The sequence below is a fragment of the Trachemys scripta genome, chromosome 1 (assembly GCF_013100865.1).
Source record: "Trachemys scripta elegans isolate TJP31775 chromosome 1, CAS_Tse_1.0, whole genome shotgun sequence".
NCBI lineage: Eukaryota > Metazoa > Chordata > Testudines > Emydidae > Trachemys > Trachemys scripta.
Window position 1 is genome coordinate 117,357,010 of NC_048298.1, and position 72,089 is coordinate 117,429,098.

At 44.1% G+C, this 72,089-nt stretch overlaps 2 protein-coding genes across 2 annotated transcripts; one reads left to right on the forward strand and one right to left on the reverse strand.

Moving 5' to 3' along the window:
• The first annotated feature begins 34,018 nt into the window (after positions 1–34,018).
• On the forward strand, positions 34,019–51,212 carry LDHB (lactate dehydrogenase B). Its single transcript, XM_034782720.1, has 8 exons — positions 34,019–34,177; positions 37,541–37,672; positions 43,860–43,977; positions 44,588–44,761; positions 46,956–47,129; positions 48,547–48,664; positions 49,939–50,062; positions 50,848–51,212. The coding sequence occupies exons 2-8, from the start codon at positions 37,547–37,549 to the stop codon at positions 51,013–51,015; spliced, it is 1,002 nt and encodes a 333-aa protein (XP_034638611.1). The 5' UTR covers positions 34,019–34,177; positions 37,541–37,546; the 3' UTR covers positions 51,016–51,212.
• A 13,057-nt stretch (positions 51,213–64,269) lies between these two features.
• On the reverse strand, positions 64,270–70,051 carry LOC117870762. The gene is made up of 3 exons (XM_034758101.1): positions 69,772–70,051; positions 68,432–68,550; positions 64,270–65,139 (listed from the first exon to the last, which is right to left on the reverse strand). Exons 2-3 carry the CDS (start codon positions 68,541–68,543, stop codon positions 64,802–64,804), a joined length of 450 nt encoding a protein of 149 aa, XP_034613992.1. The 5' UTR covers positions 68,544–68,550; positions 69,772–70,051; the 3' UTR covers positions 64,270–64,801.
• Between the last annotated feature and the right edge of the window lie 2,038 nt (positions 70,052–72,089).

The window sequence follows — 72,089 nt, forward strand, 5'->3', positions numbered from 1 at the left end:
TACCTTCACTAGCAGGACTAAGTACTGATTTTGTCCCAGATCCCCAAGTGGCCCCCCTCCAGGATTGAACTCACAACCTTGGGTTTAGCAGGCCAATGCTCAAACCACTGAGCTACCCCTCCCCCCTTTTGGGATTCAATAGTTCTTCCTGATGTGCAGCAGATAACGGCTTCTGTAGGAATCCAGCATTTTGCATTAGGTGAAGTTTTTTTTTCCTGTTTGAGTTTGAGTTTCAGAATAAACATTTTACAGTTATAGAGCAAACACTTAAGTATTACCTTATAGCATGGGATACAGACTTTACAAGCAGGAATAATACGTTCAGCATCCTACAAGAATTCTGCAAGTATCAAGTCTAAACACAGTCTTATAATCTATTTTAACTATACTAGCCTACAGGTAAGGCAGGCTGGTTTCCAGCTATGCGTTTGCCAGTGTTCGATGAGGCCCGGGGACTTGGCGTGAGCTGGCATCTGGTCTGCCAGCATCAGAGGGTGCTTAGATATGCAGTTACATGTTTTGGGTGTCTCATATATAGGATTAGTACAACGGATTTTTGTTTAGCTCTGCTCTGCCTAGGTGGCACAAAAGAGAGTAGAGGCTGGCCCTATCCCCCTAACTGGGAATTCTCCTAACATGGGGAAAATCCCCGGCAGACATACAGTTGGTGGATCCAGCTCCTAAGTCACTCTCCCCGCCACTGTCACACAAGGCACATCTTGGAGGTAGAGGAGTGGGGAGGAGATGTGACAATGCTCAACTCTGACAGTTTCCTGGCAGTGGATGCAGTAGCGTAGCTAGTGGGGTGCAGGGGAAGCAGCCGCTTCCCCTCAGCACATTTTCTAAAAGCGGCACCTTAGTTAGGGGTTACCATGCTCCGCTCTGAAGCTTGGCTTGCCGGGCCGGCGCTGGGCTCCTGCAGGCAAGGGGGGGCAGCACGCCCGGAGGAGCCATGGGGAGGGGGCGGCACAGCCGGAGGAGCGAGGGGGGGGGGCACGCCCTGGCGGCCCGCAGCGCGGCCGGCGGCAGCCCAAGGGGGGGGCAGTGAGCGCGGCCAGAGGAGCGAGGCAGGGGGGCACAGCATGGCGGCCCGCAGCGCGGCCCGCAGCTGCAGCCGGAGGAGCAGGGGGGGCACAGCATGGCAGCCCGCAACGCGGCCGGCAGCCATGCGGGGGCGGAGGGCCGCAGCCGCTTCCTCCTCTGCCAGAGCCGGGCAGCAAGCGCGACCAGCTCCTCCTTGCTGGGCGAGGTAATGGTGACTCAGTGGCGAAGCCTCCCTGCGGGGAGGGCAGAGAAGCGGATCAGTCCCCGGCCTGGGGCAAAGCAGCTGCCGCCCCTGCTCCCCACATCCCCCTCTAGCAGAGCACCCAGGCCAGCCTCAGCCTCTTGGCATCGCCTGGCCGGAGCCTGTTGCGGGGCTCCTGCCAGCCAGCCCCGGGCTCTCCCGCTGGACGGGGCCACCCAGCCTGGCAGCACCAGCATGGTGCGCACTGAGCGAGGCCCACCCCGGGCAGGCAGAGGGGAGTCACTAGTGCCCATCCCCACCCCCAGCAGCCTCAGCCCTCGGGGACCCTCCCCCTCGCAGTGGGCAGTGCCAGGCGCTGGCGGTAACTCACGAGCGGGGCAGCGGAGCAGCTCCCAGGACACAGGCGAACAGGTGGGGTAACTTTCTCCCAAGTGCTCAGCTCAGCTGGGCCGGGAACAAGGGCCCCGCGCCGCCGCCTCCAGGCCCGCTCAGCAGGCAGCCAGCATCGCCATGTGCCCCCGAGCTGGTCTGCACCAGGAGGGTTTACTCGTTCCAGTGCAGCCCCCAAGAAGGGACGGGGAGAGGCTTGTCAAGCCGGTCACTCCATCGGGCGCAGCCAGAGGAGCGGGGGGGGGAGGGCAGCACGGAGGCCGGCAGCCGCAGTCGGAGGAGCGAGGGGAAGGCCTGGGGGGGCGGGGGCGGAGCGGACGGAGGAGGAGCCAAAGGGGGCGTGGCCAGAGGAGGAGCCAATGGGGGCGCCTTTTTTATGTTTGCTCCCCCTCCTCTTAGAACCTGGCTACGCCACTGAGTGGATGGTACATTGGGTACCACTGCCAGCTACCATACATTAGAGCAGTCTACAAGCTGCTCTACCTTCATCCATGGCTGGGGCAGAGAATCAGGGAGCTATAAACAGCTCCCTGATGGCTCCACCCTTCTACTATCCCCCGCAGAATCTGGATGCAGCAGAGAATTTTGGCTGAGTATGTGCAAATTAGCCACCCATGTGTTAAAGACTACTTGATCATGATTATGGCCACTATCTTGGGACTCCCTCTGTCTGTCTCCACTTTCCTGCAGACTCACCGGGCCCCTGCTTCCAAGTAGCCTATACTGGCCCATGCCACATTATGGGGAGAGACAAAAGCTGGGAAACACTGTTTTTATACCTCTTCTCAGTCCCTCCCCGCACCAATAACTCTGTGCCTGGTTCAAGCTCACTAACCTCCTGCTTTACATCATCACAGAAGCTATTTTTTACTTCTGAAAGTCAATCCAGCTCAGAGGTGGATTAGTGACGGCAAATCTATTTATCCAGACCTTGTCCAGGCACGTAAGATCAGCATGCGCAGACGATTCAACCTTGTTGGCTGGAATTCATGCTTTTAACACCGTACTTAATACGTATTCATTCTGCCTGCACTCATGCTTATTATCTCATTTGCTGGCCTGATGCCATCTCACAGGGCAGGTTGTTCTAGGAACCGGGCCCTTAATTAAGTCAAAATAGGTTTAAGTCTACTGCCTCCATAATACTACAAGCACCGTCTTTTCCGTTGCTTCCTCCATGCAGCAGTGAGGTGTTGGCATTACATGCTCCGATTTATCAGACCCCTTAACCTCAATCACATTTATGACACTGTGCTGCTCTTGCAATGAAAGGAAAAACTTAGCTGGCTGAACAAGGAAGTGAGAGCGATTGAGTTGCATAGAAAACAATGTGGGGGTGGGGGACTGCAGACCCTTCGTTGAAATTCAAAGTGGAAATTTTTCCTGTCTCTGGATGAGCACAAATTTTGCAGTTTGATTTTTTTTGATAGTTTCATAATGAAACTTGTGACAGTTTGTCCCAGGGTAGGACTGTGGGTTGAACCATCCCTTGCAAATTCTTGCTAACTCATACCCCAGGTGTGACATTTTCTGGTTTTGAGATTTGTCACTCCCATATTGGGTTTGAATGAATGGGAGGAGGGGGAATTAAAGAGAGACACAAAGGATGTGGAAACTATGCAAACTGAAACCAGTGCAAACTGAAATAACAGGTCTCATGCATATCCAGTAATTACTTTCTGCCTAACTAAATTCCCCATTTATCTGACCAGCCATGTGTTCAGCAAGCTGGTCTCCGTGTTCCTTTTTGCTTAACTTTATATGTAATAACTCCCAGCATGATGGCAATTACTGAGGAATATAGGTTGGTTGGGTATTTTACAAAGGACTGTGGACTTACCATTCTTAGAACCTTTTGTTTCTGCAATTGCACATTGGAGTGAGTTAGCTGACCCAGTAGGGGATGAAAAGGTCGAGGGGGGGATGGGTTTGATGGGGGAGAAAAGATGTTTGGCCTGGTCAGGGACAGTGGGTGATGCCAATTCAAGCAGAACAGTGTTAGTTGTGTAGGTCAGCCAAAAGCGTATTTCAGGGAGATTCTGAAGCTTACAGGGCCCCCACAATCATGGGCAGCGGGTGAACGCACCACTGGGGAGGCTAGACCCCGTCGCCTCCCTCTTTGCCCAAGCGCCTCCAGCCCCAGTGCCCCCAGCCTTGTGTGCATCTGCCTGCCCCAGCCTCTTGGCCACAGAAGCGTGGGAAGCAGACAACAGGAGGCCTATGGACGGAGCATGGGAGGGGGCACACCAGGCTGTTTAGGGAGGCACAGCCTTCCTCTGCCTATGCTACCCGCCATCCATGACCACAGTTATGATGGATCTGAGCCCTAATGAGTTGTAATCTGCTCCTGGTGGCCAATCTCCTCTTTCTTGGGAGAGGGACATAGAATGTCCCTTAAACTGCAACAAGGGAGGTCTAGGCTGGACATTAGGAAAAAGTTCCTAACTGTCAGGGTGGTTAAACACTGGAATAAATTGCCTAGGGAGGTTGTGGAATCTCCATCTCTGGAGATATTTAAGAGTAGGTTAGATAAATGTCTATCAGGGATGGTCTAGACAGTATTTGGTCCTGCCATGCGGGCAGGGAACTGGACTCGATGACCTCTCGAGGTCCCTTCCAGTCCTAGAATCTATGAATCTATGTGTGTGCGCGTGCACATGACTGTTTATGTGTTACTGTGGCTCACAAGTTTTTGTCATTGTTCCTTATAAGAGCCTGATGTCAGTTTTCAAAGAGCTAGTTTTTGGCTCCAGCTGCAACTACTGTCACGATTAGCTATGTCTACTGCATGGATCAACTTTACCTTTTGGGTCCCTGGCCTCAATATTCTTTATTATTGCCCCCGACAACACTTCCTCACAACTCCAATGTTACACACAGAGCTGGGAGCTTTTTTTTTTTTTTTTTTTTTCAAATAGTAAATTTGCCCAAAAATAAAATTTTGTGAGCATCAAAACTGTGTGTGAATTGGAGCTGAATTCAGCAAATAGTTTCAGCTCAAAAAAAACCCTGTTTTTTTTCCAGAAATATCTAAATGTTTTGTTCCACATGTTTGAAACAACCCGTTTTGACATTTCATTTTGAAATGACATTTTCTAAATGAAATGTTGATTCAAATCAACATTTGAAATGTTTGCTTGACCCAAACAATTTTGTTTTTGTTTTTGTCTTTCTCATATTGGGGAGGAAAAAACAACAACAAAATCAGTTTCAGTTCTAAACAAACCAATTTGTGGGGTGGGGGGGGTGGGTTCGGTCACCAAAACAAAAAAAATCAATTATTCGCTCAGGTATAGTTATGAACTGCTCAATGGCCATCACCTCAGTTCTGCTGTGGTAAAAGAGCAAACGGAACAAGCTGTGTGATAGCAGTTTGGGACTACAGTATCTAAACCTTTCATTTGCTGCAATTTCCTCTATTTCACTGCAACCCAGCTTCCTGTTTTCTACTGTGGGGCAGGGAGGTGTGTGTGTGTGTGTGCGTGTGAGCAAACACATCTTATTCTGTTTAATTCCTGTGGTGGGTATACTGCACTGAGACACGTGACAAGAGTTAAATGAGTTCTCAATTCAATGTGCTTATGGTGGTGACCTTATTTAAAACAAACAAAAACCTTACAACTGTATTCTGTAGTAATCACAGAGAACACTGCAAAATACTATTGTAAAATGCAGGGCCCAGTTCTGTGGTGTACCTCTCAGGAAGCACAGCAGAAAAGGGGCAGCTCGGGAGATGGGGAGACAAACCATAGACTTTAGTGCCTCTGAATCTAGCCTGGGGTTGCTCTAATTTATGGTAGTCAGTCTTGTTTGGGCTGCCCATGGGCTGAGCTGCAGTAGGGTGACCAGATGTCCGAATATTATCAGGACCGTCCCAATATTAGGGGCTTTGTCTTGTATGCGCAACTATATTCTGCCCCCACCCACCTCCACAAAAAAAAGTGTCCTGATTTTTCACACTTGCTGTCTTGTCACCTTAATCTGCAGTCCAGAGTAGCTGGAGTTGAGTGCTCCAGCCATTCCTTCTCTCATCCTCAACATGCCCCTACATGGAGTCTCCAAAGAGGGATGGCATCGGATTCATGTATGTTGTCTTTGCACTGCCTCTGTGCCGGGGGAGTTTTCCACAGGGCCATTACAGCAACTGCACAGACTTTATATGCTGCCAGAGAGACATAAAGGAGCCACACTGGAAGCCAGAATCCAGGATGCAATGTCCTTAATGATTTGTACAATACTTTTTATAAGGGTGTGTGGAAAGAGTAATGCTAAGATTACTCAGTGCTAAGATTACTCCCGGTGGTGAGTACCAGGATCCTTTTGATAATAGACTCATAGACTCATAGACATTAAGGTCAGAAGGGACCATTATGATCATCTGGTCTGACCCCCTGCATGCCGCAGGCCGCAAGACCCTTCCCTGTACTCTACCGTTGAAGTCCCCAGTCCTGTGTTTTAGTGACTTCAATCGGCTGAGACCCTCCTGCTAGTGATCCCTGCCCCATGCTGCGGAGGAAGGCGAAAAACCTCCAGAGGCTCGGCCAATCTACCCTGGAGGAAAATTCCTTCCCGACCCCAAATATGGCGATCAGTAATACCCCGAGCATATAGGCAAGAGTCTCTAGCCTGACCCTTGTTGGCCATTATGTTGTTCATGTACCATTGCTTGGTTTTCCTTGACTACTATGTTTTATCATTAAACCATTCCCTCCATAAACTTATCCAACTTAATCTTAAAACCAGACAGGTCCGTCGCCCCCACCGTTTCCCTCGGAAGGCCGTTCCAATATTTCACCCCTCTGATGGTCAGAAACCTTCGTCTAATTTCTAGCCTAAACTTCCCCCCGGCCAGTTTGTATCCATTCGTTCTCGTGTCCACATTAGTACTAAACTGGAATAATTCCTCTCCCTCCCTTGTATTAACCCCTCTGATATATTTAAAGATAGCAATCATATCCCCCCTCAGCCTTCGCTTTGTCAGACTAAACAACCCAAGCTCCTCTAATCTCTTTTCATACGACAGGTTTTCCATTCCTCTGATCATCTTAGTCGCCCTTCTCTGCACCCGTTCCAGTTTGAGTTCATCTTTTTTAAACATTGGAGACCAGAACTGCACACAGTACTCCAAATGAGGTCTCACCAGTGCCTTATACAACGGAAGCAGGACCTCCCTATCTCTACTAGATATACCTCGCCTAATACATCCCAAGACCGCATTGGCTTTTTTCACCGCCACGTCACATTGCCGACTCATAGTCATCCTGCGGTCCACAAGGACCCCTAGGTCCTTCTCCTCTTCCGTTACTTCTAACCAATGCGTCCCCATCTTGTAACTAAAATTGTTATTATTCGTCCCCAAGTGCATAACCTTACACTTTTTACTATTAAATTTCATCCTATTTCTAATACTCCAATTCACAAGCTCATTCAAGTCTCCCTGCAGAGTATCCCTATCCTCCTCCGAGTTTGCAACTCCTCCCACCTTCGTATCATCCGCAAACTTTATCAGCCCACTCTTGCAATCTGTCCCGAGGTCAGTTATAAATAGATTAAATAAGATGGGTCCCAAAACCGAACCTTGAGGCACTCCACTAGTAACCTCCCTCCAACCCGACAATTCACCCTTTAATACGACCCGCTGCATTCTCCCCATTAACCAATTCCCTATCCACCTCTGGATTTTCATATCGATCCCCATGTTTTTCATTTTAACCAATAGTTCCTCATGGGGTACTGTATCAAACGCTTTACTGAAATCCAGGTAAATTAGGTCCATCGCATTTCCCTTATCTAATAAGTCCGTTACTTTCTCAAAGAAGGAGATCAGATTCGTTTGGCACGATCTGCCCTTCGTAAAACCATGCTGTAATTTATCGCATTTGCCATTAACCTCAAGGTCCTCAACTAGTTTCTCTTTCAGAATCTTCTCCAGCACCTTGCACACTACTGATGTTAAACTAACAGGCCTATAGTTACCCGGGTCACTTTTTTTCCCTTTCTTGAAAATAGGAACCACATTGGCTATTCTCCAGTCTAACGGGACTACCCCCGAGTTTACAGATTCATTAAATATAGTCGCTAATGGGCCTGCTATTTCCCGCGCCAATTCCTTCAATATTCTCGGATGAAGATCGTCTGGTCCACCCGACTTAGTCCCATTAAGGCGTTCTAGTTTTGTTTCTACCTCGGATGCGGTAATCCCCCATCCCGTATGCCCCTCTGTAACGGTGCTAGTATCCCTAATACCTTCATTGGCCTCATTAAACACCGATGCAAAATATTCATTGAGATATTGCGCCATGCCTAGATTATCTTTAATCTCCTCTCCGGCTATAGTCTTCAGCGGTCCCACTTCTTCTTTCTTTGCTTTCTTCCTATTTATATGGCTGTAAAACCTCTTACTATTACTTTTAATTCCCCTCGCTAAGTCCAACTCTTCCTGGCCTTTGGCCTTTCTCACTCTATCTCTACATTCTCTGACTTCGCTAAGGTAAGTTTCCTTACCGATCCCTCCCCTCTTCCACTCTTTGTACGCTTTCTGTTTTTTCCTAATCGCCCCTTTCAGCCGGTCGCTCATCCAGCTCGGTCTAAGTCTCTTGCTTAGTAATCTTTTTCCCTTTTTGGGGATACAGGCCTCTGACAGCTCTTGCATCTTTAACTTAAAGTAATCCCAGGCTTCTTCTGCCTTTAGGTCCCTTAATACGTTTGCCCAATCCACTTCCCTTACCAGTCCCCTTAATTTGTTAAAATTGGCCTTTTTAAAATTATAAACCCTAGTCTTTGACTTAATTCTGGTACTCTTTCCATTTAGTTTAAAGCGAATTAGCTCATGATCACTGGAGCCCAAGTTGTCCCCCACTACCACTTCCTCAACAAGGTCCTCACTACTTACCAGAATCAAATCTAAAATGGCCTCCCCCCTCGTCGGCTCAGCTACCACTTGATAAAGGAATTGATCCGCAAGCACATCTAGGAACATCTGAGCCCTATTATTGCTACTAGCGTTTGTTCCCCAATCTATATCCGGGAAGTTAAAGTCCCCCATAATTACACAGTTTCTATTAGTATTTACCTCCCTTAATACATTAAACAATTCCTTATCCATATCCTGGGTCGATCCCGGCGGTCTATAGCACACCCCAAGCACTATCCCCGGAGAGGCTCTAGTAGTACTTTTACCCAGCTTGAGTATTGCCCAGACGGACTCTGTATTATCTATTCCATCCACTATTATTTCTTTACAGCTTATTTCACTATTGACATACAATGCCCCCCCCCCCCCCCCTTTACCTTTATCCCGGTCTTTCCTAAACAGCGCATACCCCTCCATACCTGTGTTCCAGTCGTGACTGCCATTCCACCATGTTTCAGTTATTCCTACGATATCCGGTTTCAATTCTCGGACCAAGAGCTCCAATTCCTCCATTTTATTACCTAGGCTTCTCGCATTGGTGTACAAACAGCCTAATATATGTCGTTTAGCCTGTCTCCCATTACTAGCACTGTATGTTGCGCTCCTCTTTGTGTTCGTCCCCCCTGTCCCTCCTATGTCCAATCTCATTTCCCCGGCTATGTCTCCTCTTATTACACTCAGCTTTTCAATACCGGAAACTGGCGTGGAGATTAACTGTGCATCTCCCAACCATCTCCCCAAACTTCCTAGTTTAAAGCTCTTTTGATAAGATGAGCCAGCCTCCCTCCCAGAAGTCTATTTCCTTCCCTACTCAGGTGAAGCCCATCCCGCGAGAACAGGTGTCTGTCCCCGAAAGCCTCCCAGTGGCCATACATCCCAAAGCCCTCCTTATAGCACCACTCCCTTAGCCAACTATTTATCCTCGCAATCCTATCAGCCCTTTGGTGCCCTTCCCTCGGAACAGGCAGAATCCCACTAAAGATAACCTGAGCCTCTATCTCCTTGAGAGTCTTCCCCAGCCTGGCATAATCTCCCTTGATTCTCTCTAACGAGAACCTAGCCGTGTCATTCGTTCCCACATGAAGGATTATCAAGGGGTTCTTACCTGCTCCTTTCAGGATCCTTTTCAACCGCAGGTCCACATCGCGTATCTTTGCACCCGGTAGACAGCACACCCTTCTGTTCTCCGGGTCCGCCCTGGTCACAGGCCTGTCCAATCTCCTCAGTAAAGAGTCTCCAATTACATACACCTGCCGTCGCCTGGCAACAGTGCGATCTAGTAATCTAGTCTCCGATCCCTCTAGTCCTGACCTGTGTCTGCTCCTATCTTCCCTTATGCTCCCCCTTATGCCTTCCTGTATCCTCTGGTGGCCCATAATTGGTGCTGTCTCCATCAACTCCTCCCCCCTCTCTCTCGGACTAGCCGCTCTTCTCTTCTTCCTCACCCTCCCACCTTCAGTCATCACCTGCTGCCCCTCTACCTCGTTCTCCAAACACTCAAACCTATTCCTGAGTTCTATTCCCCCCTCACTGGCCCTCCTTTTCCTTGGCCTACTTCTCACAGTCACATGCCTCCACTTCCCTGGATCTCCTCCTTCCATTCCCCTCTCGCTGTCATCTACTACTGCCTCCTCCTGCACCCTAGAGCCTTCCTCTTCAGCCCCGCCTTGCCCATCCTCCATCAGCTGCTCAAACCCCTGCCTAAACTCCACCAGGGTCTCTACCTGCATCTCCAGCCCCTTAATCTTTTCCTCCAGTAACACTATAAGGCGACACTTCATACACACATACCTTTGTTCCGGGTCTCCTGCTAGGACTATATACATACCACAGCTTCCACATGCAGCCATCTGCATTCTGTCTGCTGCTGCTGCTTGGCTCATGGCTGCTGCAGTTTCTGCCCACAGCACCTGGGGCCACGGAGCACACGACACGCCCCGCCCTCCTGCAAACTCCCTCTCAAACTCCCCTGTTAGCCGCCCTGTTGGCTGCCGCTGCTCGTTTGCACTGGAATAAGCACTAATCTCATCCGGATTTTTACTAGACTGACATTTGAATTCTGGAAATTAGATTTTGGTTCAGTAGTTCTTATTTTCAATCTCAGTTCAGTGCCTTCTTGCCACATTTTACTTAGAATTTAGATTTTATTTCTTCTATGGACAAAAATATTAAGGTCCCCAATTCAAGAAACCATTTAGGCTTGTGCTTAAATCTGTCCCTATTTGGGATAGGATTTAAGGATGTGCTTAATTTAAAGCATGTGCTTAAATCCTGTTGAATTCAAGAACATGCTTAAATTCTGTCCTGATGCTTTCCTGAATCAGAACCGAATACAGTAATCCCAATAGCAGATTGGATCTGAAGGATAGGTACCTCATTAGTGTGGAGGACCAGATGAAATTGAGGGCAAGCTGTCCTCTAAAAACCTTAAGAAATTCTGCCCGAATTTGAAGGATTCATTTTTTGGGAATACCAGGAGAGGAAAGGATTATGGGAGAGATTCCACTCTTTTAAAAAGAGTGTAAATCTAGAGTAATTTAGCTGGTGTCAGCGGAGTCTCTTCAGATTTACTCAGCTATAAATTTATGCATAAATCTGATCCTGTGACCTGCTGGGTTGGGTTGAAGCTAAAATGGCTAAGCCACTGGAGTGGGATTTGAAAGAAAATCCCATTTACCCAGATTGTTGCTACTGGATCCCTACCAAGGGAAAGCAAGGACAGCCAAATAGTGGCACAACAGTACCAGGAATCCTCTCAAATGCAGAGGATTGAGACTGTTTGATAGTAGTGACCTCACTGACCTGAGGGAAGAAACCACTGGAAATGGAAAAACAGGCTGTTAATATTCCCAGGTCTGATACCCACCACAAAAAGAAGGGGGGAAATGCTAATTATGTTTATATAAGACGTTGTGGATGAAAATCAGTGGAGAGGCAGCCGAGGTTGGGCAGGTTGAAAATTTTCTGTCCAAACTTATTTAATTGAAAATTGTTTTTTTGACAAACTGAAAGTCTTCACAGACTCTCTGCTTTCCTTGACATTTTTTGATTTCTTCATTAGAAAATCAAAAAGCCAGAAAATTTGGCCCAGAAATTTTTCAATTTTCAGCTAAAATTTGTTTAGATTTTGAGTTTTTTAGCCAAAAAAAATCAGTTTTTGTTGCCAAACATAACAAATATCATTCTTCATTTTTTCAACAGTCAACATTTTCCAGTGAAAATTTTAGTAAAATGGACACTTGTCATTTTTGTTGACATTTTCCGTGGGGTAAAAAAGCATTTTCCAACCAGTTCACAGTGTAGATAGGAGAGATTAGTCTGAGATTTAAGAATGAGGTTCTCTGGAGATAGGACAATGACCAAACCAACCATGAGGATACCAATAAGGTTCTGGGGAAAATATCTAAACATAGCTGCCTGTGGCCAAATGACAGGAGGGAAATTTCATGGCAAGGAGACGTGGTGGTGGTCCAGCAATGTGCAGGAGGCAGTAAAGGAAGAGGAAAGGTTTAAGCCAGGGGTCTCAAACTCATGGCCCACGGGCGATCTGCGGCCTGCGCACCTCCTCAATGTGGCCCGCGGGGCTCCAGCAGTTTTGGGGCCGGGTCTCTCCCTTGGCCCCACCTGCCGCCCCCAGGTGCTCCCCCCTCCCCCAGGCCATTTACAATGGCCTGGGGCCCCGGCAGCGCAGCAGAGCTAAGTGGCGTCTGCCTGCTCACTCCACCTGTCTGCCGGCCCCTCCCTCTGGCCCCGGGGCGGGGCTGTGCCGCCGCGCGCTGCCCCTGCCCCAAGCACCCCTGCAGCCAATGGGAAGCTGAGGGGGAGGTGCCTGGGGACAGCAGCGCACAGAGGCCCCCCAGCCTGCCCCGCCCTGCCTTGGAGTCCCAGGTAAGCACCACACCCCTCGACCCCCTCCCAGAGCCTGCACCCCCACCCCTTCCTACACACCCCCTCCAATCCCCAAACTCTCTCCCAGAGCCTGCAGCCCCTCCCCACACACCCCTAACCCCCAAACTCCCTCCCATAGCCTACACCCTCTTCCCACACACCCCTAACCCTCAAACTCCCTCCCATAGCCTGCACCCCACCCCCTCCTCCTGCACCCCCTGCCCCAGCCCAGAGCCTGCACCCAGCACCCAAACTCCATCCCAGAGTCTGTACCCCCTCCCCCACCCAAACTCCCTCCCAGAGCCCAACCTCTCACCCCTTCTGCACCCAAACTCCCTCCCAGAGCCTGCACCCCAATCACCTACCTCAGACCTCCTCCCTCACACAAACCCCCTCCCAGAGCCTTAGGCAGGTGGGGGGGCGGAGTTTTGGGGGGGCGGGGTCTGAGCAGCATGAGTGACATTATTGGCCCGCTGGGAGGATTTGAGGACTGGCACTGGCCCTGAGGTAAATTGAGTTTGAGACCCCTGGTTTAAGCAATGGCAGAAAGTAAGAACAGTGGAAAGTTATGAGAAATATAAGCTGATAAGAAACAGCCAAAAGAGCAGATGTGGAAGCTACAGGTCAGGCAGTTAAAGCCCTATATACAGGACTACTAGTGAAGAAAGGGGGAAAAGAAATATGTAGACTAGCCAAAATCAGGCAAAGAAGCACAGAGGACTCGAGAGCTGTGAAGTGTGTCAAAGATAAAAACAGGAAAGTACCAGTGGAAGATGGTGAAATCATTAGCAGGTGACACCAGTTTTATGAGAAACTGCTCAATGAAGAGAATGCAAAGAAACTGTTGAGGGAAGTAGGCAGAAGCAACACCTTCACAAGACCTATCACAATGGTGGAGACTCAGACAGCGGTAAAGATGATGAAACGGGGGAAGGCAGTGAAACTGGACAGTGTAGTGTACCAATTGGGCATTTAAAGCATTAGGCCATGAGGGAGTGGAGAAGAAGATGAGCTTTTTCAACTTAATTCTCTGTACTGGAACAATGCCCCACAAGTGGAGGAAAAACACATTGGTCCCTATCTTCAAGCATAAATGATATGTGCAAGTGAATGATTGCTGTTCTAATAATCTTCCACACATGAAAAAGGAACATTAGAGAGAGGGTAATAATTGGTGAGATTATTAGTGTTAAGAGATGGTTCCTGAAACATGGACCTAACAACCACATCTTTAAGAGATGCTGTTACCTTGCCCTCCTGCAGGAAACACAGACAGTCTTATCCAATAATAAATGCAACATCTCTATGCAAAATTTTACCAGCCAAGATGTCTAACATACATCATAACCTGCAGCTTCCTTGAGACGTTCAGAATCTTAAGTGTGTAAAAATGGTTGTTTTACAAAAAGATCATTAATAACCAACACTGGCTAGAAATTTAGTTTTGACAACTCAGAAAGACAGCACTGTTTCCCTTTGCATGATTCAGGGACATTGGTTCAGTAATGACTCACCAACACATTCTTTGTAAGTGTTCCTGGAATGTCTCCCATTCACAGACTAACCCATTCTGACACCGTGAGCTCCTTAGCTCTCTTAAACAATGTAAGGTGTTATGACTGTAGAGTGGAGTGCTGGTATATGAGCGTCCTAGTTGATGGGAGCCACAACAGTAAATGGAAAGGGGATGAATTCTTAGAACTGATATATTTATTTTCCCTTGCTAGTGTTTTAGGTACTTAACATACCACTGCTCAGTGACACTGGACCACTGCTATAAATATAGTGGGAGGTATGTGACCTTGACAGTGGGTATGGCTCACACAATCATACCCTTTTGAAACTGGTATGGGGCATAATCTGAACATGTGCCTCAAGCTCTCTGCTGTACACTGCTCAGCAGGAATTGATGACCTTCATATTACTCTGCAAATGGCTTATTATGTCCCAAGTTACTGGCATTCTTAAACCATAACTCAGAACTGTGGAGTTCATTTATCATGTGTGTACCGTGTGAGTATGAAAGTTTCCCTGTCCTGTGAAAAATTTTAAAATACTGAAAACTTTTCCCATCCCAAATTGGGATGAAAAGTCAAAATCTCTAGAATTTTCACAAACTGAAAATCTTGGGGAAAAAAGGGAAAAAGATTGGTTCAGGTCAATTGGAATGTTTAGTGTCAATTTCAAAACATTTCTTTAAAAATATATTTTACTATAATTAGCTTAAAGGTTGCAACAAAAAAGGCATTTAAAACCAGAAACTTGGAATTTCTTTTCTTTTCTTTTTTAATTTTTCAAAATAAAAAATTTACCAAAACCAACCCTTCCCCATGAAAAGCTCCAGTTTTGACAAATGGGCATTTTCCAACTGAAAAATATTTCATCAAAAAATTCTCAACCAGCTGTAATCCACCCAGCATTGACTAGGGCCTAAAATGAGATAGGAAAGAACGGGTTAGGATCCACTTTCTCCCATTCCAAATGCCAATAGCCCTATTATATCCATCTCTGGTTTTCTGATATCACATCCATCACTGTGTTATCTGGGTGTCTACTTTACCCTTCTTCTGTCTTAACAATGGCAGAATGGCTTATTCATTCTATATTTATAGTGACTTACAACACATCATACATACATAGGTAAAGTGTCTTCGATTGAGGAAAAGGGATTTATTACAAACTCTCGTTGTTTATCATGTTAGAGTTTGGTCAGGTGTTCCAACTTGGACCTACCTTATAATTCTCTGAATTTCTGAGTTCAGATTCAGAGCCAAATCAGTATCTGTATCTGCACTCTGTTGCTTGAACCCCTCTCCACAACTGACCTGAGCTACCATAGAGACTCTGATTTCTCCTCCGCCTACACTGAACTTTAGGGAAATCTGGATTTAGATCAAGATTCAGAGCTGAACATTAAAAGCAGTCATTTGGGCCTATCTTTATATCGCAGCTATTCTACTATTCACTTTAGCAATGAAAAGCAGTTAGCTATGAAACTAGCATTTCAATACCCCCAAAACATCAAGACACTGAATATTAAGTTAATACCTTATTTATCAGATTATAAATTGCATATCACAGGATATGAAATTCTGTACAAAAGTTACAACTATATTTAGCCTCACTTACCACACCAACAATCTAACTACAGAAGTGGCAGAACTTAGGGAAGAGTTATTCCAAAATAACAGTAATTAGTGACAACAACTGTAGGGAACTAATCTATATCCTTGTTTATTCACCTCTGGGGGTAGCAGTTTAAATTTTGTGACAACAGACAATTGCCTGTACAAATTAGGACTAATATAGTGCAAACAGACATGTTGTGTTTCCTTTATTATGTGAAACAGTTATCATGTATTAAAGCTTGTAAATGTCATACTGATACATTTCTCATTGCAAAATATATTTGACAAGGCAAATTTAATTAATTTTTTCTATGGTGATGAAATGGATAAATGTAAAAATATGGAAGAAGTGTCAAAGAATCATCCAAAGGGGTATGTAATCAATTTTTGTGGAAATATTTGATCTCAAAGCTCTACCTGAATTTTGCATCCTTGTGCAAATGTACTTAAAATAGTCTTCTTATATCATTATACATCATCTGTCAAATATATTAAAATATAATGCATACTGTGATTTCTTAATCTAATGTTACTGTATGAACTAATGTTATTGCTGATGTTCTAAATGCCTGGGCGCTTAGAACATCAGGCCTTACCCTCTTCTATTCCACAGCAGAGTACTGTGCGCCTGTGTGGCATAGCTCATCTCACACAAGGCTGGTTGATGTTAGAGCTTAACACAGCTATGCACATTTTTACCAGGACTTTACGTGCAACTCCATTGCTGTGGCTGCCAATACTTAGTAACGTAGCACAACCCCATATTTGCCGTGAGGGGGCCTCCATCATGCTCCTGGTCAAGAGCCGTGAGAACGGTGACTTGCCTATGTACTCTGACCTCTTTAACGACCCACCAGTTTGCCTGTCTTTTAGACACCTTCTGTGGTCTTTTATGCCACCACAGAACATGATGGTGGAATCTACTTGGCATAACGAGTGGTCAGCGATGACCGTCATTAATCAATCTCTCATTACCAACCCAACCATCTGCCAACCAGGTTTTGACCTGCCAAGGCACCTGTGGTCATCCCTGAACTGGTTTCGAACAGGACAGGGCAACTGTGTGGCCAATCTCTTTAAATGGGTCAACTTCAGACTGTCGTGTATCCTTGATGAGTGCCCGCTGACTGACTTTGGCAGGCTTCACCTGGCTGATGATGATGCTATCAAGTGGCTGGGCACACTGCATATATAGTGATATACAGTGTCTTACTGTACACATATGGCCGGATTCTCCTTTGATTTAGGGTAACTCCATTAATGGTAAAGGGGTTTACTCCTAACTTAAGCTGGTGTGAGTGGAGATTCAGGCCCATAGTCATCAGGTTGGCTTAATTTTTTTAAGTCTTAATGAGATTTACAAAACAAGCCAGGATTGAAGAATATTGGTTTTGTAGTTTTTAAGTTATAAATATTTAAATTCAAATGTCACTTGAAGTGTATGAAAATAGGAGTTTATAATGGAAACCATTTTGCAAAGTTAACTGAAGTAAGTAGTGTGAGGTGTGCCTAGGGTGACCAGATGTCCCAATTTTATAGGAACGGTCATGATTTTGGGGTCTTTTTCTTATATAGGCTCCTATTACCCCCCAGCCCTGTCCCAATTTTTCACACTTGCTGTCTGGTCACCCTAGGTGTGCCTGCTGTACTGAACATAAAATAAGCAACCCCTTTAGTGGTCTTTCCTACGGCATATTTTTTGGTATTTCTTTAAACTCTTAATNTGCAGACAAATATACAGCTGAGCTGTAGCAGCTTGTGTGTGTGTATAGGACAGCACTAAATGTAACTCATATTCCCAGGTTTCAGAGTAGCAGCCGTGTTAGTCTGTATCCACAAAAAGAACAGGAGTACTTGTGGCACCTTAGAGACTAACAAATTTATTAGAGCATAAGCTTTCGTGGACTACAGCCCACTTCTTCGGATGCATACCGAAGAAGTGGGCTGTAGTCCACGAAAGCTTATGCTCTAATAAATTTGTTAGTCTCTAAAATGCCACAAGTACTCCTGTTCTTTTTGCGGATACAGACTAACACGGCTGCTACTCTGAAACCTGGGAATATGAGTTACATTTAGTGCTGTCCTATACACACACACAAGCTGCTACAGCTCAGCTGTATATTTGTCTGCACTAATCAGTCAGTTTCAATATTCATAGTGATTGCAATAGTATACTCTAAAGACATATGCATAGCTCTAGCACATACTAATAGGAAAATATAATGTTTTCCTCTCCGTTCATTTCCGGCAGTGGAGTTCTGGGAGTCATAATGACAATAAGAATTGATCATTCTCCTCAGTACTTTATGATTTTATTTTTTACATTATGTGAACCAAATACTCCTAAGAGGCTCTTGATTTACAATACTGGAGACAGAAGTCCCCATTTATCTACAAAATAGTCACCACAAGGGTAGTGGGAGTATGAGCTCCCTCATGGTGTCCCTTAAATCTGTCTTTGGGGGAATCACTCCTACATCTGAGAAGGTGGTTCACACTCCATGTCTTATTCAACCCTTGGCCTCTTTGTCAACCAGGGGGAAAATTAGTGACAAAAGTAACGCGGATGTTTGTTCACTAAGAACTAGACTGAGCCCACCAATTTCAGAGAATAACAGCTTTCAGTTCCTACTGACCTAGCCCAGTTTAGCAACAGCGACCTTGAATTGAAAGACTCCATATCCCATTACCAAATCCCCAGCCATCCAGCCCTTCGCTTCCAGTAACTTCATTACACAGTAATGGTATGTATTTAGAATTCTTTTCCTCAAAATAATTCAGCAGTGCCCTGCAACTTGTGGGCTTCTGTTCAATCTTAAACCAGTTCATTCAAGTCACATCCCAATGGCTATTTGCAGAAAAGTGGCATTTTCATGGCTCTCTGGATACAGAATGAACATATTAAGGTCTAACTGAAATTTCACATAGCAACAGAATAGGTACTGCAGAAAATGTATGGCCTCAAAATGAACACTCTATGGCAGTAGTTCTCAACCAAGGGTCTGTGGCCCACTGGGGGACCGTGAACAGGGCCAGTGTTAGACTCGCTGCAGACCAGGACAGAAAGTCGACGCCCTACGAGGTTGAAACCCGGGACCCTGAACCCTTCCACCTGGGGCTGAAGTCAAAGCCTGAGCAACTTAGCTTTGCGGGGGCCCCTGTGGTGTAAGGCCCTGGGCAATTGCCTTGCTTGCTACCCCCTAATGCTGGCCCTGGCTTTTATATGCAGAAAAAAGTTGTTGTGGCACAGGTGGGCCATGGAGTTTTCATAACATGTTGGAGCGGGCCTCAGAAAGAAAAAGGTTGAGAACCTCTGCTCTATGGGTACTAAAAAAGGCTAATTTGAAGGCTTAAATTTCTAATACCCTATAACACATGTTGCTTTCTGGTCATAAATTAGAAAAAATATTATGCCAAATAATTTTCAAGGGAAAAAATTGCTTAAGTATAACTTTAAGCAACAGAATGTTGTCATGAAGTGTAAATTGCAAAACTCAATACCATTCAGCCATAAAGAAAGTTGTGACCCTGAAATCTGATAGCAGCAATCCCCAGCTGAGAACCCCTGAAAAGGGGTTCTCAAACTCCATTGCACCGCATCCCCCTTCTGACAACAAAAATTATTACATGACACCAAGAGGAGGGGCCAAAGCCTGAGTGTCACCACCCTGAGTTGGGGGGCCAAAGCCAAAGCCCAAAGGCTTCATCCCCAGGCAGGGGGCCTGTAACCTGAGCCCAACCCCCCAGGGCTGAAGCTCTCAGGCTTTGGCTTTGACCCCAGGCAGTGGGGTTTGGGCTTTGGCCCCCAGCAAGTCTAAGCCAGCCCTGGTGATCCCTTTAAAATGGGGTCGTGACCCACTTTGGGGTCCCGACTCACAGTTTGAGAACTCCTGAACTAGAAAAATGGACAGTTGGAGCTCACTCTTCAGATGTGAGTACCTAAATTTACTATGAGAGGTGCCTTTAGGAGCTCTGGGTTTTGTTCCGAGCTCTGCCAAAGACATGTGTAACATTGGTAAAGTCACTGAACATCTATCGCTTTCATTGGTTTCACCATCTGAAAATGGGGACAAAGATACTTACCCATCATTTGAGATCTATGATCGAGGAGTGTTTATAATGATTATTTATCAAAATAGATGGTTTGCTCCCTAAGTTCTAAAATGAGGAAAATGTATTAAAAACAAAGTAACATTAAAGTAGAAGAAATGGAATGGTTTGGGGCTAAAGTCTAACATTCAGAGTAGATATTCCAAACCTATCGGTGTTCTGAATAACCTTTTGCATACTGCACTCTTGCATCATTATTGCAAAATGTAACCCCATTCACTTTAAGTGCAGTGTACATATGTCTTCCCTTTCACTGATTTTTCTGCAGAACGGTCTGCCCCTATGAATGGGGTAGCGTAGTTAACAGGCACTCTGGCCATATGGGGAAGTAGTTCTTGATGTGCCATCCAGTATGTTTTTAAAGGCATTTTCTGCTTTTAAAAATAATTTGATATACTTATATTTGAATAAATACAATGCAGAAAGTGTTTTAGAGGGATCACATTGGGCGATATGTACCTATCTATTGACATGGGATCAAGAAACACCCAAGTTGACACAGAGGAGTAAATTATACCTTTGCCGCAAGGGGCAGTCACTGTGTTGCTGCCCCTATGATCCTCAGTGTACACTGGGGGAGGGGAGGGCAATGTAATGTTGTCATTGGGGACTCTATAGGAGGTTGCCTGGGGTATGTGTTCATTGAATACACCCTCCAGCTATCCTGCCCAGCCCCCCTCTTGTGATTATGTGATTGCTCCTTTAGGCCCCCTGGTAAAGGGGAAAATCATTTTCTGCCAAGACAACTTCCCCTAATAGATTTTCTGATGCTAGGACTCTCCTGCAGGTTCTATGCAACAACAGAACCTGGGGTGAATCTTGGCCACTGTACTTTGCTTTGTCAGTGACATAGGACTTGGCTTATAGTAACTTTTAAAGAGAATCAAATTCTCCCAAATACTGGAAATCTCATTAAATAAAGCATCCTAATGACTGAACTAAGGATTACTTTATGAACTGCAGATTAATACTGTAAAGGAGGCAGGACATTCTGCCTTACTCCCCAATGTCAGGGATCTATTTCAAAGCAATGGTTGAAAACTTCAGCTGGAATCTCTGGCTATATGAACATGTGTTGATCGGCTATGTCAGGTAATCACACATTAGTGGGATGCCAACAGGCTTAGGGCTTTTTTACACTACAGGGACTAAAATGGCATAGCTATCGTCCCATAGCTATTCCACTATAACCTTGTAGTACAGAGGCAGACTACAGTGACAGAAGGGTTTTTTGCATCACTGTGGAAACTTTATCTCCCTGAGGCCTTGGCTACACTTGCAGATGTACAGCGCTGTGAGTTAAACCTGACTTCGTGCAGCTGAGTAGGGAAAGCGCTGCAGTCTGTCCACACTGACAGCTGCCTAGCGCACTGTTGTGGCCACATTTGCGGCAATTGCAGCACTATTGGGAGCAGTGCATTATGGGCAGCTATCCCACAGAGCACCTTTTCCCATTCTGGCACCGTGGGTTGTGGGAAGGGGGCATGGGTGCAGGGGATTCTGGGTCCTGTCCCAATGCCCGGTGATGCATCGCTTCACATCCCAGAAATCCCTTTGTTTCCGTCCACCTTTGGCGCCATCTTTCAACGGTTTCTGTGCAGCGCGATCTGTCTGCGGGAAATGGAGTCCGAACTGCTGAGGCTTATGCTGACAAGTCTCGCCAGCACGTCACGTTTGGCTGTCGAACTATTCCTTAAGATCCAAAGTGACAGTGAGAGTGAGGGTGAGGAGTCCAACGATGCTATCGAGCCACGTAATGCGTACAACAAGAAATTGCTTGTGGCATTCACGGACATGCTCAGCACTGTGGAACGCCGCTTTTGGGCTCGGGAAACAAGCACCGAGTGGTGGGATCACATCGTCATGGAAGTCTGGGATGACGAGCAGTGGCTGCGGAACTTTCGGATGAGAAAAGCCACTTTCATGGGACTGTGTGAGGAGCTCGCTCCCACCCTGCGGCACAAGGACACGAGATTGAGAGCTGCCCTGCCAGTGGAGAAGCGAGTGGCTATTGCAATCTGGAAGTTGGCAACTCCAGACAGCTACCGGTCGGTCGCAAATCACTTTGGAGTAGGAAAGTCGACCATTGGAATCGTGTTGATGCAAGTTTGCAAGGCCATTAATCGCATCCTACTCAGAAGAACCGTCACTCTGGGTAACGTGCAGGAAATAGTGGATGGCTTTGCACAAATGGGGTTTCCTAACTGTGGAGGGGCGATAGATGGGATGCACATTCCTATTCTGACACCACCCCACCTAGGATCCGAGTACGTTAATCAGAAGGGGTATTTCTCTATGGTTCTCCAGGCGCTTGTGGATCACCGTGGGCGTTTGATTGACATTAACACAGGCTGGCCCGGAAAGGTGCATGACGCACGCATCTTTTGGAACACTTGGCTGTTCAGCAAGATGCAGGCCGGGACTTTTTTCCCAGAGCGGAAGATCACGGTAGGGGAAGTTGAAATGCCCATTGTGATCCTTGGAGATCCCGCTTACCCGTTAATGCCGTGGCTCATGAAACCCTACACAGGGAGCCTTGACAGCAGCAAGGAACGGTTCAACTACAGGCTGAGCCGGTGCCAAATGACTGTGGAGTGTGCCTTTGGACGTTTAAAGGGCCGCTGGTGATCTCTGTATGGGAAGCTGGACTTGGCCGAAAACAGCATCCCCACGGTTATATCCACGTGCTGTGCCTTCCATAATATTTGTGAAGGGAAGGGTGAAAGCTTCACTCAGGCATGGACCTCGGAGGTTCACCACCTGGAGGCTGAATTTGCACAGCCAGAGAGCAGGGCTATTACAGGGGCCCAGCGTGAGGCTGCAAGGATTAGGGATGCCTTGAGGGAGCAATTTGAGGCTGAAAACCAGTAGTGATATCTGGGGCCCTGCTCGGGAGTGAAGTGCAGTAGTTCCAATCTTTAGGAATCAGTGTCTGCTTTGCAGACAAGCAGACTTGCAGTGCCTGTTTATTTCCTGGGCTAAGGAGTCTTTTACTTTCTTTATTATTGCATAATGTTTTCAAAGCCAAAGAATCCATTTATTGAAAAGAAACAAGGGGGTGGAGTGGGGAAACAGTACAATCACAGATTCGCGTATGTCCTGTCTGGTGTGCTGTGCAGTGAGTGCTGCACTTCAGGACAGCTATACTGCATGGTGATGGGGGTTGAGTGCAGAGGGTAAGGGTCGTGGTTTTCAGGGCTGGGTGGTGAAGATACTGGTGTTGGAGGCAGCAGGTGGCGTGAAGAACATGGCAGTTGGGGAAAGTGGGTTGGAGGTGACAGTGGGGAACAACGGAAAGAGTTTTGGGACAAGGGCTGTAGGGGGCGATGGCATTTGCGGTTCTGCTCCTCTTTCTGCATGGCTACCAGCTCCTGGATAGCATCTGCTTGGCGCTCCAGGATGCTTATGAGCCTATCAGTGCTTTGCTGCTGGTGCGCGGTGCTTTGCCACCGGTGCGCTGCGTTTTCCTGGTGGATCCTGCTTTCTCTCTCCCTCCAGTCCTGTGCTTTCTCATTCTCTTTAATAGCTTGCCGCATCACTTCTTGCAACATGTCTTCTTTGCTTTTTCGCAGTCTCTTCCTGAGTCTTTGCAGTCTCTGAGCAGGCAATAAGAGGGACGGCTGAGGTCTCAAGGTTGATTCAGCTGTATAGGTAAAATGCAACATTTAACAGAGGCAGCATTGTTTATACCAGAGTAATGATTCCCCCCACACTTAAGGAGTAGAAAACACACAGGGTCTACACAATAGCATAATTTTCCCGTCCAAAACAGAGCACACATCTCCCACGGGAGCCTCAAAATGGTGAGTAAGGGGGACTGATTGTTTCAGGGCTGCACTGTCCTCTGGGTTTCTGTGCCTTGGGGAGAGCCAACAGCTCCAGGGGGCACCTACACTGAACACTGTCCCAACATTTTCCACAGGAGTTCGTCCTGGACAATATCTCGCTGCTGAGGGTGACCTGGGAAGCAAGGGTGGGTCTTCTACTGCAATGCGGCTTCCACCCTGGCCCATATGCAGCTTGCCTGTGTGCAGCAATGGTCCCCCCGCCCCTCGAGGCACAGTGGCGCGGACACGTTAGCCTGGCTGGGACAAGGTGGCTTTCCCGATAAACCTGCGCAAGCGCATTGCACACATTCTGGATGAGACATTCGAGAAGATTACCGAGGCCGATTACCGCAATGTGATAAACCACATCAATGCACTATTCTGCATCTAGGCATGCATGCCTAAACCTCCTCTCCCAAAGAGCCCGCACCGAAAAAATTCCTTCCTGAAAAAAAATCCCGCTTACTGGGAACCTGCTCTTCTGTTTGTCCTCCACCAAGTACCAGCCGCTGCAACTGGCTACCTTCCTCCTGGCTCGAGAAAAGCTCCTGGCTGCATGGCTCCAGGGATTCCGGGGTGTCTCCATCCGGCCCACCACCATCACTCCCATTTTCCTCCTCCTCCACCTCCTCCTCCTCCTCCTCTTCCCCCCCCCCCACCGGGTCTGAAATATCCATGGTGGTGCTCAGAGTGGAGGTGGGGTTAACCCCAAGTATCTCATCCAGCTCTTTGTAGAATCGGCAGGTCGCAGGGGAAGCACCCAAGCGGCTGTTTGCATTGCGGGCTTTGCGGTAGTCACTCCGCAGCTCCTTCACTTTAATTCTGCACTGCAGGGCGTCTCGGTCATGGCCCCTTTCCATCATGTCCTTTGATACCTTCCCAAAGGTATCGTAATTCCTATGGCTGGAGCGCAGCTGGGACTGTACAGCTTCCTCCCCCCAAACACTGATGAGGTCAGAAACTCGCCATTGCTCCATGCTGGGGCTCGCTTGGCGCGTGAAGGCAGGGTCACCTGGAAAGATTTGCTGATAGCACTCCACACCATGCCTGGCTGAGCAAACAGGAAGGGGATTTTTAAAATTCCCGGGGAATGTAAAGGGTCGGTCACATGGTTGGTTACCTGAGGCCAGGGCAATAGAGTTTGAACTGATGACCAGAGTGGCTAGAACAGGCATTGTGGGATACTGCCGAATAATTCTGAAGGCCATTCACAGCGCATTGGGCGGCCACACTGGCACCGCAGCGCTGCAGCGGCAGCGCAATACTCGCTATTCCTCTCAGAGAGGTAGAGTACATGCAGCGCTGCAACCACGGAGATACAGCGCTGCAAATGCCTTGCCAGTGTGGACGGGGAGTGAGTTACAGCACTGGGGGAGCCTTTACAGCGCTGTAACTCGCAAGTGTAGCCAAGGCCTGAGCAACAGTACTAGGCCGCTGGAAGCATAACTAAGCTATAGCTATGGTGTTCTAGGGCAGTAATTCTCAAACTTTTGTACTGGTGACCCCTTTCACATAGCAAACCTCTGAGTGCAACCCCCCAATAAATTAAAAGTACTTTTTATGATATTTAACACCATTACAAATGCTGGAGGCAAAGCCAGGTTTGGGGTGGAGGCTGACAGCTCGCAACCCCCCATGTAATAACCTCGCAACTCCCTGAAGGGTCCTGACCCCCAGTTTGAGAACCCCTGCTCTAGGGTGTGACTTTTTCACACACCTGAGCACCATAGCTATGTCAAACTAAGTTTTAAGTATAGAAGACAATCTGCTTCAAAATCCCTCAAAAATACTCATGGATGTATGGATTTACTGAACATTCAAGTAAATGCAGCTGTGTGTTTGGCTATATATCCTTTTAATGCACTTCAAATGTACAGTCATTTAAATTTAAAACTGTCTGTTTAGAAGGGAGTGGGAAGGGGGCTGGGAATGTCTTCTTTAGATACAGATCAGTGTAAGCTATGTCAAGAATCCTGTGGACACTCTAGTACCGTCTCCATTTGAACTGAATCCCAGACAGGCAGTATAGATGTACTCAGACAATTGTTGAAATGGTTTAACTTAATATGGCTTTGTCTTTGTGTGTTTTAAGTCATGTCTTTGTGTGGTTTCTGAGGAATGGTTTGAATTTTTGCCATGTGTGGACAGAAATTGTTTGCTTTTGGTGGGTTTGCTGAACTGGCCTCCAGACAAAGGCTAGATGTGACCACAAATGGACCATCAACTGATTGGACCCAGCTTTATCAAATTCCAACAGAGCACCCTATTTATATGCAAATTCATAGGTATAAAACAGTAAGGGAAGAAACAAAGGAGACTATCATTAGCAGCAAAAAGCTTTGCATTACACTTCCTCATAGCCAGAATGACTGCGGTTTTGTGACATCTGCTTCCTTTATTTTCTCCAACATTTAAACACTGGGCTGGTGTCAATGCTGTAGGAGAGGGGACTGCACCAGTTTAGCTACACCAATGTAGCTGTAGTGTAAGCACACTGCACTGATATATTAACAAGTGACTGGCACCAAGGTAAATTTCACTGGTGCAAGTCACTTTGTACACTAGTCCAACACATCTAGACTAGGGGTTTGCATCAGTTCAGATATGCCTGTGCAAAAAACTCCTAGTATAGAAAAGAGATTGCATTTATGTGCTGGTTATCTAGAGATAGTAGTACTGATTTATCGTATACATGTTGAAGAACAGATCCATACAAAAAATCTCAGGATAACTAAAAGATTCCAACAGGCTTGCAAAAATGTGTGCAGAGAAGAAAAACCTTACTTATCATATAGGACTTAAACTCTACAAATAAAAATAATTAACCATATGTATGACCAGTCACATTCATTTTTTAAAAATATATAAGATGGTTGCAACAGAGCAGGCTTCCAAACACTTCCTCATCAATTTGAAGGCTTCTGAATTGACTGCAATGCAAATTGTGGTGATGTTTTTATGATGTTATCTCTTGTCCTTTGGGAACTGCAAAGAGAGAATCCTGAACTATGGCTGGAGGGTAGTGACTTTTGGTTTTACTGACCTGGAGGGTAGTGACTTTTGGTTTTACTGACCTGAGTGTGATTTTCATTTTGTTTTTGAATGTGAAAGCTAATTTAAACATAGACTTAATTCATGTACATAAATGGAAGTGGAGATAAAAGTGTGTAGACCGATTTGTTTTCAACATCTAGTACTACACTGCACAAAGCATTGCAAAATACACAAAAAAAAGGAGGATCTAAAAGGTCATGTATTTCATGAACATCTGAAGGACTGAAAATAATCCCACATGCCAACATTTAAATTTGACTGCACTATTACAAACATGAATTTTAGTCTGTTTTCATACTGCCCACCAGTGCTTTATCAGGGCTTCAAACCAGGATAAGTCAAGAAGGCTTGTAAGGAAAGCATTCACTTGCTAGGCCAGGGACCTGGAAATCAGAACCCCTCATGCTGCCTTGATTCACTGGCCTTGGCTACACTGGCGCTGTCCAGCGCTGCAACTTGCTGTGCTCAGGGGTGTGAAAATGCCCTCCCCCCAAGCGCAGTGAGTGCAGCGCTGTAAAGCGCCAGTGTAATCAGCGCCTGCAACGCTGCACGCTCGCTCACAGCGCTGCAAGCTACTCCCCTCGGAGAGGTGGAGTACTTATAGCGCTGCGAGAGAGCTCTTGCAGCGCTGGCAGCGTGACTACACTCACGCTTCACAGTGCTGCCATGGCAGCGCTGTGAATTGCCAAGTGTAGCCAAGGCCACTGTGTAACTTTGGCCAAGTCTACATTTATTCACTTGTGGCATGGGAACAATAATTACCTACTTCTCTGGAGTTTTCTATTTGCTTTGAAAGCACTAAATGTAAAACTCTATATAAATCTATTTTATTTAATATATGATTTTTATTGTCAGTCACTCATCAATATAGTAGTTTGTCATGGTCATGAATACTAAAGACTTTTTAAAATAAAGGCTATGTGTGTAATGTAAACACAGTGCTGCATATTGCTCCACTTATCTCACTGCTTTTTATGTTTGGCAGCTGCTGGGTTTTTTCTGAACATTCAATGAGCCAGGGCTGTCAGCTAGGCCTATATCTTACAAGCTGATTGCTACCTCTGAATCTGCCAAATTTTATAACCATTCAATTCAATTTCCTTTGATGTCAAAAAAATTGTATTCAATGAGATCACAATGTCTGCACACTTTGAACCCAAGCTTTGAGGCACAGACCCATCTCCACCAGAACTCTGCTCTGCATGAGCAAGCCCCTTTTGTACACCTAAAATGGTTTTCTGACATACACTTGCTCAATTTGCACCTGCAAATGGCATTTGTGCATGCAAATCAGATATTTTGGGGATGCCTAAACAGACACTATGCCTAAAGATGGGCGTCCAAAATTAGAAACTGAATTTAGGCCACTTTGGCCCATTATGATAAAGTAAAAGGTCTCATTTAAACCATCAAATGAAATGCAAGTCAGGTAAAGGCATCCATCCTGCTGACTTTTCCGCTTGGACCTGCTTCAAGTGTCAGTGATCACTATGTACTTTTGTACATGTGCTGTATGTTTGTTTTATTGATTAATTGACTTATAAAACGCTCAGCTCTGGATGCACTATCTGGAATGCTGTATAACTTTTAAACAAAAACTAATAGGAAAAAAAAAGCTGGGCCCTGTGCCAAGAATAAATATCCTTCAAATAATAGCAGACAAAAGAAAACCACCAGGGCTTTCATGCAGAGAGAATTTTTATTTATGATGTGATATGATCTTTTTTCCCCTTTAATTTGAATGAAGTGTGGTCGGGAGGAGCAAGTATGGGGTTAGGTAAAAGGAGGTCCTCAGTTCTAATCCTGGCTCTATGATCAACTCTGTGTGTGTGTCTTTGGACAAGTCACTTTAGTGCTCCCCATTTGTAAAATAGGGTGCTTAAAAAATTCTTACCCACCTATTTCATTTGGATGTCATGAGGCTTACTTAGTTAATTTCACTATAATGCCTTGCAAAACTAACAAAAGAGAATATTCACAAATCTTCACATTAACAGCAGTGGCATAGCTAAGAGTGGAAATTTGGGTGAACCCCCACTTTCGGGTGGACAGGTAATGATAGACAATGCTAGCTCAGCTTCTCCCCCGACGCCACATTCTCTTCCTAGCCCTGGTGCCCCCAGACACGGGGTTTCACCTGCCGAGCTGGGCACGCGCATGGGGCAGCTCAGAAAATGGCAAGGCAGAGCTGCCAGATCGTAGCGAATGTGAGGACAGGAGGGACCAACATGAGGACATGAGGGACCAACGTGAGGACATGAGGGACCAACGTGAGGAGAGTAGAGACGCTCGAGATGAGAGGTGGCGGCAGGAAGATCAGAGGAGGCAGGATGCAATGCTGGGGCTGCTGCGTGAGCAAACAGACATGCTCTGGCGTCTGGTGGAGCTTCAGGAATGGCAGCAGGATAACAGAGTGCCGCTACAGCTCCTGTATAACTCCCCCTCCCCCCTCACCATGTTCCATAGCCTCCTCACCCAGATGTGTAAGAACGCGGGGGGGGGGGGGGGGAGGCTCCATACACCCTCCCATTCCACCCCAGTGGACAGCCCAAGCAAAAGGCTGTCATTTTTTTAATCTTTTTTTAGTGGCCTTTTCCTTCCCGCCGATCCTCCTCCCAAACCCCACCCAGGTTCTCTCCCTCTTTTTATAATCAATTAATAAAGAATAAATGATTTTTAAATGATAGTGACTTTATTTCCTTTGAAAGTAAGCTGGGGGAAGGGGGAGGGTGGGTTTCTTACAGAGAATGAGTCAATAAAGGGGGCGGGTTTTCATGAAGGAGAAACAAACAGAAATTTCACACTGTAGCCTGGCCAGTCATGAAACTGGTTTTCAAAGCTTCTCTGATGCACAGCACTTCCTGGTGCGCTCTTCTAATTGCCCTGGTGTCTGGCTGCGTGTAATCAGCAGCCAGGCGATTTGCCTCAGCCTCCCACCCACCATAAAGCTCTCCCCCTTACTTTCACAGAGACTGTGGAACACACAGCAAGCAGAAATAACAATGGGGATATTGATTTGGCTGAGGTCTGAGTGAGTCAGTAACAATCGCCAGCGACCTTTTAAACGTCCAAATGCACATTCTACCACCATTCTGCACTTGCTCAGCCTGTTGAACAGCTCCTGACTCCTGTCCAGGCTGCCTGTGTATGGCTTCATGAGCCATGGCATTAAGGGGTAGGCTGGGTCCCCAAGAATAACTATTGACATTTCAACATTTCCCAGAGTCACTATCTTTCGTAGCAGCACCTCAGTGATTGCTTTGACTACTTGCATCACAGCAGCCCCCACAGTAGATTTGCCCACTCCAAATTGATTCCCGACTGACCGGTAGCTGTCTGGCATTTGCAAGCTTCCACAGGGCTATCGCCACTCGCTTCTCAACTGTGAGGGCTGCTCTCATCTTGGTATTCTGGCGTTTCAGGGCAGGGGAAAGCAAGTCACAAAGTTCCATGAAAGTGCCCTTACGCATGCGAAAGTTTCGCAGCCACTAGGAATCGTCCCACACCTGCAACACTATGCGGTCCCACCAGTCTGTGCTTGTTTCCCAGGCCCAGAATCAGTGTTCCACAGATAGAACCTGCCCCATTAACAACATGATCTCCAAAGCACCGGGGCCCGCGGTTTGAGAGAATTCTGTGTCTATGTCCATGTCCTCATCATGCTTATCGCTGCACTGCCGTCACTGCCGCCTCCTCACCTAGTTTTTCTGGTCCTAGCTCAGCATAAACTGCATGAGAACGCGCGAGGTGTTTACAATGTTCATAACTGCTGTCTTGAGCTGAGCGGGCTCCATGCTTGCCGTGGTATGGAGTCTGCAGTGTTCACTCAGGAAAAAAGGCGCGAAATGGTTGTCTGCCGTTGCTTTCATGGGGGGGGGGGGGGGGTGAGGCTGCCCAGAACCACCTGCGACAATGTTTTTTGCCCCATCAGGCACTGGGATCTCAACCCAGAATTCCAATGGGTGGGGAAGACTGCGGGAACTATGGGATAGCTATGGGATAGCTACCCACAGTGCAACGCTCCAGAAATTGACGCTACCCCAGTACATGGATGCACACCGCCAAATTAATGTGTGGCCGCATACATTCGACTTTATACAATCTGTTTCCAAAATTCAAATTATATAAATTCGGATTAATCCCGTAGTGTAGACATACCCAAGGAAAAGAGCAATGAAATGCCATTTGCCTTCAGTTACCTTAGAAGGTCAGTCAAGGGGAAAATATAATTATTGAAGTATCTCAGGCCTAGATTACTAAGGGCTTTATATACAAAACAAACATTAAGCTGATGTAAAGGCAAAATCAAGTATTTCACATACTTCCCTACCCTTTCTCCCCCATCCCCCAGATGTTGTAATTGTCTGAAGGTAGCAGTCAAATTTATTTGAACTGTGTCCCCTCAACCTTGGAGTGTTTTTCTTAATAATGGTACTCCATCAAAAATGAACAGATTGCCAAACCCAGATCCGGACTTTGAAACTATGATCAGTCATAGACTCCTTATTTGACCTTGGGCAAGTCACATTTGATCTCTCTGTACCTCAATTCTCCATCTGTAAAAAATGTCTCTGACTTTATTTTTGTCTATTTAGTTATAAGTTCTTCAGGGCATGGACTGTCTAGTCTATGTGTATGTACAGTGCTGAGCACAGGGCTGGGCATGTAATCTCTTTTGGAACCTTTAAGTACCATTATAATAAATATCTATAATAAATCTTTGTCACCTCCAAAACCATTAAGGTCTTGCTAATGGTTGACTGACATGTGGCATGTTTTTCTTCTGTTTAATTACTATTGTTTTATTGACTGCCAATGCTGTGCTTAGAATAAGAAAGAGACCCTGGTCCAAAGAATTTACAATCTAGTGGTGAATATTCATAGGGTGACAGTAGAAATACAGAGACTTGATGTGTACCAGCAATCTGGTTTTGATCCAGAGCCATCTTGGTCTGATCTCTCCTCCCTCCTGTTCCTTTTATATCCAACTTCCTTAAAGTTCAATTATCCATGGCTCACTTGTGCTTAGCTAAATTATCCTTTTCTTTGCCTGGAATTTCACTGCCTTTCCTACCATTATTCTTTGTCTGATGTAACTCATTCATAGCTTTATTTCAGAAAGCCAGAAGCAGCAGTTCAGGGACTGAATACTGAATGGTCTGATTATTTTTTCATCCAAACCAACACATACACCACCTGGAAAGGCACAAGGTTTTTCCTTTGCTCAGTGGAATCATTTGCTGTGCCAAGCAACATATTTACATGGAGGGATAAATTCATCTACTGTTACTCTGGTGTCTTATTTAATAGGAGGAGAAGCCTGGAAGCCCCTGCTCATTGCTAACTCAAAGTAGATATGCCTGAATAGGAATCCAAGGTCTCATCTCCTCTAGAGGCACAGGCAATGTATATTATTAGGTGCTGTGCCCTTCCCTCCCTCCCTCCCTGCCGCCTCTCAAAGCATAGAAAGGAGACACTACTCCACCAAGTAAAGAACATGAGAGAAAATAGTGTTTGGAGAAGAATGCAAATGTTTGTATCAGTTGGACCCTTCTGATTACAATATAGTGATATTGCTGAGTTTTCAGTGCAACACTTCCTTCCCCTCCTCTTTTGACCAGTAGTGGTAAAAACAGATATCTATTAGCATGAAAAATACAAGTGCATTTGTTCCTATGTGGGAACAAAAATGTAACCCACTGGCAAGGCATCTCGTATTACTACAGTGATGTACGTTTTTATTATTCAATGAGAGCTGTTGATGGTCTTAATTCTTTACAAGACAGAGGATGACCAGATTCCCTGCCCAAGAAGCTTATATAGCAAGTTGGACAGATGCACACAAAACACAAATTAACACATGCTTCTGATACAATCGTCGGGCCATAGTTGTAAACTGTGTTGGGACATGCAGAAACATTTGTCAGAAACAGAGCTGCAGTGTGGACAGTCTAACCTGTTGCAGCAGGAAAAGCTATAGCACAGGGGTGGCCAACCTGTGGCTCCGGAGTCACATGCGGCTCTTCAGAAGTTAATATACAGCTCCTTGAATAGGCATCAACTCCAGGGCTGGAACTACAGGTGCCAACTTTCCAATGTGCCAGGGGGTGCTCACTGCTCAACCCCTGGCTCTGCCACAGGGCCTGTCCCCACTCTACCCCTTCCTGCCTCCTCCCCTGAGCCTGCTATGCCCTCACTCCTCCCCCTCCCCAAGTCTCCTGCACGCCAGGAAACAGCTGATCAGGAGGTGCGGGGAGGGAGGGGAAGGTGCTGATCTGCGGGGCTGCCGATGGGTGGGAGGTGCTGGGAGCGGGGCAGCTGAGGTGCTGGGAACGGGGCATGGCGGAGGAGCTGACGCATTACTGTGGCTCTTTGGCAATGTACATTGATAAATTCTGGCTCCTTCTCAGGCTCAGATTGGCCACCCACCCCTGCAATAGAACCAGGGGATGGTCTTAGAGTTTAGGCACTTCAGTAGTTAAATTCCTTGCTCTGCCAGAGCCATCCTGTATGAGTTTAGGCAAGTCACTTAACCTAAAATCCCCCTCTGAAAATGGGATACTTCACTTCACCAGCATGCTATGAGGAGAAATTCAATACTACTACTATTGAGACAATCAGAAACTATGTGATGGGGGTCATCAGACGTACGTGGATAGATCAGGCACTGTCTCTTAATGGTTGTACAGTGCCTAGTACAACAGGGCCCACATCACAGCTAGGATCCTCTAGGCACTACTGGAATACAGATAGTAATAGATACGGATTGAGGCATTGGCCGGGGACTTAGGAAATCTAGTTTCTTCCTCTGCCACAGCCATTCTGGGTGACCTTGAGCAAACTGCTTAATCAATCTGTGCCTCCCTTTGCTATCAGTAAAATGGGGGTGGTAATACTTCCCTCTCACACAGGTGTGTCCTGAGGATCCATTCATTAGTGCTTGAGGCACTGATACTGCAGGGATGTGGACCCTGTTAGTAGCTGGATTTTGCAGGCAAGCCCTGTTGCTGTAACAATTCCTTGCTACCCTATGAAGTTACTTGTCACAGGAGAAAGAGGCTTTTAAAAAAGCTAGTTGAAGGTTAAGCCTGAGCGAAGGAGAGACCTGTAGGGGGAAGGAAGGGCGGGTTTGGCGTTGGGGGTCATACAAACTGGTTTTGTGGATGCCCTAAGAGGTGTGAGATAGGGACTGGGTTTATAAAGACTCATTCATGCAGCTGAGGGGCACAGAGATTAGAGGTTCGCTTTGCAGCTGAAAACTTTTGCCTTGAGAGAGCCGCACTTCTGCAGCCCTGCGGGCGGCAACCAAACCCCTTCCTGAAAGTGACTCAAGGAGTGGCCGGCCCATTTGGGGCCGGGACGTGGGGGGAGGCTGCAGCCGTGCGCCTGTGTCCTTGAAGGGGATTGAGTGAGGCTGGGGGGCGGGCAGCGCTCGGGTTTCCAATCACAATAGCGGAACCGGAGGAGACGACGCCGAGCAGCTGGGCAGGATCCGCCTCTTTCTTCCCTTGCGGCCGGGGCTGACATTGTCTTAGCTCCGCACGACACAGGCTGCTCCTGTGCCCGGCTCCTGCCTTCCTCCTGCACCATCCGTCCCAGCCCGGCTGAGCCATCCCCACAGGTGGGTATCGCGTTGTACGGCTGCGCTGGCCCCTGCTCATGGAGGGGAGGGGCTTTAATGGAAGGGACGAACCCCTCTTTCTCTTTCATAGGGCCTGCTTGGTATGTGGGCCTCTAGGTGGGGTACAGACCCCCCCCCCCGCGCTTTTGGGAGTCAGGCTCTCCTCTGCCTTGTGCATTGCTGCACTGTCTCTCCCCCGCCCCTTTGTAGCCGCAGGGCCGCTTGATAGGATGGTAGCAGGAGGGGATCCCACTTTGGGTAGGAGGGGGGGATCGCCTCTCCTTTGCACTGCAGCGCTGCTGCTATTTAAAGAGCAATGGAGAGGGGAGCAGCCGCCCCCCCAGTGCAGAAGGCGTTAACATTGAGCCCTTCGGGAAGGGCGCAGCTTCGTTGTCAAAGCCTCCGCCCCTCCCCGCGAGGATGGATCATGGAAGCGACGGGTCGCTTGTCTCATCGCATTGCAGTGTCTCCATCCCAGGCATGGGGGGCAGGGCATGGAAGAGAAAATACCCCCCCGCCGCCCCTTTCTTCTGGCCTAGAGGCCGGAGAAGTGAGTCCCGCATGAAGGGCCCCCCACCGCCTTAATCTCCCCTGGCTGCGGGCGGGGTTTGTCTCCTTTAGACCCCATGCACCCGGCTAACACGCAGGCTCTCCCCGCACCTGCGGGCGGGGGAGGAGGGCTGTGCCGAGGGCGCTCGGCCCTGTTGCACCGTTGCACGTGCAGCGGCCGGGCTGACTTGAGGACCAGCCGCGTGCCCTTGAGCCGCCCGAGCTGCTGCTCTCACACCCCGCTGGCGGGCGCGCGCCGGGATTCGGGGAGGCAGGGCCCTGTGCACGCGCACGGCGGGGTGGGGGAGGGAGCAATGAGAGGTGGGCAGGCGTTTGCGCGCGCACGGCGCGGATCCGCTCCTGCCGCTGCCTCCTCCTAGTGCGTGGTGGGGCCCGCGCGGCGCTGCAGGCGGGCAGGGCTGAGACGTGGCCGGTCGAGTTCTCGCTGCCCTGGAGGCGGCAGGGGCAGCAGCAGCCCGGGCCCGCCACACCAAAGAGGAGCCCTAAGACGTGATCCCGTAGCCGCAGCTTTGGCTGAGCACGCCACCTCCAGGGGCTCTGGGGGTAGCGAGAGCCGGGATCCCTGCGAGGCGCAGAGCAAACCGCATCCTGCCCTGACTCACGCATGACTCAGGCGAAGAGCAGCCACCTCCACCCTTCCTGACCTGCCTGTCCCAGCCGCTGATTGCCTGCTGCCACCTCGCCTCCCCCCGCCAGTGTCTAATTCAGTATTAATTAGATGGCGCATTTGGGGCATGTATGTCCTTTCTGCGCTGAAGAAGTTTTTCTGCTGTTAGGAAAGAAAAAACGAAAAAAAAAAAAACCACACAACATCCTTTTGGTAAAGTTAGAAAAGAGCAAAATTAAGATCGCCTGTGCAACTTCAATCCGACCCCCATCCCTGTGCCTTCTGAGACAGCCTTTAATGACATGCTCACATACTATTTTTCCCCAGGACCCCTGCCTCATTTAGGGACTGGGTAGCTGGCCCTCAGGCCTTATTTACTGCCTTCCATCCAAATCCTGCACTGAACACAACATTATTAATTTCCTGCTGGGGGTTTCTGTGGTGGTCTGACCTTAGAATCAGAGTGCTTTACAAATACTCATGACTTTATCTTCACAACAGCCTTGTAAGAGTTGCTGGTATTATTCCCCCCATTTTACAGCTGGGGAACTGAGGCACAGACCGGTTAAGGCCAACATTGTGAAAAATGCTCACTAATTTTGGGTATCCATTTTGAGATAAATGGGGCCTGTTTTTTTTTTTTCCAGCGTATTTGGCATTTTTATTGCAGTTGATATGTTCAAAAAAAGCTCCAGTCAAGTATACTTGCAGTTGTGAGTGTTCAGCGCTTTCTGCAAATTTGAGAGCACATGTCTTATGTTAGGCATGCAGAGAATGAAGGGCATGCATATAGTGACCACCTGTGAGAATGTTGGTTTAAGCAACTTGCCCAGCATCACACACAAGCTCTGTGGCAGAGGCAGGGATAGAATTTAGTTCTCCAGGGCAGCCTTCCGATGCCTTAACCAGGAAACCATCCTTTCTCTTCCAGTAAACCTCTGACTCATTCAGTACACGCCTTTCAATTTCTGCAACATATGAAGGAGAATGAAACAGCACTCATTCTGCAGAATGAATATTTTTGTCTGGTTTTATTTCCCCCCTCTGATTCCCAGTATGCCTTAGGAAATACTTCCTTGAACATTGTATGTTGAGAACTCTACAGATGGAGAAATGATGCATGAGTTCTTGCCTCTAGTGTATTAGCTGATTTTAAAATTGTTTTGCCCTTGACTTGTATGTGGATCAAGAGAAATACATGAGCATTAGGACAAATTTTCCAAAGCATTTGCTAATTTTTTTGGGCAATCACAAATTTTGACTTGCCTCCATGGACTGGCACAGATTGATACACACAGATCACCTAAATATCTAGTTGATCAACAGCAATTACAAATTCTGGCTCCAGTCCCCTGTTGTCATCACTGGAGCTTCATGCATGGCCAGGAGTGAGCCCTCATGAAGCTGCTTGTAGGACAGGGTCACTGTTTGCAAATATATATTGGAGTGTGTGTATGTGATTCCAAAACATAGGTACTGAATATGGAGACTGTCTTTAAATATTTGGCGTGGGAAGGGAAGCGAAGGGGGAAAATCAGGAAGAGACAAGACTTAGTGGTGGTAACTTACAAGTTGATCAAAGGGGGTCTCTGACACTAAATAAAAATGAATGCCAGGTTAGCTCAGTTCTAGCACAGTTTATTATACACAAATGGATTGGAATATTAACATTTCTACATAAAGCCACAAAGGCAAAAAAACCTCACCATGTATTTGGAATGAAGGGAACAGTGGGGGAGCCATTTAAGTAAGTGAACACTATTTATTCAGTGCTTTCCATCCAGAAGGTTTCAAAGGATTTACAAACTTATAAGTATTTCTTAACCCACCACTGAAATGCAACTATCACAAAGCAGCTGTCTTAACACCTCACAGCAACAGTGCATATAGAGAGGAAAAAGTACATTGTATCCTAATGAAATTGAAGTGACAATTTTAGGTGGGTAGAGTGTAATTATTGAAATGGAATTGGACAATGCCAACAGTACTCATGTGTCTGCCTAGTGGGTTATATAAACAATTGTTTTCAGTAACTTGGAAATGTATATCTATATATGGCAATTTTATTTGTAAATTTCAGTGTTGGAGGCTAAAGTAGCTATCTTTCTTTTTTTAATATGAAGAACGTGGGAAATGTGATTGGGTTTAATCTATAGAGTTTTGTATGTGTCTCTCTTTTCTTGCAGAATACAATGGCTACTTTACAAGAGAAACTGATTACACCAATTGCAGCAGAATCCACTACCCCTAACAATAAGATCACCGTAGTGGGGGTTGGCCAAGTTGGAATGGCCTGTGCCATTAGCATTCTTGGAAAGGTATAGTTCAAGAATAATATGGAGCTAAAGTAATCAACATTTTATAGTGCTACAAAATCTGATTGACTTCTTTGTGTGCAAATGGAGATAAATATGACAGACTAATGTCAGAATAGTCTGATTAATTCTATCCATTCCTCCTAAATGAACCCCTCTGCTCCACGTGAGGCTTGTCTTCTCATTGTGTTTGTTCCCAGTTTCTCTCCTCTCTGACTCTTATACTTATCTCATGTTCAGGAAAAGGTCTGATTGTCCTTTTCCAAAGTTGCAGACCGCCAGGTTGGCTTTGTGTACAATGGGTCTGCAACCTCTTGCCAAACTTTTTTTGCTGTTGATTCTTCCAACGTTCCAGGCTTTGGAAAATGAGTCCAGAGTCCGCTACTTGGTAGCAGGGCTGTCGGGGGGGGGGGGGAGAAACTTAAATGGAGACAGACCAGAGATCGTTGTGAAATGTGCGGTAGACACCAAAATTATACACACTCAACTTACTACCCTGTTCATTCATCTAGGGCCTGGTTCAAGGCCCAAATGAAAAGACTCCCATTGACTTCACTAGGCTTTGGATTAAGCCCTTATTGCCTAGTTGTCCAACTTTCACTGTAGAATTTTAAAGTAGCTAAAATTGAGTGCCAAATTCTCAGATCATGATTCTGGTTTCATGTTGCCCGTATTCAGGCAGATCTCCCATTGCCTCTTTAAGGACTGACTAAAACCTCAGTAAGGACCTCAGAATTTGACCTTCTGTTTTTTGAGAGGGCAAAAGTTTGCAGGTAGCTGTTTCCTTTTTTTCTTACTTTATTTAAGAAGAATAAGAAAAATAAATTGGGAACTAAGGGCCAGATTTTTAAAGATATTTAGGCACCTAAAGATGCAGGTAGGCACTTGGTGGGATTTTCCAAAATATTGATTTCAAGGCGAGTTAGGTACCTATATTAGTTTGAAAATCTCACTAGATGCCTATCTGCAATTTAAAGCACCTAGATCTTTAGATTAATTTGGCTCTAAAGTCCCTTGTAGGAAAAAATTTAAATGTGCTTAAGTCCCAATGGAAGTTGGTAGGGATAGATTGAAGCATATGCTGAAGTCATTTTCTGAATCGGAGTCTTACTTATCGAGGGTCAGATTTTGAAAAGTACATAGGTGCTTAAAGATGAAGACAGGTGCTTAGGCACTTATGAAAATCCCTCTAAATACCTTTAAATATCTGGCCCTAAGAAGCTGTTCCTGCAAATTACTCTCTCCAGGCCATTTCTACGTGGAATAGCTTACAGGATCAGCGCCCAAAGCCAGGCACATACCACTAAACCATTAGAATGTATTTAAGGGACACAAAGTTAATTTGAGAAGTTAATAATTAACAGTGACTTAGCCATAGGCCAATGCACCAAAAATACAATATACTACTGTAAAACTTAAAACAAAATCCAGAATTTTAAATATCAGAAATAACCATAAATACAAATTAAAAAGAACATAAGCCAGTTAGACCGTACATCACCATGTCAATTTCCTTTTCCTTATTTTAGTGGCTGAACACAGAAATAGGGTAATCACTTGGATCACAGATACATTGCCAGTTCCTAATAAATACTTTGTTTTCTGAGAGGAAAAAGGCATCTGGAACATAAACAGGGAAAGACATTTTGACCTCAAGGGCAATACAAATTACAATATAATAAATAATGGGGTAAGTCTTCTACCTGTCCAGAGCCACATGGACAAAGGTGGGTACATTTCTCCGTGCCAGTATATTTGTCTTCTAAGTAAGCTGTCTGCATAAATTGAAAGTAGAGAGCTCTAAAAGCCCTCCTTAATTTGTTAATGGACAAATTGTCTAAATATCTGGAATACCCATGAATCCTTTTAACAAGGGGAAACCAAGGTGACATCTTTGTAATGGAAACAACTGCCATGCTTATTAATATCCTCTAATCTCAACTTGATTAGAGATTTAACATTTTTAAATTTAAATCTAATCATTTCTAATTCTGAGAAGACTTTAACCAAGGAAATTTACATGAATGGGCCCTACCGATCTGTTCCTCTAAGTATAGCCTTGGCCACTGCTGTGGGTGCATACTATGAGAGCGAAGCAAAAAATTAATATTACGGTATTGCACTTTGGACAGAATAGAAATCGTGCCTGTTTCAGCTCTAAGAAGAGCAGCTAGGAGATTATTTGGGAGACGAAGAAGCTTCCTAAGAAATTTGTTTTGGATCACTTCTAGTCCTGTGGGATCATTCCATCCCCATATTTCTGCACCATACAAAATTTCAGTGCACACCTGGCCTCAAACAGTCTAAAGGCTGGTGCAATTAAGTTGCACCCATGAGTCCCAGTGTAATGTAACACAGCTTGCATTGAATTTGAGGCATTCTCTTTTGTTAGCTGAATATGTTTATCCCATAATCCATTTTCTGAGAACCAGATACCCAGATAGGCAAAAGAACTAATTTGTTGAATATATTGCCCATCAATCTTCCATTTATGCATCCTCCACCTTCAACTAACATCATTTACTTTAGTTTTGGAGTAATTTAGCAAAAGGCCCTCTGTTGACAGTATAAACCAAATGCATTTAATGTACACTTTAGTCCCATTGATGTTTGTGATAATGGACCCATATTATCTGCATATAATAAGACGAACACTGGGTAATCCATGATTTTAGGGGGGAAATACTGATCCACTTTCTATTAACTTGACTTAAAAAAAAAATCTTAAGAAAATTCACTGTTTCTGGTACTGTGCTTTTAAAATAGTATGTCATCAGGGTATTTTTTTAAAATGCCTTTAAAACCGTTCAAAGGTTTTTCTCCTCCCTTGTGAATGTTTAGAAGAGACTGCTCAGCAAGGGAGAAACTGATGTACCATGCAAGGAAAACAGTGATATTAACCACCCACAGATGTCATAAATAAAAAGTTGTAGTTATTTTTCATGTTACAAATAGCTATAGAAAATCAGTTCAATCATGTGGAAGTATGAAATGTCATGCCAAATCATTAATTCATCATGAAATATCCTTAGGATGTGTTTTTAAAAAAAACACATTGTACTTGCCTTTCTCCATCTCAACTCGGCATCATTCTTGCTGGAAAAGCAATGAGATCTGTAAAACTGGCAGAGTGGGAACCCAGTGGACGTGAATGTTAACCTCTTTTTATTGAAGGATGCATACTGGTTTATAGTCCTAAGAAGAGCTCTTTACAGCGTCAAATTCTGCCCTGGGAATCACAGGCATCCACCTCCCATTGAAGTCAATGTGAGTTGCATGTGCATAACTAGTGGTAGAAATTGGCCCTTACAAATTTTAAGCCAGTTTATAGCTGGATGGATTTAGTCCCTTTCACCTGGCTTCTACTCTGTCAGTGGCACAAATGGCATCACTTTTCATCAAGCTGGCCGCCTCCTGCATTTCGGCTCAGAATTGGCAGCTCTTCCTTACAAATTCCAGTTGGAATTTAAAAACATGTTTGTAACAAACTGTTCGTGGGCGTTGAGTCATCTTGATAATTGTGCCTTGCTTTATGAACTCTCAGACTGTTGGACTCCGCAAAATGGATGCTGCCTTCAATTAAGCCGTAGCCTAAATTTTGCACTTACCCAATATTTCCAATATTATCTTAAAATTTAGCACATCAAATTCACCACTGTCCATGTGACATTGAAGTTATAGTTCAGAGTTCATTTTTTCTGGTATCAGCATCTCAATTAATATACACGTGAATGTGTTAATTTTATTCTTGAAGGGGGTTGCATTTTTCACGTCTGCTTCTAGTTAGCAATAAGAAGTCATTGAGACCTGTGTGCTCTTTCAGAAGAACTTGAAATACTTTTTCTACAGCTTTAAAGGTGAACTATATCTTTTTGTAAAAGCATTTAAGCTGTATCTTTGTCTTATCTTGTATGCTTTATTCATGTGAGTGCTACTATTGAGCCAAATTCCTCTCTAGAATACACCAGTATCAATCCAGCAAAGCGGTTGGAGCTATTCCAGATATACTCTGGTTTCATGAGAGCAGAATTTGGCTCCTAACTTAATTGGATCTCCTTAGATAAATAAGGGTCACAAAATCAGGTATCTGAGCCCTGGTCTACACTGGAGAGGATGGGGGGGATCGATTTAAGTTACAGAACTTTAGCTATGTGAATAACGTAGCTGAAGTCGACGTACTTAGATCTACTCACCGCGGTGAGTCGACTGCTGACGCTACCCCATCGACTCTGCCTGCACCTCTCAGCCTGGTGGAGTACAAGAGTCCGGGAGAGCACTCGGGGGTCGATTTATCGTGTCTACGTCTAGACTAGACGCGATAAATCAACCCCTGCTGGATCGATCACTGCCTGCCGATTCAGTGGGTAGTAAAGACATACCCTAAATATCCTAGATCTTTAAAAGAACATAGATGTAGATTTTATAGGCCTAATTCTGATTTCACTCACTCTTATCAGTTGTACACCTGTTTAATCAACTCACTTCACTTCACAATGATTTTTAAAATAAAGCAAGACTCGAGTACAAGCCCTTGGAATTTTCCTGCAATAGTTGGTGGTATTGGTTGTGGAAAGAAGTTGCTCTGAGTGCAATAAAATAAATTGATTTGTAACTAACATGGTTTTAAAATACGTACTTTTAAATTTGTTACTGATTTGAGATGCCTTTTAGAAATATAGATAACGTCACGTTATGTTTGTTTCAAGTCTTTCTATTTTCTATTTTCAAAGCACTTTGCAAACACGAACCAGTCAAGCCTCATAATGATATAGGAACCTATTATCAATTTTACAGAGGAGCAGACAAGACAGAGATGCATGCTTGAGGGTAAAGTTTTCAGAAGCACCTAAGTGACTTAGATGCCCATTTTCAAATGGATTTAGGCACATAGGGCAGTAGTAGAGAGAAGTCCTGAACAGAGTTTAATATACTTTTATTGGCATGACAAGCTATACAAGTGATGCCAACGTTTCAACAACAACAAAACAGCAACAGAAAACCCAAACCACCACTGCCACAACCAAGTGTATCTGCCAGAGGGAGATTAAATCCTAAAAGCATCTCATATTTTAGTCATTGAAGTAGAAAGTGTCTATCATCCCTCCAAAATCTCAGAAAGCTTGGGGAGTGGGAGAACTTTGAGACTATCTCCCAATCTCCCCCTGCTGGACAAAAACCAAATGTGGCTGAACTTAAGTTTAACAAAGTGACACTGTTTTAGCAGTCCAGCTGGGGAGAATTAGGAACAGTTCTGATTTAGAGCTGGTCAAAATATGGTGAATATTTTTGTGAAAACTCTGACCATGTCCAATTTTAATTAAAACTTTGATTAAGCTGGTTGAAGCAGTATTGTGTCACTGAATGTTAATTTGAGGTAACTGATAGCAGTGTGAGCTTTCCATCAAAAATCTGGGGCAAATATTGTCTTGCTTGGATATAGAGCAGAATGTAATTCTTACAACTAGTACAGAGACTTCGGCATATTTTTCTAAGTAAATAACTAAGCCATGTCTACACTCCCACTTATGTCAGCAAAACTTGTGTTACTCAGGGGTGTGAAAAAAACACACCCCTGAGCAACATAAATTTTGCCGAAATAAGTGGGACTGTGCACGGTGCTATGTCAGCAGGAGAACTTCTCCCATTGATATAGCTACTGCCCCTCATCGGGGGTGGTTTAATTATGTCGATGGGAGAACTCTCTCCGGTTGGCATAGAGCAGCCACACGAGAGCTTACAGTGGCCCAGCTGCATCAGTACAGCTGTGCCACTGTAAGGACTCTAGTGTAAACATACTACAAGATTTTAGGCTATCTTAATGACAAAGGGGAAGCTCCAGAGTAAGGATTTGTGGCTTTTCCCTCTGAACAGGGAAGTGGGAAATGTAACCTGAATCGTAAACTTTTACTGTGCTTTAATAAGGGTTTATAATACTTTTGCTACTGGAGTGTGTTTTTGTGTGTCTCCACTGTCATCATCTGAACTGTCCCATGCTTCCATTTTTGGTCTAGTGATTCAGAAGAGATGCTTCACCAGAGTGTGACATTAATATACTCTATAAAGAGCGCCATATAAACTACATCATTACTTTTTAACTCAACAAAGGAAGCTTTGAAAAATAGTAAAATAATAATACACAGTGAGCCCTTTGTGTGATGTCCATATTGTATTCCCTCCACTCCCCACACAGGGTCTTTGTGATGAGCTTGCTCTGGTTGATGTTTTGGAAGACAAACTAAAAGGCGAAATGATGGATCTGCAACATGGGAGCTTGTTCCTCCAAACTCATAAGATTGTGGCAGACAAAGGTAAACTTGGGATCTTGCTTTTAAAATAGAGATATACTGTAAATCTACACAATAATGGGAATGCACTCAGGCAACAAGCTCAGGGCTTGATGTTACCTGTGAAGGTTGAGGCTTAGGTTAAGACTTAAGGGAAAAGAGCAGATAACATATTTAAACAAATGAGGGGCATTCTGCTAAAACTGAAACCACTTCGATTTTTCAAAATCTAAATTGCTTCTTCTTTTCCCATCCCTAATTAACACTGAACTATCCATCTGTAGTGGATTTCAACCAAGAATCATAAAACAGATATTAAAGAAACTTCAGAATTCCTGGGAGGTGGAGAAAATACTAACCTTATTTTATAGGTGAGAAAGCTGAGACCCAGAGGCGCTAAATGACTTATCCAAAGCTACAGAACTGCAAAGTTGAGAACAGAACCCTAAATTTCTATGTCCTGATTTGATCAGTAGATAATAATACCGTCTCTTAAGAAATTGAACATTTTTCATTTCTAACCAGAGTATTTTACACACATGTGGAGCTATTTAGAGCAGTCTATAGTTGCACATTGCTCTTGACGTTGACTTTATTCAACCGTGTTCTGTATTTTTCTTCCTTTCCTCTATAGATTATGCTGTCACAGCTAATTCTAAGATTGTGGTAGTAACTGCAGGAGTTCGCCAGCAAGAAGGGGAGAGTCGCCTGAACCTGGTCCAGAGGAATGTGAATGTCTTCAAATTTATTATTCCTCAGATTATGAAATATAGTCCCAATTGCACCATCCTTGTGGTTTCCAACCCAGGTAAAACAGTGTTGTAATCTACAAAGTAGAATTCATGAGTTTTGTAGAACTGGCCTTTAATTTGAAGTTCTGCCTAGTTACAGTAGGAAGTATGTAGAAATGTGTGTCTTCTGTATGTTCTGTGGTGTCCGCTACTAGTGGTGAAATGCAAACATGATTTACATTTACTGTGGCCGCCCTGTGTACGCAGGACTTTGAACTGTTTGAAAACCCTGCTAGACATTAATTATGTTTCAAAGCTCTAGGTATATTGGGTTAAAAGCTGCCGATAGTTTAAGCAGCCTGGCTCAGAACCCCATGAGTGTGAAAGAAGGTGCAATTTCAGTAATTCATTTTAGGAAACTTGTTTAATTATAGCTTTTATGAGCATCTAAGCATCCAGATGCAAAGATATGGCTATCTGTCTGAATGACAAATCCAGCTTGAGAATGTATTAACATCATTCATTGATCACAAAAACAATACTGAAATGTAAAATTAAAAATTTTCTTGAATATAGTTTCAGGAAAAGTTTGTGCATTGAGGATAAACTTTAGACATCCTGGATTTCGGTTCTGCACACTCCTCAACTTAGCTTTAACTGAGATCAACTGAGGAAGAAAAGTTCGAATAGAAACATTTGAGTAAATATATACTAGAGAGTGCATTAGGATACAAAAGATTTAGTTAAACAGATTGTACATGTTCACACTATATAGCACTGGAGGATCGAGCCTGGCCATTAATACCACATTTATAGACACCAGAAATACCCGAGAGAGAAGTGGCAAGCTCTGCCTGCTATTCTGCTCAGGTTCCTTTAGACCCAAGCTGAGCAATACATCAAACAAGAATGTGCCATCAGTTAGGAAGCATGGGAGTTAGGGTGTCATAATAGCATTCTTACATTGTTAGATATTCTCTAGAGCCAGAGGTTCACCATTTCACAAGCACTGATGTTTTTTAAGCTGCTGCCTCAGTAGGTGAAACCCAACTATAACAGCTCAATATAGATGAGTTTCACATTCTTATTTATAAAATTTATTCAAAGATTAAATTGGCTGTCGCTCAGGCCAAAAAAGTGCTAGGAGAGGACAACTGTGTGTTGCCTTTTTTTTTTTTTTTTTTTTTTTTACTGTGCCCTATGCTTTCTCCAAACTTGTAGAGCTCCTACTTTCCCCGTCTTCTGTGGTTGGAACTATGGATGGTATATTACAGTGGATCTGGGTGCCTGGTCCACATGGGTTAGGATGTATACCCCTGACATTGTGCCCCCTGTTTTGTGTAGATAATTCCTGACAGGATCAGGAGTAATCTTCATGGTGGCTCTTTGTGCAGGAGATGGGCCGTCATTTGTGCAGCAATAACTTGTACCATGTCTGCACTACCGGCACTTGGGACCTGAGTTTTGCAAGTTATGTAACTCCCAAAACAAATTATTAGCCTTTGAAGTCCAGTCATTTGGTTCTAAAGCAGGACTTGTCATTACTATTGCCTGTCTTTCTTGGATACTGTTCTAGTTTCTGTACCTTTCTTCACACCCCTTTAGTTTGTTATGTATTTGGGGTTTTTTGGACCATTCCCAAATAGCTTATTAATTTGAGTTGCCTGAAAATATAGTAGCTCCATACAGTCTAGTGCATAGACGTCACTTAGTGCCATGATGTAAATTAGGCAGTCCTCATCCAGAGACAGTTCTATGCAGAAGTATCTTGTTTTTCATGTACCAAATATATTGCAAATTATACGAAACAAGAAATGTGCCTTTGAAAATTCAGATATGTTTTATTATAAATCCATTTACTTCAAGCATATTTAAGTTAGATTCTCAAGTGGAAGGCAAAATCTCCAAACACAACAAACTCCCGGGAATATTTAAGTAGCCTCAGTTCCTGTGTCCACAAGGCCCAATTTCTTTCCAGCCATACCAAGGAGAAACCTCCCCTGGTTTTAGCCTCTAGGACATACCCTCCAGTGAACCCCTAAAAATGACTTTTATAATTGCAGACAGAGCCCCAACATTCCACAAGTGAGATAAGCCGTCCTATCCTCTACTCCGGTTAGGCATGAGATGCTTTATACAAGTGAACCCAGCTGAACACTCTGTTTCTCTGACTCGTAAGAGGCTACCCTGTCACACGCACTAAGGCAGTAATTTAAATAAATCTATATATAGCTAAGTTAACCAACTCATTGTCTTTATTCTCTTTTCCAGTGGATATATTGACCTATGTCACATGGAAGCTAAGTGGGCTGCCCAAACACCGTGTGATTGGAAGTGGCTGCAATCTAGATTCAGCTAGATTTCGCCATCTGATGGCTGAAAAACTTGGCATCCACCCCACCAGCTGCCATGGCTGGATCTTAGGAGAACATGGTGATTCTAGCGGTAAGGAACACGTCTGCTGTCTTTTGGAATGAGAGAGACCGATAAATAGCTAATGCCTTGAAAGTGGGGAAAGTCCTGAAAGAGCTGGTACGTGCTGATACTTGGTCAGCTGTTTTGTGTGTATGTGGGAGTACCAGAGCTAATTTCTCAAATGATTGAACAGTTTTATTTTTTTAAAGTCATACCCATTCCCCTTGTCATATTCTTTTATGGTGGTCTGTGTAAAATTATGGATCACTAACAGCTAATTTTAGCCTTTATAAATATATAAATTAAAAAAAACCTCTGTGTCCCATAACAATGATTGTGGTTTAGATTTTCAAAGGAATGTATGGGATTTAGCTACGTATCTGCCATTAAAAATAATGGAAGATATGTAGTTAAATCTTTTTTGAAAATACCAACTCTTTCTTCTGTCTGAAGCTGAACCTTAAGAGTTATTGTTCAGTTTGCCTTTGGTCACTCAGTAGTTGCCTGTGTATTACAGCATGTGATTTGAATAACACTCTTTTGAGACTGCAATATTTATTCTTGGCAGGTTAACAGCAGAGTTTCTGTTACTGTAAATCACCAAAAATGCTGAGAAGTTCTGATTTAAGTCAAATACAAACAGTATTTTGGTGTATATTTCTCAATACTATTTAAAGATAATAATAAACAGAAGACCCACATCTTGGTTTTACAGACACCAGTGTGCAGTTCCATAACCGAGAGCAGAATTTGGTTGATTGTATGCAAACACTTTGTGATCATACTTACTCCTTCTGTGTATGGCTGCTTCCCCTCCCTATTTATCAGTGTTCCCTGGACCTTAATGGATCAGAGGAATACTTCTCCCTCACCACTGAAGTTTGTGCTATATGAGGGAATTGCCATTCTGGGGCTCACAGGAACCCTCTTCCTTTGTAGATAGATGTGTTGCACTCTCTATGTTCAGGAAAAGAGGATGAGTGAGCAGCTTTCATGGAGGCAGACCCCAGTGCCTCTGTGTGGATCAACAAGCACTAATTTCTCTCTATTGTCACTTTGCCAATGCCTCCCAAAGCAATATCTAAAATAAATACATTTTTAGAGGTTAGACAGTTGAGTTGGGGCAAATATCCATTTCCTAGGGTTAGTAACTGTCTTCCAGGTTACAACCCAAAATAAATATTAAGAGCAAGTTGCTAACCCTTCAAAGGGCAGAGAACTTTGTAATTAAAATATTGACCAGTATGATGCTAATCATTTTATAGCATTCTCCCCTCTCACCTACCAGAGCTCTTGGAACCCAGTACAGTGAAATAATAACAGATACAATACCATCTTAGCTGCTACTTTGCCTATCAAATAAAAGGCCAAAACATGAATAAAGTGGAGTGGGGAGGAATTGTAATCGTAACAGAAACTTACATACTCTCTCTGACATGTATTACAGTGGCTGTTTGGAGTGGAGTGAATGTGGCAGGCGTTTCCCTCCAGGAGCTTAACCCGGCCATGGGTACTGACAGAGACAGTGAGAATTGGAAAGAAGTCCACAAACTGGTGGTTGACAGGTACAGTGAAGGGGAATAAGGCGGAGCGCGATGTTACAAGTGGCTAAAGCACTTTTTTCCACCTTAATCACTTTCAATAGATCTCGACTGCACATTCGTTTGGCTGTTTGCGTTTGCATTTGCAAATGTAAGACCTGATCTAAACACGAAGTTACACTGGTTTAAGTAGATTGGTTTGACATCACACCTTCAGTTAAACCAGGGCAACATCTGTATGTAGATGATCCCCAACTCTTACATCCAGCATGTGCTTTCTCATACGAACAGTCCTTACTCACTGGATTAGCCCCATTGACGTAAATGGGACAGCGAACTATATGAGTAAGGACTAATGCAGGATTTACAGGATCAGTGTGTTTATCAGGAGACAGGATGGTCGTGTGGGAAGAGTAGAAGAATTGGAGTCAGAAAATTTGGATTCTGTGTCTGGCTCTCTCCTTGACTTCCTGTATAAAGTTGGGCAAGTCACTTACCCCTTCTCTGCTTCACTTGCCCCATTTGTAAAATGAGGAAAGTGCTTTTGTAAAGTATCCAGAAATGCCAAAGTTAAAAGTATTAAATATTTGTGTGTTTGATATGTGCATAGTCAGTGTGTGATGTTAACTTTTTAGGAGTTTTTTGTGTATGTATATATGAAATGTATCACATTTATTAGCTAGACAATGTCATTCCAATTCTTTGTTGCAATGGCCTGGTCCACACTAACCCCCCACTTTGGACTAAGGTACGCAAATTCAGCTACGTTATTAACATAGCTGAATTCTAAGTACCTTAGTCCGAACTTACCGCGGGTCCAGATGCGGCAGGCAGGCTCCCCCGTCGATGCCGCGTACTCCCCTCGCTGAGCTGGAGTACGGGCGTCGACGACGAGCACTTCGGGGATCGATCCCAGAAGATCGATCGCTTACATCCGGACAAGGAAGTGAGTATAGACATACCCAATGATTCCATTTACTAAAGTAAAGAATCTGGCTAGTCACATCTGTGTTTTATATTCTCTGCTTACCATCACAAAGCAGTATCCTGTTCTTACCATTATTAGAATATGTATTGTGTAATACCTCGCAATAGTATAATTGGATTTACATATTGAAAATATGGATTATGCAAACTCCACTCTTATCTCCCAGTGCTAAAATATTAAGTTCTATAACTAAATGTATTGCAGTACTTCAGCCATTTTAAAATGTTACCTCAAGACTGATGTAATATCCAGAAAATGTCTTGAAAGTCCCTTAATATATATAATTGTGTCTTCTGCACTTTTCTCTTAGTGCCTATGAAGTGATAAAACTTAAAGGATACACTAACTGGGCCATTGGCTTTAGTGTTGCTGATCTAATTGAGTCTATGCTGAAAAATCTGTGCCGGGTTCACCCAGTGTCAACCATGGTAAAGGTAAGAGAGACTGTTCAATCAGCTGCTTAGTTTATTTTGGAATGATGACCGTGTTATATATGCATGGACTGCACTGAACTTGCTAAATTCTTGGTGAAGGAATCCTTGTAAAATGATACTACTTTATGAACTTGAAAAGAACTAGAGATAGTATTATAATGGAAATTACCATTGTAGGTTTAAAGTCCACTAGCTGAGCTGACCTTTCTTCCTCTTCGCTCCTTCCCTCCTCCTCCCCCACCGCACCCTCCCCGCCCCCCACACACACACACCAGGAATTGTAAAGAGAATGTATTGTCTTTACCCAATGCAAAATTTTAATTTGTGGGCCAAATTTGTCTCTGGTGGACTGCAGCTGAATCTGAGGGAAGATTTGCCCCAAAGGGATAATAATCCTAAAATTCCAGCTGGGACTCCATAGGATCTTCATGGCAGAGGTCCTCTGAGAGAGGAACTGAATCAACATCTCCCAGGACAGCCCTGCACATGTTGGGGGTTGCACCAGCCAGCTGTAGGTCCCCTGGCAGAGCAGAGGTTGTGGGCACTTTGAACTGTTGCTCCTTTAATCTCAAAGCCAATCTCAGGAATGCCAATCATTTTATTGTAAGGGTTTCTAACTATCTATATGTGCAGCCTATGGGCAAATGCTAGGGTCAGTCACATTGGTGCAACTCTAAAATAACTCTGAGGTCAATGCATTTACTCTGGGTTTATGCCAATGTAACTGAAAGCAGATTTTGGTTTTTAGTGTCCTGTTTGATCTACTTTCTGTTTGTTTGTGGCAGGGCATGTATGGCATAGAGAATGAAGTTTTCTTAAGCCTTCCTTGTGTGTTAAGTGCCTCTGGATTGACAAGCGTAATCAACCAAAAGCTGAAGGATGAGGAGGTGGCTCAACTCAAGAAGAGTGCAGATACATTGTGGAGCATCCAGAAAGATCTCAAGGATCTGTAATCTATGAATGTTAACTTCCAGCAGTGTAAAAACTGCATAGTGTGTGCATATGTGGGCTTTCTAGTTACTGTACATCTCTGGAGCTAACATTTCATTGATCTTCCAAAAGTGAAATGAGCTTTTGTCCACAGCAACTAAACATATGCTGCTTGTAATGTGTAGACTTTATGAACAAATAAAATTAACTTTCGAACATGCTTCATTCTCCTAAGGAGTCCTCATTTCCAGTGGTTACGATTTTCCAGCTATGCATGGAAATTTTCTCCAATGTTGCTTTTCATGTGTGTGTCTAAATATATATATCAAGGAGGCAATCCCTACTAAGATACTCAATTCATACCGGAGGAGGAGTTAACATTTGGTATTACCCATTCTCCTAATTCCAAATACCGAATAAGGGAAATTCATTCCCAGATTTTCTTTGCATTAGGGCACCTTCTCTACCCCTCCCCAAAAAATGAACCATAAAAATGAGGTCTGGATTTGTCTGTTCAATTCAAGATCTGTTTAGCTGAAAACACTTCTAGTCTGTGACCCTGAAGTACATAATTTTTGGTCTGATATTCCACAAACTATCAGGCTGGAAACAGGTGCTTTATATATTCAGACAGTTGCTCATTTTTGGTTGTGAAATGTTGAACCTTAACAATCACATTCTGATACTGTTGATTTGCTTTTTATCCCTACTTTAATTCGCGTTTGCTTTTTAGTCGCCTCTATCTTGGAGAATTACTAAAACTAAATATCAGTGTTTTATGCTGTTTGAAAACCAGAATTCCAGCCTTCATAGAGTACAAGTATAAAGGATTTGGACCAAATTCTCCCTTAACATATAAAACAGGCAGAATTGGGCAATTAATCTCTAATTAGATTTTGGATGCTATTTGGGCAAGACTGTTTAAGATGTGCTGTATTAGGCAAAGCGGTGTGAACGTTACGCAACTTAAATTATGGTTATGCCAAAACCCAGCCTTTTTAAGCTATGCCCTGAGGAATGAGCCATTGTCTGCTGATTACGTATTTCCCAGAGTCTCAAGATCAAAGGCCAAACCTGTAGAGAGGAAAGGCTGCACTATTCGTGGGAGATTCTGTTCCTGAGCTAAAGCTGTGGAAAAACCGCTTTGTCAGGTTTGAAGGACTGACTCCTAGGAGAGCTCTGCTGGAGTTAGGGGTGTGAGGTGGGGGTGATCTCTGGAGGGAAAGAAAAGTGAAGATGCAGGCCTGTTTAGGCTATCTGGCTTGCTGGAGATATCACAGTGTAGGCAGGAAACTGCAGTCTGGAATAACCCTGGTCAGGAGGGGGAGAGATGCAAGTCTCCACCCAAGAGAGAAGACTACTGAGGAGCTGGGAGGTGGATGCCCTCGAGGGACCACAGAGTGGGAATACAGGTGCAGTTGCCATGCACTATGAAAACTACGGGGAATTTTAGTTTCTGACCATCTCTCCTGCACTTTTTTGGTTGGTTATTAACAGTAAAATAACCAGGAGCTGATGCATTGTTAAAAATTGTTTTACGTAGAATAGGTTGGCCAGAGGTGTTCAACCCAAGAGTTGGTGGAGGCAAAAGTATCTTAAAACCACCTTTGTGGATCCTATTCACTCCCCAATCCTGGGGCCTTCTCGTCTGCCTGGCACAAAGTAGAGAATCTGTAGGGCTCTAGCAGTTTTGTGAAATAGTGGTAGTGCTGGTGTAAACAATGTGCTGGCAGATGATGCTGTTTTAGCCATCTCATGCTCACCTGCTCTGAGCAAGGCTAGGTAACAGGGTGTCTAAAAACATCAGCAAGTGGTGAGAGCCTTGCCTGCATTAGTATCCCAACTGTTGCTGCTCCTGTGGACGTGGACGGATGGCAGCAATGGTGGGAATGTTGGGGGTGTAGGGGGAGGTGAGCATAGACAAAGCTGAAAGACCATTCTATGGGTCTTGGACAGGCCTGAGCTCTGAGGTGACAGTTTCCTTTTGCGTAATAACTTCAAACTCTGAGTGTGAGAGAGACTGTGATTCAAACCCCCCCCCCCCCCCCCCTTTTTTTTTTTTTTTTTTTTTTTTTTTTTTTTTTAGCTAGAACTTTTAACTCCCTTTCCTTTGTTCCTTAATCCTAATCTCCTTTCTGCAGGACTCAGCATTCAAAAAGAACGTTGTCTCTAAATTTTGCCTGTTAAAAGCAAACAATCATCTCCAACTTCTTCTATTTAAATACTTTCTAAATGTAGGAGCTATTTTCTGCCCTTCAGGGCTTGCACACTGCTCCTATTGACTTCAGTAGAAGCCATGTTTTGCATCTGAGGCCAACATTTGGCCCAGTGCCTAATTCTTTCACCCCAGGGTGTACTTATGGTATGTGCTGGAGTGAGGACAAGTCTGCGGGAGAGGGGGAGCACAGAGAGGAGGGGTAGATGGGGTAAGGTGTTTGTGTGTGGGGGTGGGTGGCTGCCTATGCAGAGCTGAAGAGATGGTGTATGCACTGCCCCCCCACACCCTCACCCCTCATAGACACAGGCAGATAAATTGCAGCTGGTGGGCCTACTGGATAATTACTGCTTAATGTCACATCTTTTGAAGGTTATGTTTAACAATGTGGGCTCTCTTGAAAATGTGGGCCTCAAAGTGGGCATATGATTAATACTCAGAAGTGTCTAGTGCCTAGGCTTTACTGGGACTATTTTGTCCCTTTACTATAAATTAAGATCCTGTTGTGGGAGTGGGGAAAGTACTGGATGGAATGAGTCAAGAGGATTTTTCAAGCTCCCATCAGAATTCTGTGAATGTATTTTTGGACATTTCCTGACCACCTTAATTCCCCTCAACTCCATGTTTCCTAAACCAGGAAGTCTGTTCTCCATTCTGAATTAAAGAGAGACTGCTCAGATTTTTTTTTTTTTCCTTATGAGATGAAAGAAAATTCATAAGAATGTGAGTACCTAAGCAAACAACCTCCTTCCTGTAGCTCCACTCCTTTTAAATAAATTAAAAAAGAGCCTCACCATAAAACAAAATAAAGGCTATTGATCATGAAACTTACCTTTCTACCATCACCAACATTTAAAAAGAAAAATTAGTATAGGATTTGTCAAACTGCAACAGACCATTGGCTCATCAAGATCAGAGTCCTATCTCTAGCAGTGGTCACTCTCTGATGGTTCATAGGAGAAAACTAATCTGAGCTGCTCAGAAAGCAGATGACCCAATGCAAAATATTAACTATGGGAAAGGAGGAGATGGTGTTGGTTATAAAGAATTCCACAGGCGATCATCCTTCCCCTGAAGCATGACATTTGATTACTCTCGTTCTGTGCAACTTTAGCAGTAGACCGAGGCACAAAGTTAGGATCTAGTTCTAAGTTGAGAATTTGGGTGTCATCTCTACTTATGTGCAGCTACAAAGATTTATGATCAGCTTACATTTTCAGTCCTTAAACTCCTACTTTAGTGTTTTGGAGAAATTGACAGTCCTTCACTGTGCTTTAAAAGCCTGAGTTCTGAATTTCTTTGTAGTGAGGTTGGCCCACCACACTAAGAAAGTGGCGTCTACTACATGCCAATGGGAAGCTTCCAAGGGATGTCGTAGGAGCCATATCATTGGAGGGGTCTGGTTTTAAATTATTTATTTAGGAGGTTTTAATAAGTTTACAAATCCTTGCCATGTAGATGTCAGAAACAAAACAATCATTACAGTCATCCGCTCTTTCTATTTAACAGGGTGTTGCAGAGTGACATTACATTACAACACCTATGTCTTTTCTAGTGATTTTATTAAATAGATTGAAATCTCTATGTACCCATTTAACAGACCAGGTATGTCTATCAAATGTTGATTTCCAAAAATTTGGAGAGATGTGTTAGCTTTTTTGCAGGTGAATGTACTTGGATTAGCGAATAAAAGGTAACCAAATATCTATCTGTCCTCTGTTTTGCTGGGTACATAACTGATGTGCTAACTTTTCCATACCCGCAACCTCCCATATTTTTTGCACCATTCCTCAATGGTTGGACTATTTTTCTTTTTCAATGAGAGACTCCCAATAGCTACTAGCAGATTAAGAGATCAAATCTTCATTTCTTTTTGAATGACCACTTCCACTAGGTATCCCCAAGAGGATTACCAAAGGATCATTTGGTAATAAATATCCAACCATTTGTGATATTTGGTTATGGAGTGCATCCCAATACTCTCTGACTAGACAGGGTCACCGTATATGCATAAAATCTCCTGTTTCACCACAATTACTCAACATTTATTTATATATATATATATATATATATATACACACACACACACACACACACACACACGCATACATACATATATACAGAAAGAGTTTGAAGCTGACCGGTGTTAGGTACCACTGAAGCAGTATCTTAAAGAAATTTTCTTTTATGGTGCTATACACTGAGGTTGCTGATCCTCTTTTCCAGCTCAAACTCACTCCTCTGGGTTAATTTGTATATCCACATACATTTTCCAGCATGTAATTTTTTTGTTAGGAAAGTTGTCTGCAAAAATTGATATAAATTATATATATATTTTTTTCCTGAATGACCAGACACCATTGTTTCTCTTAAAGTTAGCTTTCTGTATAAAACAGGTCTTCTAGAAAGTTGAGTAGCATAATGCCTAACTTGAAAGCACTAGTATCAGGGGAGAGTGGGCCTGTTAGTTTTGATCTCAAAATAAATAGAAATGTTTCTTTACTAAATAGCTGACCAATTGTGTGTATTCCATGGCTCTCCCAATCTTGGAAGCTCTCTGGTCTGCAATTTGGGTTAAGCTCTGGCTTATTTGCAATGAATGTCACTGATGAGGTAAAAGAACTGATCTTATCTCTAGATCTTTCTCAAACCCATAGAGCAGCCTTTGCTAAAGAATATGTGTAAATTTCTGGAGGACATGATTTTTTTTTTTTTTTTTTAAATTCATGGTTGCCTAGCAATGTTTACACTGTCAGTTTTCTTATCCAATTAAGACCCAGTGGTTGCCTGGGTTAGACCCACCAATCCACTATTGCTTTGGAGCTAGCTGGCTTGATAGTACCATAGAATATTTAGAACAGCTAGCTCATCCACTTTGTTTAATGGGTCTGTACAAAGTATCTGCTCTCATTCTTGGTCCTCCTCACTCCCACCCTCCCCATATAAATTCTAACAACATCTTCTGTATTCCTGCTAGGGATTATCTGGGATGATCACAGACAAATTTGAAACCAGAAAGATACCCCTGGCAGAATATTCATTTTGACTTTGTCTATTCTTCCCTCTTTGGAGGTTTTTAAGAACAGGTTGGAAAACATTGGTCAGGGACGGTCTAGGTTTATTTGGTCCTGTGTCAGCACTGGGAGCTGGACAAATTATCCTCTCAATGTTTCTTTCAGTGCTACATTTCTATAGTTCTGTGTCCATGTCAGGCTGTCAGTTTTAGGGAGTGAGTATGGGGGAAAAATATTATACACAATTCAGATCTCAAACTGGGTTTCAAATACAGTTCAGAGTGTTGAAGCCAGCATTTTGGCTTGGGCCATTTTGAAAGCTTTGGATTTTTGGATGCTGATGGCTTTTTTGAGAGAGAGAGAGAGAGAGAGAGGTTTCCCCTTGCACAAATTTGCATCTATTTAGAACTGCTATTTTTTTAACTTCATTTAGATAAAAGCCAGTTTCATGTACAAATGTGAAGAAGGAAAAAAGCAAAAAGAAAAGAATGGTAGAGGCTCCTTTCATAAAACACAATAAGAGAGAGGTAAATGGAGGATTTCACGCACCTTCATAGATTAATTTTGCCTCCCATTGTCTCATTCTGTCAGCCCCCTACTCCACAGTCAATTTAGACAGAAGAATTTATCTTATGTGATGTCTTATCAAATAATGAGTACTTTGTGGAGTTTCTTTCATCACAACTTGGAATGTTTTTCTCTTTGTCTTCTGCTGCCTTCTCCTAAAAAAAAATAATAAACAAATATCTGTCACCAGGTGGGTGGTAAAATTGCATTAGCTATCTGTTATTGTTTGCAGAAGACATGCATTAGCAATTTTCTTCTGAGCAACTTTTACTAGCTAATTCTGCACAATACCCTCTAGCTTTGCTTTCATTTATATTGTTCTCAGTCATCCCTGAAGAAGTTATGTTGGGGCATTTTTGTTTCTCATTTAGTGGGCTGCTTAGAACTGGTGAGTATAAGGAAAGATCAGATGTCTTATGAGAATGGTAACAGCCCTTGGATACTTTTTCCCTTTAGCAATTTGATCCTACTCATATGCTCTTTGTATGTATATGGCCTTAATCATAATAATGCTTGAGAGCATCACAATTGTTCATGGATTATATTTTCTTCACAGCACTTCTGTGAGATAGGGAAGTGTTATCCCCATTTTACAGATGGGGAAACTGAGGCACTGATTAGATTAAGTGCCATCCCCAAAAGAGAACAGGAAGTCTGTGGCTGAGCTGGTAACTGAATACAGATCACGTGAGTCTCAATCCCTCTACTACACGAGGGGTGGGCAAACTTTTTGGCACAAAGGCCACATCTGGGTGGGGAAATTGTATGCAGGGCCATGAATGTGGGGCAGGAGGTTGAGATGCACAGGGGTGCAGAGTGCGGGAGGGGGCTCAGGGCAGGGGGTTGGGGTGCAAGGAGGGGGCTCAGGGCAGGGGAGTGGGGTGCAGGGAGGGGTACAGGGGGCTCAGGGCAGGGGGCTCAGGGAAGAGGGTTGGGTGCAGGGTGCAGCAGGGGCTCCGGGCAGGGGGTTGGGGTGCAGGAGGGCTTCGGGGTATGTGCTCCAGCGCTGCACTGCTTACCTTGAGCGGCTCCGGGGTGGCAGCAGTGCACAGTGGGGCTAAGGCTGGCTCCCTGCCTGCCCTGGCCCCGCGCTGCTCCTGGAAGGAGCCAGCACCATGTCGCCTGCAGGTACTTCCCCCGAAGCTTTCATTGGCCGCAGTGCCCCATTCCCGCCAATGAGTGCTGCAGGGGGCGGTGCCTGCGGGTGAGGGGAGCACACGGTGCCATCTGCCCTCCCCCTCACCCAGGGACATGGTGTCGGCCGCTTCTGGGAGCAGCACGGGGCCAGGGCAGGCAGGGAGCTTGCCTTAGCCCAGCTGCGCCGCAGAGCTGGCAATCCCGTGGGCTCCTTCCTTCAGAATGAGGGTCTATCTTAAATCCAGGCCAAGTCAGTATGGAACTGATGCATAATTTTTAATGAGGAATGGGTGAATTAACAATAGATTGTGAGATGTTTGCGAAGCCCTTCACATTTGGGGGGTGGGGAGGAAGGGGCATTTACTGGAGTTTGAGAACCTTAGGTGCATACATTAATTATATTGTAATTACTACTTATCACAAAAGTACTTAGGACAAAATCCTATACATTAACTACAGTTACAGTAACTAATTAGATTGCTGTTACAATGTCTCTGAAAAATAACTTCACTCTGTTTATACATGCAGTGTACAAAACAGGTACTTATATCACACGATTCTATTACTGGGATGTTACCAATGTTACATACTTACTTAGGTCAGTCACATGCATTCTTTAGAAGCTACACTGCATTCACAATCAGAATCCAAGAAATATAGGGGCTGGAAGGGATCTCGAGAGGTCGAGTCCAGCCCCTGCACTGAGGTAGGACCAAGTAAACCTAGACCATCCCTACAGGTGTTTGTCCAACCTGTTCTTGAAAACGTCCAATGAGGGGGATTCCACAAACTCTCTTTGAAGCCTCCCATCGTATGTAGTAGACGCCACTTTCCTAGTGCAGTGGGCCAACTCCCTTTCAAAGAAATTCAGAACACTGTGCTTTAAAGGCCCGAAGGACTGTGTTGATTCCAAAAAAGGACTAAGGCAGGGGTTTGAGGACTGCAAATGTAAGATGATCATTAATCTTTGTAGCTGTGCATAAGTAGAGGTGATGCCCAAGCTCAAACTTTAAGAACTAGATCCAGTTTGTGCCTCTGTCTACTGCTAAGTTGCATAGAACAAGAGTGTGTCACACTTCGGAGGGAAGATGATTGCCTGTGGAATTTTTTATAACCCATACCGTCACCTCCTTTCCCATGTTTTGCAGTGGGTCAGCTGCTCTAGGAAAAGCTGAGATTAGTTTTCTCCTGTGAACAATCAGAAAGTGACCACTGCTCAAGTCTTTTTGTCTTTTTTTCTGTTTGTATTAATCATTTTTAACATGTGAAGTTTCATTTAGTTACCATGAGTGCAGGGGGCTGGACTAGATGACCTCTAGAGGTCCCCTCCATTCGAATGATTCTATGGACTTTGCTCCCATTTATTCAAGTGGAAGGAAATAATTTTAACAACATTCCTGTGGGCCAGTTTGTGCCCTTGTTCCTCACTAGTGTGCTAGAAAGTGGTGAAGTGCTGCAGAGCCTGAGAGGATGAGCTCCCATATCCTGGGACCAACACGGCTACAACAGTGCAAGGTAAATACAGGCAAAGCTCCCAAGGAAATGCTGGAGACAACTTGCTGCAGTTTATTATTTGTATTAACGTAGCACCTAGGAGCCCTAGTCACGGAGCAGGAGCCCATTGTACTAAGAGCTGTACAAACACAGGAAAAAAGGACAGTTCCTGCCCCAAAGAGCTCACAATTTAAGTAGAAGACAAAAGTCAATAGATAGATACAGAAAGACAGAGGGAGAAGGACAAGAGACAGAACTGTACAAAGGGGACCAGAATCTGGACCAGAATCTGGCTCCCTAAAGTATGCTCAGCCCCAGATGTAGGCAATGGAAGATTCTGTTTTTAATGAGGATTTTCAGTGGCAATGTAAACTAGGAGAACATAGCTTGATTTCTCTGCACATGTGTCCAGAACCTTGAGATAAACAAACAAAATCCTTATTTTGCAAAAGCACAATAAGGCTGGACAATGAGAAACCATCTGCAGGCTTTGTAAAATACCATCCTGCTGTACCTTGGTTACTCATCCATCACCCGCTGTTTGTTCTGAGCCCACATTTAGTATTAAATCAACTGTCCTTTTAATAGTCAAGGGATGTGAGTGGGACTGAGATGTAATGAAGTAGTGCTTGTAATAAATGTTAAAACAGCAGAGCACAATAGTTTTAGCTGTAGAGTTACGCAAAATATTTACACCCACACAAAACATGCTAGAGCCTTACATAGATGGCATATGCTTATGTTACAGTCCATATGACAAAAATCATCATCACAGCTGGCACCAAATGGTACCACTGTTGATAATATCAACAGAGAGATTAAGGTCTGATACGCAAGTGGGGAATAAACTACCCCCTCATTCCTGGAGTCAGTGTTGAGTCATGTTGGTGGAGCAGTCTGGGAAGCTGGGACAATAACTGCCAATGGCTTATCTCTTCAGTAGCTAAGGAGAGGACCTTCACTAGCATTAAATCCATGTATACTTTTAAAAATGATGAAAGAAGAACAGTGTTCAACAGTTTTTGATGCCTTCATTATTTTCCTTTCATTAACTCTTGAAAACCAGTATGAACAAGCAGGCATTGTTTCAACAGATTAGTGAAACAATGTATAACCAATCAAACTTACAGTTCATTAGTCAATTAAGTTGCCTGCTAGAAATCTTTTTGTCTCTTTAATGCAGACGTCTATTAAGGTATCATTACACAGCATTGTTGCATCAAGCCTTTGGCCGAGACAGATTGGCAGATGGCCGTTCTACCACAGCTTCCTCAAGGTGAAATTTGTGGGTCACGTGGATTGATGTGCCACACAACCTCAGCAAGCTTGGCAGCATCTGACCCTAACAGTTGCGCTAATCAGCCTTAGCAGTTAACACTGTTTACAAATGGTAGGAATATCACTTGGCTGGTGTAACTTTTATTGATGCATTGCATGAATATAGCAACAATATAGTTACCACCATTTTTGTTGCTTTACCACCTATTTCTAAATGTGTGATTTGCTTTTGAAATGTGCTCTCTTTTTCTTCCTGGGACCCTATTTTGGCTTTCTGTTTAAGATGCTGATATATATATATGAAACCTAGGGAGGGTTTTTTACTTGTTTTACTTGTTTTATTATTTTAATGTCCCCTGAAGTGTTTTAATCAGTTGAAAACAACCTGGATAGGCCACAGTAAATAATCTAAAAATACTTAGCAGCTCTTCACGTTTTGAGAAAAGATGGTCTGTGCATGGTCTCAGTGCCTTTATCCACATCCAAATTGTAAATGTCTGGAAATATTTTTTCATAGAATCATTATGCCTGTTCCCAGTTGTAGCTGAGGGATGGTCAGGAAGGTATATAGTAGCTTGAAGGGAAATCACTAATGGAAAAAATCGGACTTGGCCATAGTAGGCCATCACCCACGGCCAATAGCGGATTGTTCCCTCAAATGTATTACTTTGTCTAATCCAGCTTTGAATTACCAATGTAATGAGGCTTCCATCACGTCCTTTCTTTGTTAAAGTGTATTCAGTTAGCAAAAAACTGTAGCATCCCTTGTGATGGAGAAAAGACAGGATTCAGATGTAGAAAACATATAGGTAACTTCTTTATTCAAAAACATTGACCACACACAGGAACGTATTGCTCCCTGGATCTCAAGCCTTCAGGGTCAGGAACACCCTCTGTGCAGCATGGGGTTACTACACTGGGGCAGAAATCCTGGCCCTATTGAAGTCAATGAAAAATTTCCATTGACTTCAGTGGGGATAGAATTTCACCTAGGATCTGTCTAAATCCATATTAAGCAATCATTGAATGGGTTACTGACTATACTACACAAGTTCCTCATTTAGATGTCAGAACTGTGTTAGTTGCCGTTCTGTTTAAGTGGATGAGATTCCTGCTAATAATTAACTTAAGACGATATTCCAATACTAAACAAGCCGTGATGTACCCAATGTCTCGTATGAGCAATTTGCATGGAGAGATAAGTAACGATGCTCAATCTGTCTTGGGAAAGGGGCATACAAAATAAACATATTGCGTAAATATTTTCTTCCTTATGCTCCTAAAAACTCTTCTGACATTTTGCAGGACTATTTACATTTAGCTTCCGAGGTCATGATGTCAGCTGAATTATTCTGAGAATGAAAGTGGATCACCACCAGCAGTGATTTTTGAAAGGTAATATTGAATTGGCTCTAATTCTTTTCTTTCACTTATTCTGTAACTCATGATCTGTTCAGTGTTTATGTAATAGTGACAGGTACTACATGAGAAGATAAAGCAAATAGATAGATTTTTATGGTCACAATTTTCAAAGCTGTGTGTTTAAAGTTAGGCTTCTAAATCCCATATTTAGGCATCTAAACAAATGTGGCCTGTTTTTCAAAGCTGTTGATCATTCTGTGATAGATATAACAATATCCTGTAATATCCTGGACAAACATTATGGAATTAAATTAAACCTACTGAATTATGTTTAAGTATTCTGGGAGTGCATTGTATTGAAAATGTAAGATTTTCAACCAGGAATAGTTGGTGGCTGCACGCTTGAGGCCACCAAAAATTTTGTTGTGTGAACCCCTGGAAGGGGACTGTCTGTAACTCCATGGTAAGACTGGTATAGTGATCCAGGAGTTCACATTTGTTACTGGCTTGATGAAATCTAATTATAGAACATCACCAGCTTGGGGTGTCTGCCCTCCTTCTGACATCTGACCTGTGGCAGGCACTCACCCTTGTGAGCCACTCCAGCCAGCATGGAACTCAGCACTTCCCATTGGCTTCACTAGGAGTTGTTTACTCAGCATTTCTGACAATCAGGCCCTCTCCATTTCAGAGCCTAAATATGTATCTCCAGTGCTAACTTTGGGCCTGCAGGATTGAAAAATTAGGATAGAAGTTATGTTGAATATATTTTAATTTTGTTTGTTCCATGGCAAATTTTCTCCTTCTTAATTAATCTATTTCAAAATAAACATATTGAAAGTGACTGTCTACTGTTGAAGATGACAGTTATCCTTTAATAATGGCCAAATTATTTTTGGGGAAAGGAGATTACATACTCAAAAAGGTTTCAAATATGATAAAATTCATAAAGAAAATAAACAGAGACCTCAAAACTTGATCCAAAGGCCTTTGAATGACTTCTGTTGATTTCAGATAATCATTTAGATCATCCTTTAGTTTAGAGGTTACATTTCAGCAGTCCATCCCTATTCAGCAAAGCAGGTAAGTACATGATTAACTTAAAGCACATTCTTATGTTCCTTTGACTGTCATATAAAGTCATGTTTAAGCTAGGGTTACCATATTTTGAGTGTCCAAAAAGAGGACACTCCACGGGGACCTGTCCCCGTCCCCAGCCCCACCCATGCCCCCGCCCCAACTCCACCCCTTCCCCAAAGTCCCCGCTCCAACTCCGCCCCCTCCTCTGCTTCCTGCGAACATTTGATTCGCGGGAAGCCTGAAGCAGGCAGCAGGTAAGCTGGGGGTGGGAGGGAGGAGGCGCGGCCCAGTCTGGCCCCCCCAACCGAGCGGCTCCCTCCGGCAGCCGGCCCCGGCCCCAGCGTCTCCAGCCTGGCTCGGCTCCTGGGGTGCCAGCTCCCGGCCAAGCACCCCTGGCCCGGCCCCCGGCCCAGCACCGCCGGCCCACCCCCAGCCCCGCACCCCTGGGCCAGCCTCCCCGGCCAGCACCCCTGGCCCAGCACTGCCGGCCCCGGCCCGGTCCCCGGCCCAGCACCCAGCGGCGCCGGCCCCTCCCTGTTTTCCCGGACATGTTGGGCTTTTTGGGATTTCCCCCCCGACGGGGATTTGAGGCCCAAAAAGCCGGACATGTCCGGGAAAATCCGGATGTATGGTAACCCTAGTTTAAGCACGTGTTTAAGTGCTTTGCTAAATAGGGATGGCTGTCAGCATGTGCTTAAATGTTTTGCTGAACTGGGACCTTACTACCAATCTCATGATATTTTATTTTACTTTAAAATTAGTACCAGGAGGCAGGCTTAGTGAGTGAAAATACCTCTTTCCTCACAAGACATTTGGGTTTGTAGAATATTCTCTCAAGGCATGCAGGCCAGGGCAAACCTTTTATTGCAGACAAAGAAATAAAATGGTGCACTCCCACAGGAAGAGATGAAGATCAGCTTGTGATGCTCACAGGGCTGTCCACCTCAGTAACTGTTTCTGTCTAGGCTTGGCCAGATAAAAAAGGCACAGAAAGCACTTGCAGCTCATTAAAAGTTTCCTGCCAGCAGTCAGATAGAAGAATGAAAGCCCCCTTTGTTCAAATAGAAGTGAAGAAGGGCCAGCAGCCCCCTGAGGAGATAATTGAAAAAAAGGCAAACTCACACAGTATTAGGGCAGTAGCATTTCAGTCACTTTATTGTGATCACCATTTGTAGATAAGGAATGATGTAACATTTGAAGTCACAATGCTGAAAAATCCTCAGTTGTATATAAACAAAATACAAACATTTTGTTGACCAAAATAAATAAATAAATAGTAAGTAATGTCTTGCAGGTGGCTGTGACATAGTACAATAGGGAAGACAGGCACAACAGTATTGCATTGGAGTTGCAACTGCCTTTTTCTCACTAATATCAGACATCAACTGGAAAATCATGTTTTAAAAGAAAAATTATGTATATATACCTATATAGGCCTATGTTTTCTAAAGTGATGAGTGATTTTCTATGTCTCAATTTCAGTGTGCACAACTTGAGACACCTTATAGGGGCCTGAATTTCAGAAAGTACAGAGCACCCGTCCTCTGAAAAGTGGGTCTCTTTCGATATCTCAAGTTTGATGATGCACAATTCAAGGCACCCAAAAATCACTAATCACTTTTGAAAATGCTGGGCACCATTCTTAGAACAGATTTTGTGCTCTTAACAATCCTGCTCCCCAAAGTCTCCACACCAGGGCACCATTTGGTTTAGTTTGAACTTTAATAGGGATGGTAATTTTTTGACACTGCTCAAAGTGATTGGATCCCTTTTGCTGGCCAAGCTGACTTGTTGCCTTTTCCCAAACCGAAGTCCAAAAGGGTTAAAATTAAACTTGCTCCTGGTGAATCGCAGTCTGCAGGAGATCTGACTCTCAATCTCGCTCTGCTGGATGAAGTAGCAGAGACTGGATTGCTCTGCAGAATTGGGGCTATCGGCATCTTGGCTCGCCTGATAGGAGTTCCTCTTGGCTTGTATGTCACTGACTGGATATTCAGCATCTAGGGTAAAACACACACCACCATCACCACTGAGGAAATCCAAAATACCCTGAAGGAGTGTGCAAAACTCAAGGTCTTCCACATGCACACACCCTGCAAGCACCTCCCTTAGGAATCTCATGCAGTAGGTTTAGCCTGCTGGAAACTCCAATAGACTCTGTCAGAATTCTTCAGCTGATTTCTTCTGATCTCTCTTGATTTCTACTGGTCACTATTGGTTTCTACTGGAGGACTATTAACCCCAATAATAACAAATACTGACTTTCTATTGTGTCAGGGGGTGCTCGACCCCCCAGCTCTGCCCTAGGTCCCACCCCCACTCCACCCCTTCCCGAAAACCCCACCCTCACCCCACCTCTTCCCACCCCCACTTGACCCCCTCCCCTGAGCACGCCATGTCCTCGCTCCTTCCCCCCACCCTCCCAAAGCCTCCTGCATGCCGGGAAACAGCTGATCACGACAGGTAGGAGGCATGGGGAGGGAGAGAGAGGAGCTGATCGGTGGGGCCTGCCAGCAGGCAGAAGGCACTGGGGGGAAGGGGAGGTGTTAATAGTGGGGCTGCCGGAGGGTGCTCAGCACCCGCCATTTTTTCCCCATGGGTGCTCCAGCCCCAGAGCATCCATGGAGCCGGCGCCTATGCCAATAATCCGGTAGAACTGTTTCTCTGTTCCAAAACCCAGTTGCCACTGGAACAAATAGGAACTAATTTTTAAAAAAATCACCTGGAATTTCCAGAATCATTGATTAAAATATTGGGTAAAATCCTGGTTCTATTGAAGTCAGAGGCAAAATTCCCATTGACTTCGGGGGGAGGAGGGGGAGGCAAAATTTTACTCATTGTGACTAGTTATTAGTTATTAATTCATGTAAAATTTTCCAGGAAGGGTTAAGACTTGGCAACAACAAATTAGGAATCAGATCCTGATGAAAAGTTGTTAATATTCTGCTACGACGTACAACAGAGAGCAGTAATTATTGATCTTTTACAAAATAGTTCCAAGGGAATTTTATTATAACAAAACAAAGAATGGAAATTGTTTTGCAAATATATGAATGTATAATCATAAAGAATATGAAAGGTACGATTGTTTACTTTTTCTAATTTATTAAAAGAAAAGAGTAGCCAAAGGACTGTGTTTTATCTTTCTGCTTAAATGTATTATTAACATAGTGATATCAGCACAGTCATTCATAAACTGAGATTTAAAATGTACATAACACAACAAAAATATCACACACTACCCACAAAATTACAGGGCCTTTGTTTAGTGCTTCTGTGTAGTCATGTGTACCTGTGCAAAGTGTGTGTGTGTGTGTGTACGACACCGGCATTCGTATTTGTTGAGTATTTTATAGCAACTTTATACAGCCATACATGATTCCACAAGATTCATTGCAGTGGAGAATCAGGCCAATGGGATTAACATTCTGCCCAAAACACAGTTAAATCCAAAAGTTACAAGCAAAACACAATAGCAAATACCAGGAGAAAGTAGGTATAAAGAATCGTGCAAACTAATCCTTTGCGTCTTTACTTCCTACGGTGTTATCAGGCAAGATCACATTCATAAACTTTCTTTTACACATCAGTTTATTAAAAGGTATAGGATAAATGTATGGGTCGTTGCATGGGGCAATTCTCCATTCCCATTAATCTTCTGGCATAATTTGCTCCTGGGCAAAGTGGATGTAAAATGCTAGCCTATTGTAATGGTAATATTTTACACCCATTTTACACTTATTGGGCCTAATCGTTGGGTTTGGCTGTGCTGTGATTGGTACAGAACCCAAGAGGAAGGCAAATGTGGCTGTACACCACCTATACACACATCCCCTGATCTTGGGACCAATGAAAAGTAGGTCTGTCCCCACTGCATCTTAGAACAGCTCCCTGGGCTTCCCTAACTTGCACCCAAATGCAATGAGACCAAGTAGGGTGACCAAATGTCCTGATTTTATAGGGACAGTCCCGATATTTGGGGCTTTTTCTTATATAGGCGCCTATTACCCCCCACCTCTTGTCCCAATTTTTCACACTTTCTATCTGGTCACTCTAGACCAGGGGTCAGCAACCTTTCAGAAGGGGTGTGCCGAGTCTTCATTTATTCACTCTAATTTAAGGTTTCGCGTGCCAGTCATACATTTTAATGTTTTTAGAAAGTCTCTTTCTATAAGTCTATAATATATAACTAAACTATTGTTGTATGTAAAGTAAATAAGGTTTTTAAAATGTTTAAGAAGCTTCATTTAAAATTAAATTAAAATGCAGAGCCCCCCCGGATCGGTGGCCAGGACCCGGGCAGTGTGAGTGCCACTGAAAATCAGCTCGTGTGCCACCTTCGGCACGTGTGCCATAGGTTGCCTACCCCTGCTCTAGACCAAAGGGACAATCTAGCAGTCAGGAGTTGCTGAAATGCCCTCTCCTTCATGTCCCCTGACATGGTCCTTACACTGGTTCTTGCCACTGGATGTTTCCCCTATGTAAGGGGATTCCTCCACTGGTCACTTAGCTAGCCGAGCTTTTAGTCTGCTTTGCACAGCTGGAGTAGCAGAAAAAGCAGATTTAAGAGATCATTATAGGCTACCCTGCACAGGTAAATGAAGACCATAAGGTGAAAGCTAGTGGGAATCGGACTCTATGGCTTGACTAGGACATTAAGGAATGGGATCCGTTGCAAAACACACGGGTCATCAACGTTCCTATGAGTTGATGTGATTTCTTTTGATGCATGGATTCCCTTTAATTTTTATAGCCTGTATTGGGAAGACTGTTCTTCAGCCAATTTTTTTCACACTTCCCCCCCCAGAAATAATCATTATTTTGAGCAAGGCTCTTTGTTATTTATTCGTTCTTTGGGTTCAGCCTAAAATGTAATGATGATTTCAATGTTTAAAATTAGTGTTTTATATATAGTGCCAGTACTTGGTATACATTAGAGCAGCCCTTAGCTTACATCCACCTGTCAATGGCCTCAGGGACCTGTTCCAGCTGCCAGAAATGGTCAGAAGATACCCTCCCATCCAAATTCCCTTCTTCCTGGACACATCTGGGGGTGTCTCTAAACCATTAGGGATTCACCTCTTCCTGGAGGAATCCTCCACTAGCCGGTTTAAGCCAGTAATGTGCCAGCCTTGCACCATACTCTCTGTGTCAGTAGATATAGTGGGGTCATGGTTCTAACCTACAGTATCTCCAATAAATATGAGGATGGTCTTTGCAATATGTGATACTTTACCTACAGAAGCAGCAGGGATGATAGCTAGCTGAATAAATGAAACAGAAAAAACATACCTGAAAAATCAACCAGCTGAGTGGATGCTAGGTCCCCATAAACAGGTTTTCCAAAAGTCCTATTTTGGTAAATGATCACCATGACTAATGAAAAGAGGAAAAGCCTAGTCATATCACAGCTAGGGAGAGAGAGAGAGAGAGAGAGAGAAATGGATATTAAGTACAAAACTCTGTGTTCCCGATTTCCTCAGAACCATCCTTGCCCTTACCAACCACTAGAAGCTTGATCCAAAGCTCACTGATATCAATGGGAGCCATTCCATCAACTTCAGTGGACTATGGGATCAGGTCCTATATTGGGAATCCATTCAAAACAGCCAGTGCCTAGCTCTCCCTGAACAGAAGGGCTCTGTGTGTATTTCTTTAAGTCTTATTGGGGAAAACTCATCTATCATAATTCAAATGTCTTGCAATCGTGTCTCAAAAACACATAACACTTTGGCAGAAAGTCAGTGGAACTTAGGCTCCTAATAAGCACATACGTCACCTTTATAAAATAGGTTTTAGGCTCCTAAATCACGTATGCATGTTTGAAAGTTTTATTTTAATGTTAACCATTTTTGGATTAAACAACAACAACAACAACAAAACTATTGGCTCAAAAGTTTGAAAATAGATTCTAAGATAGAGAAAAATTATTTTATCTCCTTCTCTCTGTCTCGAATACAAGCAATTTTGCAACAGCTTTCCTCTGAAAGGATTAATAATATCACAACTGACATCTCATTTCATTTGCATGGCTGAAAAATAAAATGCCTGAAACAAACAACTCCACAGCAGGACTGTTAATTTTAAACCTGGAAACTTGCTTTTCATTTAAAAAAAATTAATCTTGCCTTTGTTCATTTTCTCGCCACAATTATTTAATGTTTCTAGAGCATTACAGTAGATGTGCACCTAAAAATGTGCAGGGATAATAGTAAAGCAGCAGAAACTCTTTGGCGGAAAAAACCCACATGCAGATTAAAGAAACACTTTTAAAAGTTAAAAGGCTGCCGAGGGGGGAAACAGAAGTTAGGAGAGAGGAAAAGAAGAGGAAAAAAAAGAAAAGGAAATAAAAATAAATAAATGGATGTCTACAGTCTGCAGCACTCTGTGCAATTATAGCATTATAATCCTACCTTTTAATAGTTAGAAACTATAATCACCACCACCAATATTTCAGCAGTAACTCACATCCACAATTTAAGTAACGAGTCCTTTTACATGAATTGGGCAAATGTACTATATACATACAAATCAAATTCAAGAATTACTCTTGTCTCTGAGGTTCCTTCAGTTGCTTCTTAAGGATAGTTCTAGTTTTGGCACTCCACACACCACAAGTACTAACAGCTCACCTTAGTTAAAGATCCTGCCTTTGCTGCTTGTTTTCTCTCTTCCTCCCTGTGTTTCTCCGTGTGAAGAAGATGCTACTCCCCTATATGAAGAGCACCTAATTAACTAATTCTGTTGTGATTCTGTTTTTGTGCCCTTCATGAAGTTTTCATGAATCATGGTTTAATAACAGGAATAAAGCATCCTTTGGCTGCAACAAAACAATACAACATCTGGAGAACGTATGTTAATGTCAATAGTGCCGCCTACTGCTCTAATTTTCACAGTGCAATGCTCTCTCTCTGTGTGTCTGTGTGTATATCTATAATTGCTACAAAACATCATAATTCCCTGCTACAAAGTTTGACTCAGAATATGTCTCAGCATTTTAAACACCCCTGTTTATTTTGTTTTCCAAGGGCTTACATGTGATAGTGAAATTGTTTACCTTTACAGCAAACTAACAAAACCCATGCATTATTGCTAGTTACACACCCCATACTTCTATAAAGTTTTTCTTCCCTAACACACATTTACCCACCTTCAATGGTGAGGTGGATTTCTCTGGGATCAATTTTGCCCAACAAAAATAGGACTCAAAGCAGTACTACAGTTTCCCCATCTGTGAAATGAAAATAATGACTATGACCCACTCTTGGAATGGTGAGAGCCTGAATTCATTAATGTCCATAAGAAACATTGAGCTATTCAGATGGAGGACAGAAGGTCTTCAAGGAAGGCCTAGTATAAGACACAGGCAGGCAAAATTCCCACTGACTTAAATGAGAGTTTTGCTGAGCAGACAGTGCAAAATATTGTCCATATTTTGAAAACTCTGAAGACAAACCAAAAGAGTAACCTAAAGATATGTTCACACAGCAACTTGACACCTGTCATGCCAGCCAACTCAGGTTCACAGGGCTCGGGTTGTGGGGCTGTTTCACCTGGGCTCGGGCTGGAGCCAGGTCTCTAAGACCCTGCAAGATGGGAAGTCTACACAGCAGTGAAACAGCCCTACAGCCTGAGCTCCACAAGCCTAAGTTGGCTGGCACAGACCAGTTGCAGGTTTTGTGTAGACATTGCATTTTAGAGCATACAGACATCTTCAGTGCACATGGAATATGATTCCTCTTCAAAGACCTTGTAAGCATGAACAAATTATCATTCACTATCCAGGTAAGTCGTGTTATTCCCATGTTGCAGGTGGGAAACTGAGGCAACAAGGTTCAGTTCACAAAAGAAGCTCAGAGGCTGGACTATAGCTCTGCATATGTCTACCCTGCATTGTGAGCCCGTGCTTGAGACCGGGCTCAAAGTTAACCCCTCTGCGTCTACAATGCAATTGTGCTAACCCAGGGTCCCAGGATCCTGCAGGACTAGAGGGTCCAATCTCGAGTCAAGCTGGGACCTAGAGTCTGAGCCTTATTGCTTTGCAGTGTAGCTGCAGTCCTGCTTGATTCAGGTCCCAGGAGTCATCTGGAAGTATCCCACAATTCCATGGGACAACTTCCTTACGCCTCTCTGTGCCAACTATCTGCAATCCACTCTATTGCTCTATTGAAAACAGAAGGCCTCTTCCCCACACCTTGGCAAACAGCAGCAGTTCAGGTCAGCATTAACCCATTCTGTTCTGCTCACCAATCTGCAAGCAGGGGCGCCGGAATGTGGGGGGTCAGGAGGCAGAGAGAAGCGAGTGCGGGGCGGGATCTTGGGTGAAGGGGCGGCATGGGGGCAGGTCATGGTTTGCGCGCTGGTAGCCCCCCCACTTTTAGGGAGCTTCTGCGGCTCCTGTCTGCAAGCATGCTATCAGAGAAGCCCCTTGAGTTTGCAATGGAGAGCGAACCAATCAAGCCTTTTGCTAAGGAGCTGCTTCCCAGTAATGCACAAGGCTAGCAGTAAAGTTTCCCCATGGTGCACCACGTTCCTAGGGCTAGAGCAGCCACATTTCAGGGAGAGGGGCATTCGGGACTCGGAGATATGGTTATTTTGACTTGGGTATGTGCACTGCACTGTGAAAGCCAGAGCCTAGGTTCAAGCATGGGTCAAAAAATGCTTAAACAAGGTTTAAAACACAATCTAGACACTCAAGCCCATGGTTTCCTATCACAGGTCAGCTGACTCGAGTAGGCTTACATTGTGGTGTAGGCATATGCTCTGTGGCTTTTAGTTCTGTGCTCATATACCTAGTAAATATTTCCTTCTGAAGTATAATTTATAAACTATGATCCTTTTTGTTGTTGTTTGGATTGGTTTATTAATTGATAATTTTGATATTTTTATTATTTATTTGTAATGCCTATTTTTTAAACATGGGTTTTTTTGCTCAATTTCTTTTAGTTAT

Excerpts from the sequence above, each read along its gene's own strand:
- LDHB (XM_034782720.1), top strand. The coding sequence starts at position 37,547 with ATGGCTACTTTACAAGAGAAACTGATTACACCAATTGCAGCAGAATCC. Across the intron at positions 47,130-48,546 it reads AGAACATGGTGATTCTAGCG|TGGCTGTTTGGAGTGGAGTG; the intron begins GTAAGGAACACG and ends CATGTATTACAG. Across the intron at positions 50,063-50,847 it reads CAGTGTCAACCATGGTAAAG|GGCATGTATGGCATAGAGAA; the intron begins GTAAGAGAGACT and ends TGTTTGTGGCAG.
- LOC117870762 (XM_034758101.1), bottom strand. The coding sequence starts at position 68,543 with ATGACTAGGCTTTTCCTCTTTTCATTAGTCATGGTGATCATTTACCAA. Across the intron at positions 65,140-68,431 it reads TCAGCTGGTTGATTTTTCAG|ATGCTGAATATCCAGTCAGT; the intron begins GTATGTTTTTTC and ends GTTTTACCCTAG.